Source organism: Enhydra lutris, unplaced genomic scaffold (genome assembly GCF_002288905.1).
Source record: "Enhydra lutris kenyoni isolate GAN:26980312 unplaced genomic scaffold, ASM228890v2 scaffoldscaffold26, whole genome shotgun sequence".
NCBI lineage: Eukaryota > Metazoa > Chordata > Mammalia > Carnivora > Mustelidae > Enhydra > Enhydra lutris.
In genome coordinates this window covers 4,881,153-4,950,963 of record NW_019154110.1, presented here as the reverse complement: position 1 = coordinate 4,950,963, position 69,811 = coordinate 4,881,153, and the positions used below count along the sequence as shown (strand labels likewise).

The window sequence follows — 69,811 nt, the reverse complement described above, 5'->3', positions numbered from 1 at the left end:
ATCAGGCACTTTCACCATGCTTTCAAGGTCATTTGTACACATGTGTGGAGATGAAAATTTTGAGTCACCCATGGGGACTGCATAGTGTGGGTGGGATAGAGGGTTAGATATATTATCTGTAACCAGTACAACCCAAATAAAGCTTGGCAACCTTTGTTTCTCTTTTGCTTCCAAAACAGAAGAAAAGAAAAAAGATTTTTGAGTCACTGAGCACACTGGTTCCCAGCTGAGATCCAATAAGCCAACACTCTCTCTTCTTGCTTTTGCTCATCCTGTAAACAGTTATCCCTTTTGCAGTCTATTTAGTGCTGTGTTTTGGGCATTGTTGTGCTTTTTCTTGCTGATTTCACTATTTTAAATGGCCCCAAAGATAACACTGACGTACCGTCTAGTGTTCTGAACCACAAGCAGCCTGCCTCTAATGTACCTTAGGGAGAAAATGCACGTGTTAGAGAAGCCTCCCTCACGCATGAGTAATAGTGCCATTGGCTGTGAGTTCAACCTTAGTGAATCAATCATATATTAAATAGGATGTCTAAACAGAAACATATAAATCAAGATTATGTATCGATGGGTTGAGGAAAATGTGAGCAGAGGCTGATAGGAACCTAATCTTTTATTTCCCCTAGGAGCAAGGGTTCCGTATTTGCTAATTTGCTGTTTCCGCCAACTTGATGGAACATAATGATCCCAGATAAAGAGAATTGAATGTACTAGCATTAAGTGTCTTTAACGAGGCCGGAGGGGTGTGCTGTGAGTACATCACCTGCGCAGGAGGAGGGAATGTTCTGATTGGCTAGGCCTGCATCATCCCTGGATCTGTCCAGTGGAGACTGCTTCACCCCCACTGCAGAGGCTGAATGGGAGAGGGGGGACAGGTTCCCAAAAAGGAATCAAAAGGAGAGGAGTGGAAGCGAGGCAAACAAAATGACAAATGCCCACTACTCCCAGCCTCTGTTTTGAATTCTGTCTTACCTTACAGACTGCAATTGACATTAAATGATTGGGTAAAAAGTAGGAGTGAGGTGGGTACAAATCTATTGGCAGTATAGATTTTGATCAGCTAACTTAAGCAGAAAGGCTCTGGAAGGTCATTGAGGAATTCAGAGAACTGGCTAGGAGAGTGGAAAACCAGGCTTGGAAAATGGTGAAATCGCAGCCATGGCTTGCCCCAAGAACTGTCAGGTTGGGACTCAGCTGGTCACTGCTGTGGGCAGGACACTGATAGATACGGACTTTGCTATGAAATACCACGAGTGGACATTGATCCCATGCACGGAAATACACTCTGCTTCTATTATCACCAGACATAAAACTACATAAGTGGCAGAGACTGTAAACTTGGTTTACTCAGTACCATTCCAACCCGTTTCTATCTTGCCTTCCTGTACTATAGAGGCCGGAAGAGTTTGCACTTTCTAGACTCCCATGCAACTGCAGTGATCTAATCTCCCTCCAGCACAGGAGAGCAATGAGCTAGGGGTCCGAGGCTGGGAGTCTGAAAATTCTGCAAAGCACAGTGGTGCACCTATCTTTTACTTTTGGGGAGTAGCTACAGATGAGGCTCCAGGGTTCAAACTTCCCATCAGCATGTGAAGCAGGTACCATATTTTTAAAAGTCCGTTAGCCATATATTCTCATATACCTCTACCCGCTTCTACTTACATCAAATAAATCAATACATATACAAATTCAATACAAAATTCAGAGGACTGGCTAAACATTTATCTATGCTGATTAGAGGCTAAGAAACCCATGGGGCACCTGGGTGGCTCAGTGGGTTAAACCTCTGCCCTTGGCTCAGGTCATGATCTCAGGGTCCTGGGATCAAGCCTCGCATCGGGCTCTCCACTCAGCGGGGAGCCTTCTTCCCACCCCCACCCCCGTCTCTGCCTGCCTCTCTCTGCCTACTTGGGATCTCTCTCTCTGTCAAATAAATGAATAAAATCCTTAAAAAAGAAAGAAAGAAACCCAGAGAATAGAATAAAATTTGAAGTCTACTATAGGTCTAATCTGGAAGCTGGGAGCAGAGTCTAAAGAGAGTGAAAAGAGGCCATTTTTGAAGAGACATGGGCTGAGGAGTTCCCAGAATTCAGAAGGACACAAACCATCAGAATCATAATAAGTTCAATCTAGGATAAATGATCCCCAAAGCAGGTATGGGATGGAAGAAGGAGCTGAATGCCAATAATGGGCAAGAAAACGTGTAAAATCAAAGCAAGCATTAACTGTATGTACAAAGCAATCTTATGATGACAATGTTTAATTTGGGAGGAAGGCTGTAAAAAAAAAAACCACACAAATCAAATAACGAATGACAGTTACATGTATGAGAGGAGGGAGTGATTAGTGTTAAGGAGAATGGTAGAGATACTGAACAATTCTCTATTTTATTTTATTTTTTAAGAAATAAATCTTGGGGGCAACTGGGTGGCTCAGCGGGTTAAAGCCTCTGCCTTCCGCTGGGGTCACAATCCCGGGCTCCTGGGATGGAGCACCGCATCGGGCTCTTTGCTCGGCAGGGAGCCTGCTTCCTCCTCTCTCTCTGCCTGCTTCTCTGCCTGCTTGTGATCTCTGTCTGTCAAATAAATAAATAAAATCTTAAAAAAAAAAAGAAAGAAAGAAATCTTGGAGTTAGGTTGTGAGTTCAAGCTCCACTTTGGGTGTAGAGTTTTCCTAAAAAAAAAAAAATCAGAATGACTTTATTTATATTTTTTAAAAGATTTTATTAATTCATTCAACACAGAGAGAGAGATCACAAGTAGGCAGAGAGGCAGGCAGAGAGAAAGGAGGAAGCAGGCTCCCCGCTGTGCAGAGAGCCCGATGTGGGGCTCGATGCCAGGACCCTGAGATCATGACCTAAGCCGAAAGCAGAAGCTTAACCCACTGAGCCACCCAGGCGCCCTCTTTCTTTCTTTCTTTATTTTTTAAGATTTTGTTTATTTATTTGACAGGCAGAGATCACAAGTAGGCAGAGAGGCAGGCAGAGAGAGAGAGGAGGAAGCAGGCTCCCCGCTGAGCAGAGAGCCTGATGCGGGGCTCGATCCCATGACCCAGAGATCATGACCTGAGCCAAAGGCAGACACGCTTAACTGACTGAGCCACCCAGGCACCCCCAGAACGACTTTAAACGTCTCACAAGAGTCACTCGAAGCAAGAAAACAATGGAGAAATGACTTCAAAATTCTAAAGGCAAATGATTTCCTACCTAGAATTCTATAACCAACTAAGCTGTTGTTCCAGTGTGAAGGAGCAATTGGGCATTTTCAGATATGCAAGTTCAAAAAGTTTACTTCAGGGCTCGTTTCCGCAGCGCATATACTAAAATTGGAACAAAAAGTTTACTTCATATATCCTTTCTCAACGAACTATGGGAAGTTGTCCTTTACCAATAGGAGGACGTAAATTAAGAGACAAGAAACAGATACATGAAACAGGAGATTCGACACCGAGGAGGAAGGAAGGAAATCTTCAGAATGATGATGTAGGGAGATTCCAGGATGACAGTTGTGCCCCAGATTATAAAGGGCAAGCCCCCGCCCCATGGGTGGGGTTATGATCATCCTCAGTAGAAATGCCTCGTGAGTCACCCTATTGAGGGTGGTCATGAACACGCCCTCTGCTGCCCGATGTGCGCCACTAAAAGAAGGAAGTAAATCAAAGAGGAAAGCCTATCACCCAACTCAGGAGAAAGGCAAAGGAAACACCAAGACCACGACAAAAGAAGTCCCAGGCCGATAGCTGTGCAGCAGGGCTGGAGAGCCACTAGACTAGCCTGAAGGAGACTGGGGGTCTCCAGGATGGAGGAGAATGAAGATCTCCAAGAAATGATGTGAAAGTGACTTATTATTCACCTACTGTGAATAGCTTTTGGGAAAACTGTAGTAAGAAGAGGCTTTTAGGTGGCATGAGAGGGTGAACAATGTGTACAAAGACAACTGTGCTAACAAGGCACATATGAACTTTAATAAAAATAAAGGAAATATAATCATCATACACCACAACGCCCAACTGTGAGTATTTGCGTAAGCATTCTAAGATTAAAAACTAAATATTGATTCAATTTTTTTTTAAGATTTTATTTGTTCCATTGCCAGAGAGAGAGACAGAGAGAGAGAACAAGTAGGGGAAGCAGCAGGAAGAATGAGAGGAGAAGCAGTTTCCTCACTGGGAAAGGGAGCCTGATGAGGTGCTCTATCCCAGGACCCGGGGATCATGACCTGAGCCAAAGGCAGACACTTAACTGACTGAGCCACCCAGGCACCTCTGACTCAATTTTAAATTATAATATAAACAGGGGCGCCTGGGTGGCTCAGTCAGTTAAGCGTCTGCCTTCAGCTCAGGTCATGATCCCGGGGTCCTGGGATCGAGCCCCTTATTGGGCTCCCTGCTCAGTGGGGAGTCTGCTTCTCCCTCTCCCTCTCTCTCTCAAGTGAATAAATCTTTTAAAAATTATAACATAATCACATTTGACTTGAGAGAGTTAAATATTCTCAATATAGTTGTATTATACTGAAATGATTCTCTAATGGGAAGCTGATGGATAACTTTCAAAATTGATGAATAAAATATGATGTATGGGGCACCTGGGTGGCTCAGTGAGTTAAGCATCTGCCTTTGGCTCAGGTCATGATCCCGGGGTCCTGGGATCACGAGACCTATGGTGGACTCCCTGCTCAGTAGGGGAGACTGCTTCTCCCTTTTCCTCTGCGGCTCCCCCTCTTTGTGCATGCTCTCTCTCTCTCTCAAATAAATAAAATCTTTAAAACAAAATAAACTAAAATATGGATGTATGCATTCTCTTTAAAAATAAGGATTATATTGGGACGCCTGGGTGGCTCAGTTGGTTAAGCAGCTGCCTTCGGCTCAGGTCATGATCCCAGTGTCCTGGGATCGAGTCCCGCATCGGGCTCCTTGCTCAGCAGGGAGCCTGCTTCTCCCTCTGCCTCTGCCTGCCATTCTGTCTGCCTGTGCTTGCTCTCTCTCCCTCTCTCTCTCTCTGACAAATAAATAAATAAAATCTTTAAAAAAAAAAGAAATAAGGATTATATAAATGCTCAAACAAATGGCTAAAAGATTTGAAAATATCTGATGCTAAGAAGGGATCCTAGGGGAGTGAGAAGGAATGGGACCAGAAACTTCTATATTTTTTAGCCTTTCAGAATATTTGGCTGTATGAATGTATTATATTGTATTTGGCTATTGAGATGTGGTATTTTGATAAAATAAAAATTAGCTTAGAAATGTCATTTAATCCTAAAGAGACCAGGAAAACATAAAAACAAAGCACAGAAAAATCAAGAAAAATGTAATTTCGAAAATAAGAGGAATATCTCCAAGTAATTGATTAGAACAAGCAGATACTAGGGGCACCTGGGTGGCTCAGTGGGTTAAGCCTCTGTCTTTGGCTCAGGTCGTGATCTCAGGGTCCTGGGATTGAGCCCCGCATGGGGCTCTCTGCTCAGCGGGGAGCCTGCTTCCCCCCTCTCTCTCTGCCTGCCTCTCTGCCTACTTGTGGTCTCTCTCTCCCTGTCAAATAAATAAATAAATAAATAAATAAATAAATAAAAGAACAAGCAGATACTAAATCAGAAAGCATACAGCTGTCAATTTGCATAATACTAACAACTGACTTAACCTGACTGACATTTATAAAAAACACAATCTACAACAGGTGTGACGTACACCTTCTCTTCAAATACACACAGAATGTCCACCAAGGTAGACCATAATCTGGGTCATGGTCTATTTGATGAGAATCAGCAAGTTTCAGAAGAATTCTGTTTTAAAGATTTTATTTTTTAGGTAATCTCTTCACCCGACGTGGGGCTCAAACTCATGACCCTGAGATTAAGACTTGCATGCTCTTCCAAATGAGCCAGCCAGGCAGCCCTTTGGAAGACTTTTTAAAACAAGGGGGTGGGGACGCCTGGGTGGCTCAGTTGGTTAAGCAGCTGCCTTCGGCTCAGGTCATGATCCCAGTGTCCTGGGATCGAGTCCCACATCGGGCTCCTTGCTCATCAGGGAGCCTACTTCTCCCTCTGCCTCTGCCTGCCATTCTGTCTGCCTGTGCTTGCTCTCTCTCCCTCTCTCTCTCTCTGACAAATAAATAAATAAAATCTTTAAAAAAACAAAACAAAACAAACAAAAAAAAAAAACAAGGGGGTGGGTAAAGTCAACATGATGACCCTCCCAGGGAAATATACAGCTTTAAGTGCCTATATTGGGAAACAAAAGGGTTTATCCTAAACTAGATCTTAAGCTAAGAAATTAGAAAAAGAACAATGTGGGGCCCCTGGGTGGCTCAGCCATTGGGCGTCTGCCTTGGGCTTGGGTATGACCCCAGGCTCCTGGGATGGAGCCCCACATCGGGCTCCCTGCTGGGGGGAGCCCGTTTCTCCCTCTCCTCACAGCTTATGCTCTCTCACAATCTCTGACTCTCTCTCAAATAAATAAATAAAATATTAAAAAAAAAAAAGCCCTTTATATAGACGATTAGTACCATCATCCCATTGGAGACCAGGAAATCAAGGCCCACAGGAATGAAAATGACAGGCAGAAGGCAGGGTGCGGGCGATGCATGTCCCCCGGATGGGAGGCTCAGGAGCCAGGCCTGAGCTGGGGGTGTGAGACCCAACCGCTACCAGGAAACCCTGCCGGCTGGGCCTGCCTACTCTCAGCAGTCCTGAGCAAGGGAGCTGCCCTGCAGCATTCCTGAGGCCTCTGAGGCCCGGTTTGCTTGTTATGCAAATCAGGGCCATAGTCTGCCGGAAGGCCAGGGCCCAGGACAGTGGCCACCATCAGTGGCACCCAACATCTCCAAGGGGCCCGAAACCCTACCCTTAACTCTCAGCTGGGCATGGGTGCCAAGAGCCCCCCAAGCTGCCTTTCAGGAGCAGCCCAGGGGGACTGCAGGCCTGGTGGAAAGGGTCCTGAGCTGAGGAAGCCAGTAGAAATATCTGGATTCAAGTCCTAACTTTGCTACTGACTACCTGTGAGGTCTCAGGACAGTCACTTCCCGAGTTGGCCCTCTGTCCAATGAGAATAATACCAACCTCAAGCAGCATGGTGGAAATTAAATGTGAGATTGAATGTGAAAGCCCTGGCTAGATCCTGGTCCACATGATGGGGTTCTGGAATATAGGTGAGGCGGGGTGGGGTGGGGTCTGGAGCCCATGGCCGAGGAAGAATTCTTGAGAAGTCTTGGTGCAAAACGGTGGTTTCATAAAAGCATGGGGACAGGACCTGTGGGCAGAAAGAGTTGCTGTCCCCCAGGGTTGTGAGGGATGACTGATTATATTTTTGGGAGTTGGGGGACATAAGGAAAAGGGAGGTTTCACAAGGATGTTAAAAGACTCACAGGATACTGGAGGCCTTGCCATTGTCAAGTTGAGGCTGTTTTTCCCTCTAGCAAGGTATTAACATTAAGATAGTGTGGGGGGGGGCATCTGGGTGGCTTAGCTATAAAACGTTTGCATTCAGCTCGGGCTCAGGTCAGGATCCTAGGGTCCTGAGATCAAGCCCCACAGATCAAGCCCCATTGGGCTACCCACTCAGTGGGAAGCCGGCTTCTCCCTCTCCCACTCCCCCTGCTTGTGTTACCTCTCTTGCTGTCTCTCTCTCTCTCTCTGTGTCAAATAAATAAATTAAATATTTTTAAAAAGATAGTTGGGGAGCTTCCCAGAGGAATGTCACACGTATCCCACCCAGGGGTTGGGGGAGGGGGTTAGGTCGCAGTGTGTCACTTTGTGCTTTGTCCTCAGCTAGCCTTCTGCTCCCTCATCACATGTGGAGTGTGAAGGGTATCAAGGTTGGGGACACACAGAGGGAGGCCCCATCTCCCCCTAGAGACCTGTATGCTTTGCAAATTCAATATTGAGGAGCTCTGTCTTGACATCTTGTTGAGGGAATGAGGTCAGTATGTGGGGGGAGAGGGAGTTCTGGGTGTTTGATAAGGGAATCCAGTGTCTGTCAGCCATCATGGTCTCTGAGACCTCTGTTCTGAGAAGAGCGCTGGGCTACACACTGAACAAGTAACCAAAGGGGGACAAATTGGATCCTGGCTCTGCTCGCCGGCCTCTCACCATCCAGTGAAACACGCCAGGGACAAACGGTACCACCAAAAGTACCGTCAGTGTGGGAAACCAAAGCAGCTAACAGATCCCCAAAGGAGTTCTGGGGACCGTGGTCAAGAAGAGCCATGACATCAGGCAAAGGTGACAGGTGGGGCCCGGTCTTGTGGGATGGGGAGAGTTTTCATGGAGTGGAAAGGGAGGTGGGCAGCACATTCCAGAAGTTAAGGCTCTATTGTGCCTGGTGGAGAGGTGGGGGCGTGGGGTGCCCTGAGGATGTTCAGCCTTGGCAGGGTACTCGCCCCCCCCCCCCCCCGCCCCCATCTGCAAGGCCATCCCCACCATCCCCGTTTGAGAGCCCAGCAGGAAGCAGAGACTTAAGAGAAAAGGGAGGAGGAAGGCAACCTTGGCCTCAGGACCTCCTGTGCACCCTGCGTCCTCTCTCAGAAACCCCACACCAACCCTTCCAGGCAGGTTTTTCTTATGCTCATTTTACAGGTGAGGTAATTGAGCCTTGCAAGGACTACACGCTGGGATTGGCAAGGGGCAAGGGGCACAGCTGGGATTGGCAGCTGGGTCCCGAACCACAGCCCCTCCTCCCTATCCTTGGGAGCTACTTTCTAGGCTTTGAAAAGTGGAGGATTCTTTCGCAAGAGGGGAAGATGGCTTCTCCCCAGGAGGACCAATCAGGCCTCTCTCCTCTTCCGGGCAGTCTTCCAGCTGCTCTCCGAGTCAGAGAGTTCTATGATCCAAACAAACACTGTCCCCAGCCCTATACCCTTATCGCCACTCCCCACCCAGAACAATCTGATTAAATACTGCTGTCGTCAGTAAAAGGTCTTTTATAAAAAAAAAAAAAAGTCTTTGCTTTCCTCAAGCACAGCCTCCTTGCGGGACAGAACAGGCTCCCTGCCTCCCAGCCTTCAAGGTCAGGACCGAAGGGAAACTTTGTTACTGTCCCATCGGGGAGAGGCTTGATCAGACAGAGTCCTGCTACATTTGTCAAGTAATGATCTCCTGAGCAACTAAACTGAAGTTGAACCCTAAGAGAGCCTTGGTTCCTCGATCCTGACACTCAAGGGACCCTAGGGAATGGTTGTGTTACCCAATACTAGCCACCAAGAAATAATAATGGCTGCCTTTAGGGAGTCCCCACCTCGGTGGGCCTGTTTGCCCACCTCCTAGCTCTTCCCACCACCCAGCAAGGTCAATTCAAGTGTTCTCCTCTGGCTACATTTTCAGTTTTTCTGCTTTATAGAGACAGAACTGAAGCTCAGAGAGGTGGTTCTGTCCAAAGCCATGACGGGACTAAGCTTACAAAGAAAGGCAGGATTCAAACCTAGGTCTCTTTGATTCCAAAGCTTGGCCATGCTCCTCTGTAAGTGTTCAATGAATGAATGAATGAATGAATGAATGATGAATGATAATGAATGGAAGGGATCAGGTTCAGAAACCCAAAGATTGGAAGCCAGCATTCATCTTACCATCTCCTCCTGACTCTGTGGCCTCTGCACAATGTTTAGATAGGTGAAATCAGGTTAAAACAAATGTCAATAGAAAGTTTAAACGAGAAAACAGGCCTCAAAAGAGCTGGGTATATGTATCTAAGGCCGCCGTCTGCAGAGTGAAAAGGCACCCGGTGGAATGAAAGAAAAATACTCGCACATCAATATCTGATAGGGGATCAGTATCCAGCATAAATAAAGGACTCCTACAACTCAGCAGCAACAAAACCCAAATAACTTGTTTTATTTTTTTTAAGATTTTATTTATTTATTTGACAGACAGAGATCACAAGTAGGCAGAGAGGCAGAGAGAGAGGGAGAAGGAGGCTCCCTGCTGAGCAGAGATCCTGATGTGGGGCTCAATCCCAGGACCCTTTGATCATGACCTGAACTGAAGGCAGAGGCTTTAACCCACTGAGCCACCCAGGCACCCCTAAATAACTTGTTTTAAAAAATGGGGAAAGGGGGATGCCTGGGTGGTTCAGTGGGTTAAGCCACTGCCTTCAGTTCAGGTCATCAAAGGGTCCTGGGATCGAGCCCCACATCAGGATCTCTGCTCAGCGAGGAGCCTCCTTCTCCCTCTCTCTCTGCCTCTCTGCCTACTTGTGATCTCTCTCTCTCTCTGTCAAATAAATAAAATCTTTTTAAAAAATACTAAACGTAGCCCATCTCGTGTCTTCAAGCATCAGTCCTACGATACCTGGTCTCCAAACTCCCCAGATGGGGGAACCCTGAGCTGCACCCCTTAATTGCACCAGGTCCCAGGAAGAAACCATGCTGTTTAGCAAGTGCTGAACCTGCAGAGTGGGAGAAATCTCCATGCCACATGTCACATCCGGCTCCTTGCTTGGCAGGGAGCCTCCTTCTCTCTCTGCCTCTGCCGGCCTCTCTGCCTGCTTGTGTGCACACACTCTCTCTCTCTCTTTCTCTCTGACAAATAATAAATAAATAAAATCTTTTTTTAAAAATGGTGAAAGGGTCAATAGACATTTCTCCAAAATATACAAACGGCCAAAAAGCATATGCAAAGATGCTCAACATCACTTGTCATTAGGGAAAGGCAAATTAAAACCACAGTAAAACGAGACATCACCTTGTCCCCATTAGGATGGCTGCCTGAAACAGACAAGCAACAAAACAAAACAACAACAACAACAAAAAAAAACACAAAAAAAGAAAATAACAAGTGTGGGGAAGGATGTGGGGAAATGGAAACTTGTGCAATGTTGGTGGGAATGTAAAATGGTGCGGCCACTATGGAAAACAGTAGAGAATTTCCTCAAAACACTGAAAACAGAATTAACATATGATCTAGCAATCCCATCTTTGGGATTATCTTTGGGATATAGACAAAATCCATCTTTGGGATATAGCCAAAAGAACTGAAATCAAGTTTGAAGCGATGTTTGTAGCAGCATTATTCACAATAGCCAAAAGATGGAAGCAACTCAATGCCCAAAGATGAAGAGATGAATAAAATGTGGTATATACATACAATGGAATACCAGCCTTAAAGAGGAAGGGAGTTCTGGCCCATGCTATAACATGGATGAACCTTCAGGACATTCTGCTAAGTGAAATAAGGCAGTCACAAAAAGACAAATACTCTTGATCTTGGGGTCATGAGTTTGAGCCCCACGTTGGGCATGAAGCCTACTTAAAAAAAAAAAAAGAAAAAAGAAAAACTGGGGCACCTGGCTGGCTCATTGGGTTAAGCCTCTGCCTTCAGTGCAAGTCATGATCTCAGGGTCCTGGGATCGAGCCCCACATCGGGCTCTCTGCTCAGCAGGGAGCCTGCTTCCCCCTCTCTCTCTGCCTACTTGTGATCTCTCTCTCTCCCTGTCAAATAAATAAATAAATAAATAAAACCTTTAAAAAAGAAAAAAAAAGTAGTACCTTTAGAACCAGAAAGTGGAATGGTGGTTGCCAGGGCTTGGGGAGAAGGAGGTGGGAGTTCTTGCTTAATGGGTATAGAGTTTCAGTTTTGCAAGATGAAAAAGTTCTAGTGACTGGTTGCAAAACAATGGGATTATACTTGACAGGACAGATCTGTATGTATAAAACTGATTAAGATGGTAAATTTTACCTTATGTATATTACATTACAATTTTTTAAAAGAGCATGACATGGAAACTCGGAAGACAAGGGGACAGGCTTGCTGCTCAGTAATGCAGGGGGGAGGTTCTTGGGCTGACTGTATCCAAATGAGTCTCAGGTTAGCATCAGAACATTCTGTAGATGGGGCGCCTGGGTGGCTCAGTGGGTTAAGTCTCTGCCTTCGGCTCAGGTCATGATCCTAGGGTCCTGGGATCGAGCCCCGCATTGGGCTCTCTGCTCAGTGGGGAGCCTGCTTCCTCCTCTCTCTCTCTCTCTGCCTGCCTCTTTGTCTACCTGTGATATCTCTCTGTCAAATAAATAAATAAAATCTTTAAAAAAAAAAAAAAAAAGAACATTCTGTAGATTCTTGCCCAGGCTCAGCTTCCAGAGGAGGTGGGCAGGGCCAGCCCTAGAAGGGGGATTCCCTATTGCCTCTTCACACTCTTGATGGTGGTAAAAACCCATTAACTTCTTTGCCTTCTCACCTGACCAACAGCCCCCATCATCCTATTGAAAGATCCAGAGAGCAACTCCATGACATGATGGTAAGAGGGCTTGACTCTCTGGCACAAACCTTATAAATTACCACGTGGGCACCCTATCCACCCACACACCCAACCATCCATCCATCCATCCATCCATCCACCCATTCATCCTTTCAACATATTGTTGGATATTCGTTCAAGAGGCTGAAGAGGTCTATAGGGACAGTCATACAAGACAGACCCTACTGTCCCCAAACTCAGAGCCTGGTGGAGGAGAACAAAATGCAGTGTCCTATGTGCTTTTGCGGTGATAGTGTCTTCAAGAGCACTCAGCAGGGACCTGTTCCAGTTGGTAATGAAGGTTCACAAAGGAAGTTCAGTCTCAGGCTGAGACTTGAAGGGTAAACAAGATTCAACCAGCCACGCAGGGAGAGGGAGCCTGGGAGAGTATGCCTGAGAGAAGCAAGAACATAGGCACCTGTCGGAGATCTTAGTAAAGGCAGGGCCCGGTGAGACTCTGCAAAGAGTGGAGTCATGGCAGGAGTGGTGAGAGCTGAGGCAAAGAGGGGAGCAAATGAAACGGCCACTAAAGGACCTGCTTTTTGCACGCCTTTTTCTGCTCTGAGTCCTCCCAGAACTTACACCCCCAACTTATGCACGCCTTATAGCACAGATAATGCATGTCAAGGAATTAGCGATTTCTCTGGAGCCTTCCAGCACAATGAGTAACATCTAAGGAATGACTTGACCCAGTCGTTGGTCATGAAGGTTTTCCAAGACCACTGACTCATCAAGACCCCTGGCTGCAGGGCTTAAATGACTTCTGGAGGACACCTAAAGGCTCGTTTTGTTCCTGGATTACTGAGAAGACACGTGTGCTGAACCACTTTCCTTAATAAAAACCCCAGACCCCAAACAAAGACAAGACTCACTCTCCTTCCTCTCCAGGTCTCCCTGACACTCTGTTTGATCTACGCTTTCCCCACATCTTTAATAAATAGTCTCACTTCCTCTTGGCTCACATTTGATTTCTATCCTGCTCGAAGCCAAGGACCTTCTTGGCTGGTTCCGCGGGACCCCCCTCTGCATCCTCAGCCCCAGCCAGCCTGCAGCACAAAGATGGGGTCTTGTAGATTCATGGAAGCACCTTCTGAGCATTCTGCAAGGTGCTCTTGGGGGATGGGAACAGGTAAAAGATGAAATGAACATGCCCCGTTGGAAAGACACTGGAATACAAGGGCCTTTGGAGTCAGATTCTGGGTCTGGGATTATCAGAGTTCTGAGCAAGTTGCCTGCCCCCCACGCAGTGTAGGATCCCCTCCATCTCTCCCTCCTGCCCCAGGGCAGGCTAGCCGCCCAGGAGGGGCCCTTCCAGGGCTGAGGCCCATATCACCTTTCACCAGGGGGCCTCAAAAAAGCCGCAGTGTGCCTTCCTACCTTGCTCCCTGCGGTCCTTTCTGCCCAGGAGAATGCTCATGCCCTATGCTTCCACCGATGGTCTGACAGCCACCCCCCACCCTATCTTCTCCCCTTTAGGCCAGGCAGCTCCAGCTCTTAGAACTCATTTCTGGGGCTCCCCACCACATCCAGCCTTTCCCACCTTTCCGGGACCACTTGGATTGTGCCCTTGTTCAGTTCAACCCCCAGTTGTCTCAGGGGCCTTTGTCTAAATGCCTGGCCCTGCGTCCTGGTCCAAACTTCCTAAAAGCCACGTTTGGACCCCATCCCCAGCCTTGGCTCTCTCTCCCCAGTGTATCTGCCCCTTGATTCTGAGGATAGGCTGGTTCTTGTAAGTCGGGGACCACCTCCTGTCCGGCTAGGACCTCCTCAGCAGTTCTCAGGCGGCCCTCTCCAGGAGGGTCAATGGTCCAAGTGCAAGGTCAAGGTTCCTCCCTGAGATATGCAGAGGCCTGTCATGGGAAGAGCCCCACAAAGACTGAAGAAAGACAGTCATGGCATCCTGCCATGGATTGCTTACATGCACTAGGAGGCACAGAAAAACAACAACAACAATGACAAAAACAAAACAGAGTTATTTGCTGCAATCATTGAAGGAAATGGAGGGTGGTGCAAAGTGGGCAAAGCCTGGGGGCGGGGGCCGTGGCTGCAACCACCAGGTGGGGGGAAGGTCCTCCTGATGTAAGTGTTGAGTGGAGACTCCCCGCTGGTCTCAGCACATTGCCTTGTAGAGGACCTGATCACTGATGGGCCCTGGCTCCTGGGGATTTCCCCCCCCCCCCATCAAGCTGCTGTGGGTCCTCAAAAGACACTCGGGCGAGGGGCCTGAGGGTTTATGACTTTGAAGGGCTCGGCAAGTGTGAAGTGTGGGTTGGGGGTTGGGTAAACTGGGTTGCAGAGGACACACATACTGGAGGCCCAGCCCCGCTTGCGGCTCTTCTAAAGCCCCAGGCTACAGAAGAGGCCATCTCTGCACGGAGACAGAATTCAGGTATTGTCTTGGGTATCTGAAACCCTTTGTCTTGTGCCTCCTGACTGCTCCTCACCTAGCCCTAAGCAGGCGGCAGGTTGGCTGAATGGGAGGGAAGAAGCCATAACCCCAGACAGGGGTGTAGGGTGGCCGGTCTGTCCTGTCTTATGGCAGCTTCCCACCAGGCTGCCCTCAGCAGTCGGGTGACTTGATTCCCTCCATAGCTCTCTGCTCTCCTCGCAGAGGGCACCGGGGGTCTCTCCCCAACAGACCTCACTGGCTCCAGGAGGATCTCACTGACAAACCAGCCAAGCCAGGCCGTTCGCTGAACACCCTGGAAGTGTGGCGATCGGCTCTCAGTCCTGCCCCCTGCAAACCCATACTCCAACCACAGAGAACCTTCTGTTCTCTGAACTCCGTCACAGTTCCGCCTCTTTGCCCAGGCTGTGTTTCCATCCTGAAACATTCTCCCTGACATCCTGCCTTCTCACCCAGGCACACACGGATCTTCAACATAATCGTGGAAATATGGAAAGATGGATCGAATTTCTCCTGTGTGCAGTTATGGGCTGGGGGAAGGGTGGCAGCACCGGGAGACAGAGGTTCTGGGTGGACAGACTCCAGCCATTCCTTGCAACCCTCAACCGGCCCCCTCCAACACAAACACCTCTAGGCACACTCCGCCCTCCAGGCCTTAGCTGGTTGGTTCTTCCCTCTGCCAGCGATCTTCCCTTCAGCACCTGGCAACCAAATTAGATTCAGCTTCAAAGGTTTAGCTCACACGCCCCACGCTCCTTGTTCTCTCCTTTCACCTGGTGCCCCCGGATGGGTTTAGACCTCCCCAGGGCACTCAGGGCACTCAGAAAGCATGTTTGAATTCCGGCTGGCTCTGTGTCCTGGGGCCTCAGTTGTCCCACCTGTAAAATGGAATAGTCACACCTAATTCATAGTGTGTTTTGTACAGAGTAAATGAACCAGTACACTAACCAGCTCGTACTAAATGCTAAACAAACATTCACTGTTACCAGCACCATCTTTTTTTTTTTTTTAAAGATTTTTATTTATTTTACAGAGATCACAAGTAGGCAGAGAGGCAGGCAGAGAGAGGGGGAAGCAGGCTCCCCGCCGAGCAGAGAGCCCGATGCGGGGCTTGATCCCAGCACCCTGAGATCATGACCTGAGCCGAAGGCAGAGGCTTAACCACTGAGCCACCCAGGTGCCCCACCAGCACCATCTTAATTACTACAACCATGGCACTGAACACAGGGCTGAGTCTACAGTTTGTGCCACATACTTGTTTGGTGAATGGGATGGGTGAAGGGATGGATGGATGCTGGGTAAATGGAGAGATCAAGATCTCTCTGGTCTTCTGTGGCAGTTTGGGGTTGGGGGTGGGGGACCAGGAAGAACTTAAAAAGAAAAAACCTAACCTTTTCTGATCAACATACCATAGGTTGTCTCACTTATGCCTCATAATAGGAAGTTGTTACAGCAGAACAAGGAAGTGGTTATTCAGAGAGGTTAAGTCAGTGGCTCAAGTCACACAGCAAATAAGAGACAGTCAGGATGGGTAACTTTGACGGTTTCCTTTGACAGTCTCCTGGATACCTGGAGGGAGGAGGAGGAGGGCTTGCTTCAGATTGGCTGGGCTCGATCTTAGATTGGAAACCCCTGGAGGGCAGGGCGTCTCTGGAGGCCGGACTGCCTCGTGGGGCTCAGTAGGACCCACTCTGTGGATAACCTGGCTTTGGGGGAATCAAAGGAGAGAGGAGAGGTTGAGCTGGGGAGAGGGCCTGGGTCTTGCCCCCCAGAGTCTGGCTCTGGGGCTTCCCAGACACCCTTCCTTCTCCAACTCCTCCAGCCCTTAGCAGCCTGTGCGCACAGAAGGAGTTAACTTTGGGCTTAACTTCTTGAAAGAACCCGAAGCTGTTATTCCTTGATCTTGCCTGCTCCCTTTCTTTGCAAAGTCTTCCTGATCTTTATACCTCCAGCAGGTCCCTCCTCCTTACTCTCACCTCCTGGACTCCAAAACAGTCTGATTGCCAGGGTGGGTCAATGGTTAACACTCAACCAGCTTTATATAAATTTGCCCTGGCCTGCCGCCTACCTGCCGCATCGCTCCTTTGGCTCCCTGGATCCCGGAGGCCGTGGCTCCAGAAACCCTCGCGGGTCACACCATGGCCACCTGCTGGCAGGGCCTGTGGGCCTATCGCTCCTACCTGCTTGTGTTCTTCCTGCCTATTTTACTTCTGCCCCTGCCCATCTTCATCCCCACCAAGGTAAGCACTCGGGGTTTGGCTCCAAAGGGGTGAAGGAAGGACGGGGGAGGGCAGTCCAGGTGAGCGCTGGGCGTCCTTAGGACGTGGTTTACTCATCCCTCCCTGTCCTGAAAGTGAGGCTCTGACCTCGTGGTCCTCCTGAGACTGACGGTTAAGAGACCAAAGGGGGCTTTTTTTTTTTTTTAAAGATTTTATTTATTTATTTGACAGAGAGAGAGAGAGATCACAATTAGGCAGAGAAGTAGGCAGAGAGAGAGAAGGGGAAGCAGTCTCCCTGCCTGCCAAGCAGAGAGCCCGACGCGGGCCTCGACTCTGAGATCATGACCTGAGCCGAAAGCAGAGGCTTAACCCACTGAGCCACCCAGGCGCCCCAAAGGGGGCTTTTGCTTGGCACCCAGGAGTAGCCACCCAAGGGGAATGGCTTAGGTGCACTTGAAATCTGCCGCCTGGGGAGACGGGAAGCCAGTTCCATAAAGGTGGGTGCAGGTGGAGGCAGCTGGGGTTATCTGGCTACCGTGGGCTCCCCCAGCCCTGCCGGGCTCAGTGGGGTGGGAGCGGGGCTGGCTGCTGGAGAAGGGTGGAAAGAGTGTAGGAGGAAGCTGGCTTCAGGCAGTTTGTGCCTTTAAGAGTGTAAACAGAGGGGCGCCTGGGTGGCTCAGCCGGTTAAGTCTCTGCCTTCTGCCTCCAGCTCTGGTCATGATGCCAGGGTACAGGGATCAAGCCCCATGGGGCTCCCTGCTCAGCAGGGAGCCTGCTTCTCCCTCTCCCTCGGCCATGTGTGTGCATGCACTCTCTCTCTCTCTCAAATAAATAAAATCTAAAAAAAAAAAAAGAGAGAGAGTATAAGCTGAAAGAGAGAGAGCTCACCCTTGATCCCAAGGGCTAAGTCAGCTGAGGGAGAGGGGCAGGAATTGGACAATGGACGGGACCCTGCCAGTGAGCACCATAGACAGCATACCCTGGATGGAGGGACAGGTGCCACAGCTTCCTGCCTCCCTTGGCCAAGCAGCAGGAATGATAACTTTGGCTCCCATTTATTGGAGCCCTCACCACATGCTCTGAACCATGCATCCAGTCTCCCTTCCTCTCCTCTTCCCCCTCCCCTGACAGACCCTTCCTCTCACCTTCAGTGGCAAGCCTGACTGTCCCATTTTACAGATGGGAAAAGTGAGGTTAAGTCACTGAAACCAGGGCAGATCCTGGTTTCACAGAGCTTGGCTATAATACACTTTGGGGGTCCCCTTGTAAGTAAAAAAAGATAAAATGATGAATCTAAAATTATAGGTCTTTAGGGGAGGATCAGTTCAGGAGGAGGGTCCTGAAGCTCGAGTTTGCCATACAAACAGAAGGTGGGGCAGGTCACAGAAAGTGGCAGAGCTGGGGGTGTGGTTGAGCACCAAAGCCTAGGCTGTCTTCTCCCTACCCTGCTGCCTCCTGAAGGCTGACACAGGATCCCCTGGTCCAGCCCCCACCTCACAACCCCAGGACTGCCCACTGAGCGATTTGCATCCTTTTGTCACCAAAAGGGAAATCAAGGCAGGCTTTTTGTTCATGGTATCACAAAGGGGTGAGAGAATGGGGATGCCGTGGCACAGCTCCTGAGCCTCTGACACTTGGTAAGTGACAAAGCCCTGTCTGACCTTAGAGGAGATCCTCATCTCAGGTCAAAGCCACTGACCTCCCCGTGCTGGGGACCCGTCCGATGGGTTTTGAAACAGGTTGGGCTTTGTGTGTAAACTGCAGGAGGAAGGACAGACAGGGATCCTGATTCACATTTCCCTCCTCGGGAAAGTACAGCCCAGAAAGATTCAGCAACTTGCCTAAGGTCACACAGGAAAGACCAAGTCAGAAGAGAAGCCAGGCCCCCTGGCAGGAGGGCTAGAGGTTGGGAGCACCGCCCCCCCACCCCCACCTGTGTGCCCTGTGCCATACCCTGCCCTGCTGCCTGCTTTGGCCTCACAGATGGTGCTGACCCCGGCCTGACTCGGAGGAACTGTTCCCAGTCCTACCTGCGGAGTCCAGGCCCTCCACGGAGGCCCTGGAAACCAGGTCATCTCAAGGACTTTGCTCCCCTCATTATCCCCTCCCCAGCCTCATCAATTTTTCCCTCTCGCCTAATCTCTGCCATCAGCATACAAATGTGCTGTAATCTCTCTCACCGTGAAAAAACAAACAGACCCTCCTTGAATCCCACATTCCCTCCACAGAGGCCTGCTGAAGGTCTTGGAATCTGTCTGCACTGCACGTGTCTTTCCTTAAGACACCTCCAGTCTCCAAGAGGCTACCTTCCAAGCCCCCCCTTATTCCCACTCCCCCGCCCAGGTGACTTCGGCTATCTCCATGCTGACAACTCCCCAGTCTTAAGCCCAGCCCTAACCTCCGTATTACCTAGCCAACACTGGACGCTTGCTCCCGAATCTTCTCCAAACGGCTTATGTTTCCACACGGACACATCCAAAACCACACTGCTTGCCCATCTTTCCCAGCTGGTTCTTTCTGCCGTCTTACCAAGATGCGGTTCAACTTTCTACTTCAGAGCGTTTCCTTTTTTTTTTTTTTTTTTTAATATTTTATTTTTAAGTAATCTCTATATCCAACGTGGGGCTTGAACTCACAACCCCGACTTGGTCAAGAGTCGCATGCTTTCCCCACTGAGCCAGCCAGGCGCCCCTAGAGCCTTTCCTGATTCCTCTTTTCCCTTCATTTCCAGTTCTGTCAGTAGGTTCCTATTGACTCAAGACCTATGAAATACTGAGTGGATGTGCTTGCCACTGCCTCCCCAGTGGGTCCAGGCCGCCATCATTCCTCTCCTCTCCCTCCCCAGACCATTCTTTTTCTTCTTTTTTTTTTTTTTATTTCATTTCTTTTCAGCGTAACAGTATTCATTGTTTTTGCACCACACCCAGTGCTCCATGCAATCGTGCCCTCTCTAATACCCCCCCCCCGGGCCCCCCCACCCCCCCCCCCCCCCGACCCTTCAAAACCCTCAGATTGTTTTTCAGAGTCCATAATCTCTCATGGTTCACCTTCCCCAGACCATTCTTCACTCAACCACTACCTGTGGAAGCCCTTCTACAGGCTTCTCATCAAACTCGAAATAAAACCCAGACCGCTTAGGGCAGCCAGGAGTCCCTAGGGCTGCACCCCTGGAGACCCCGTGGTCCCCAGTGCCTCGTATCTTCCCTTCCCTCTCGTTCACTCTTGTCCAGCCTCACCAGCTTTCTCCGCGCTCCTCACGTCACTCGTCTCCCTGCCTGGAATGTTCTTTCCCAGATGACTGCTTCTCACTCGGGTTTCAGCCTCAATCTACCTGCTCAGAAAATGCCTTCTCTGACCACTGCCGGTCACATACTATTAGGAAGCCCTGTTGTTCTAAGTAAAGGGCTTTCCCTAACTGAAGTGATGCACTTGTTTATTTTCTATTTATTCTCTGACTCCCTATGCTAGAAGGTAGGCTCCATGAGGGCAGGCCCTTTGTATTCTTCCATGCAGAATCTCCAGGACCTGGCACATAGTAGGTGCTCAACAAAACACATGTTGAATGAATGCATGATTGTGGGCAAAGAGGATCCTGTGTTGAACCCCTGCTGTCTGGAGTGAGTTCCCAAGCTTACCTCCATGTCCCTGAGCCCCTGAAGTGGGAAGACTGGGGAGTTGTCAGGATGGAGAGTTTGATGAGTCCCAGACAAGGCTCAGACAGATGTCCATATTATAACAGTTGACATTTATTGAGTATTATTTCTGTGCTAGTCATAATGCCAAGCACTTCAAAGCACTAACCCATTTACTTCTCACAATAACCTGTGAGTTACTGTGAGGGAACTATTACCCCATTTTACAGACATCAACTGAGGCCCAGAGTAGTAATTTGTCTGAAGTCCCAGCTAGAGAAAGATAAAGTCTAAACTGGAATGTGGCTTTGAGGGTCTCTGCCCGAGGCTGTCCAGGGATACAGGCTGGTGGCCCCATTGTGAGTCACCTCTTGAGCCATCTACCCTCCCATCCACCCTGCCATCAGCCAGTGCTCCCACTGGGCTGCAGTCGGGGAAGTCTGTTGAGCTCCTAGGGCTCTGTGCTAGAGGTTACTGGAAAGGAGTATGGGGTTCTGTCCTCAGGTTGCTGTCAGAGGAACATGTGTTTACACAGAGGTATAGCAAAGGAGCTCAGAGAAGGGAGCAAATTCTTCCCACTGACTCAGGGGTGAACCCAAAGCAGGTGTTGTTTGAGTCGGGCCTTGAAGGCTGAGTGAGATGCCAACAGTCAGAGGCACCCATAGACGGCCGGATGGGTGAAGGCAACCATAGGAGTAAAGGTGTAGGGGCTGGAATCATAGGGTGTGTTCCAGAAATAGCAACCAATCCTGGAAATGCTCGCCATCCTCTGGTGGTCCCAGGGGAGGAGGGACGGTGGGGCCTGAGGCCTCCTCACTGCTTCCCCCAGCTCAGCCACTGGACAGTGAAGGGGCACTATGGGTGTGCCCCAAACCTCATACCCGCCCATTCACTTGCCCGCTCACTTGCCCATCAGGGAGCAAGTACTACGTCCCAAGGACTGTTTAGGTGCAGGGGCTGGAAAGACATGCAGAAACATATGCTGTGAGAACCGACTGTGACTATGGCTTAGGGACGGGCTGCTTGGGATGGGGTGTTCAGGAAAGGCCTCTCAGGGCAATGATATTTACCCTCGGACCTGAATGACAAGCGAGGGCCAGTCAAGCACGGCTCTGAGCAAAGAGCTGTCCAGGCAGAACACGCAGTGCAAAGGCCTAAGGCCACGAGCAAGCTTGGCAAAGCTGGAGGGATGATCAAGGCCAGCGTGGCACGGGGAGTAGAAAAACCGTGTACGTTCAGTTATAGAGGCAGGGGGAGGTCAGCCTATGTGGTCAGCCCTGCAAGGCCCCGGGGAAGGAGGGTTTTTAGGGTCAAAACTGCAGGTGCCCCACTCCCCAAACCCGCCCCCCACATGGGACCATCTGGAAAAACAGTCTCCTAGGGGCACAGTGTTTGCCAGGACAGAGCTTAGCTAAAATCCAGATCATAGTTACAGGAGGAACAGAAGGCAGAAATTCTTTTTTTTTTTTCTTTTTTTTTTTCTAAAGATTTTATTTATTTATTTGTCAGAGAGAGAGAGAGAGAGAGAGAGAGAGAGCGAGCACAGGCAGACAGAGTGGCAGGCAGAGGCAGAGGGAGAAGCAGGCTCCCCACAGAACAAGGAGCCCAATGTGGGACTCGATCCCAGGACGCTGGGATCATGACCTGAGCCGAAGGCAGCTGCTTAACCAACTGAGCCACCCAGGCGTCCCTAGAAGGCAGAAATTCTTAATCTGAATCAGCTGCTCTCCTAGACTAGATGAACAGTATGTCGTGTTGCCCACGTGAGCTTTTAAGACCCGTGCTAAAATACCCTAACTGCAAGCTATTCCTGAACCCCAGGGACAGAGCAGGACTCAGATGATTCACCATGGGCATGAAGGCTGCACGTGGAATCTGGACCTCGGTGCTGGGGTTCATCTCTATCTTTTGAAACTTCCTGGCTCTTGATCAAGAAGGCAGAGCCCAGGGAACAAAATAGGGATTTCAGAGCCAGACAGATGTGGGTTCAAATCCACACTGTATGTGACCTCATACACTGTATGAGAGGCACTGTATGAGCCCTCTCCTCTCTAAGGGGCTGTGTGAAGATTAAAAATGAGAACCTGTGGACATAGGGTCCCTGGTACCTGGGGCCCCGTAGATGGTGGTCCCCTGTGCCTTCTGCCTCTCATCTGAATTTTTAACCCCTGAAAAGCACAGCCAGCCCCAGACACCTGACTTCTTTTCCAGAGATGACTTCTGTTCACAGGGGCTGTTGCCCCAACAAGGGGGCCTTGATGTTCCCACCTGTGAATCAGGAAGGTGAGGTGCAGCTGGTCACGGACATGAGAGCAGTGAGGTATAGTCCCTAAGTGTAACCACCACCTGGAGACACACTTTCTGGCCTCTGGGGGGGGCCTGGGAGTAGGATTAGAAGAACCCAGGGCGCCTGGTGCTCAGTGGTTTAAAACCTCTGCCTTCAGCTCAGGTCATGATCCCAGAGTCCTGGGATCGAGCCCCACATCGGGCTTTCTGCTCAGCAGGGAGCCTGCTTCCCCCTCTCTCTGTCTCTGCCTGCCTCTCTGCCTACTTGTGATCTCTGTCAAATAAATAAATAAAATCTTTAATTTAAAAAAAAAAGAAGAAGAAGAACCCAGCCTCCAAATCCAGCGGGATCCCTGGAGGAGAGAGAGAGAGACTTTTCCTCAGTCTGGACTTTGTTCCCAAATTATTAGATTATGTTGATGCCCGTCAGCACCTGCTAGGTGAGGGTCAGGAATGGGCAAACCAGGTAGAATCTTCCACAGTAGTTTCCTGCATGGAATCCAGTGGCGAGGTCCATCGAACGCACGGAGTGTGGAAATGCTTTGCTCACAGTCAATCTTGCCTGCCGTTTTGCTCTTCTGTGGACCCAGGCTGATCTGGCCCCCAGCCCAAGAGGTCAGGACTCCCCCCCCTCCCAACGTTTATCTTCTCTGACACTCAGAAACCCATTGTTTCCCTTTGGCCTTTTAGAGCAGAAGATGACGCAACCAACTCATTCAGACTTGACTGCAGAAATAAACAAAGATCTCAGGAGTGAGAGCGGGCAGAGGAAAGGCAGGCAGCCAGCCACCATCGCTCACTGTTAGCAGATCCTCAAAGGTGGGGCGGGGACGGAAATGCTTTACTGGAGGAAAGGGGAGGCTTCAGGGGTGCCCCGACCAGAGGCTGTTGGCAGGGGAAGCCAGAGAGGCCTGATAGACAGCGGGCAGGCCATGTGATTGGTTAGGGATGCGGATTTGGCTCTCACCAGTTGGTCTGGCACTGGAAGTGATGGTAGAGAGTAGGGGCAAAATGGAGGAAAGCCAGCCATCATTGAGCAAATCCGGACTGTTCGGGCCACCGGCGCTAGAGGCTGTAATTTGGCTACCCGTGCTGGTCGCTGCAGACCGCGGGACATATTTTCGTATAACTGGCTGTCATCCCCTTTGCATATTCAGTCTCTTGAAAAGGTTAGTTATTTAGCCTGGACCTACTATTCCTGGAAAGAATATCCGGCAGTCCGGCCTGCTCTGCATCTCCTGCCCCAGGTCCCTCCAGCCCTTGGGCTCACTGCAGTGTGTCTAGACACACAGAGCAGGCAAGTGGGAGTGTTCGCTTCCCTTTCCTCCTACCCAAGATTTTGTTTACTTATTTGAGAGAGAGACAGAGACAGAGACAGAGATAGCAAGAGAGAACGCAAGCAGGGAAGAGAGGGAGAAGAAGGTTTCCCACTGAGCAGGGATCCCAGTGCAGGCGGGACTAGATCCCAGGACCCTGGGATCATGACCTGAGCTGAAGGCAGACGCTTGACCAGCGGAGCCACCCAGGAGCCCCCCCTATTTTCATCTTTAGATGATGTATTTATTTAATTAGATTTATTTAATTAGATGACACACTGATGTCGTTTAACATTGGACAGTACCAAAGAATGAAATGGAGAGGTCCTGCTCCCATCCTCGTCCCTGGTGCCCATCCAGATGACAGCCTCAGTGGCCAGTGCAGGGACTCCTCATCCCTGGGAATCTATGGGGAGAATTCAGGAAGTCTGTGAACTTGGATGGAAAGAAACCCTATATTTTATGGTCAATAATATCTAAGGAAAATTTAGTACTTCCTTCTGTTATGAATGTAGATAACAAATCACAATAATTATTAACCATATCTTTGATTTGGCCACCAGGAAAAAAAAAATCACAGATATTGTTACATTTCATTAGATTCATTATATCTTTCTAATTCTGATTCCCATATATATATATATATATACACAGACACTTGTGCACATATTTTTAAAAATCACATAGGGGATGGGGTGCCTGGGTGGCTCAGTTGGTTAAGCATTTAACTCTTGGTTTTGGCTCAGGTCATGATCTCAGGGTTGTGAGATGGAGCCCCTCGTCAGGCTCTGTGCTGAGTGTGAAGCCTACTTAGGGTTCTCTCTCTCCCTCTGTCCCTACTCATGTATGTTTTCTCTCTCTCTCCCTCTCTCTCTCTAAAATAAAATCTTTAAAAAAAAAAAACTCACATAGAGTAGCATTCGTGTAACCTGACAGTGTAACTCTCTCCTCTTAAAACCCTTTAAGGGCCTCACTTTTCACCACTGTCTTCCAGATAAAGTCCTAGATCTCCCCTAAGGCAGACAAGGCCTTTTCCAAGTATTACACCCCTCCAAGAACGCATCAAAATCTCTCATGCCTCATTCTGTTCCCTCTCTGCTCCCTCCCTCACCTCAATACCTTTTGCCCACCCGCCCGCCAAACTCCTATTCATCCCTCAGCACTCGTTCAGCATCCCCTCTGGAAGTCTTCCTCAGCCCAGACAGATGGAGGCTCGGGGAAAGGCCCCTTCTCCTCTGGGATCCCACTCTGGTCTCGCCTTTGCTATGGTTCTTGGCCAGCTGCCGCCTAGTATGTCACCTCACTCCCAGACCTGGGAGTGCTCACTGCCAGCAGCATCACTCCTCACCAGGGGCCGGGGGGTAGTGGGAGTAGCCCCCTGTGTGCCAGGCCATCCCCCCTCCCTGGGTTAACCTTCAGTCACCGGGAGGAATAAGTCATGATGCTCTGAGACTAAAGGCATGTTTGCAGCTGTGCAATAGCCACAGGCTGCTCTGTGCCCATCATGGGTAAAGGCCATGATGCCCACAGGTCCCACACCTTGCCCGCACCCTGGGTCCAGAGTCTGCCCTGGACTCTGGCACTGTCATCTCCATGTGTGCCTCATGAATCCACGCTGGTTTTCCGGGAACCGGGGAGTACATTCATCTCAACACCAACCCTACCAATTGCTCACCGCCGTCAACCGTACTTTACGACATAGTCACATCCTTTATCCTTATAATAGCCCAGAGAGGCAGGTGTTTCTTTTATTCCCATTTGCAGATAAGGAAACCATATAAAAGAGATAAATGTGTGTATCTCTGGAAATGATCAGTGTTGCTTACAAAAAAAGAAAGAAGGAAAAAGCTGAGAGAGGTGATGTAACTTGCCCAAGGACACAGCCATTAAGCTGGGCCTGGGCACGTGAGTTTTCTGACCTCTCACCTGTGTTTCCCATTACAAAAGAAGAAAGCTGCCAACCTGGGGGTTTGGAAGCCCTCTGAGTATTTATCTCTCCTGTCCTCTGTTGGCTTTGCAGGGCAGCCAGCCCACATGGGGGCACCCAGAGTCCCAGAGGGCCAGGGCTGGGCCTGACTCATGCCTGGTGCTCTCATTCATGCATTCCTGCCCATTCCATGTAGGTGTCTGATGGGGTAGGCAGAAACGGACTCAGCCCTAGCTCCCTAGAGACTACGGTCTGATGAAAAAGGTTGATGTTCATCAAGAAATTCATGAAACAAAGCATTTAATTATAGCATGTGATGAGTGCTAGGCAAAAGAGGTACAGGGGCTTCATGTGTGAAAACAGGGAACCCATGGAGGATTCTCTGAAAAAGGAATACTTGAGATCTTGAGAATGAGTAGACATCAACTGAGCAAAGTGCAAAGACAGGAAATCGTGTGTGCAAAGGTCCTGTGGCTGGGAGAAGGATGGAGCATTTGAGGAACTGGAAGAGGGCAGGTGTGGCTGGAGCAGAGAGCAAGGAAGAGAGGCTCAAATGAGCCCCAAACTTCTCCTGAGAGCAGTGGGGTACTCTGAAGGGATTTGAGTTGTTTTGAGGTGAGTGTGTCCATGTTGGAGGATTGGAGTGGATTAAACAGACTTGTGACTCGAGATTGCTCTGCCTGCAGCAAGGAGAAGGGATTTCGGGGCAAGAGAGAAAGAGAGGTGAATGAGGAGACCTTGTAGGATTCTTGGTGACAGATGCTGGGGCTCGGACGAAGCCGCTGGCTAAGAGCTGGAGAGAAGTCAATGGGGGCATTTGAGGTATTAGAGGACCAGCAGGACTGCAGACCTGGAGGGGAGAGGGTATTTGTCTAATGAGTGCCTGATGAACAGTTGAGGGGCCCAGGGCTTGCCCCCCAGGGGCTCCCAATAGCAGGGAGTTCCTGATGTAGGGCTGGGTGTGGCACAAGTGGGAAAGGAGGATTTTGCATCCAGGCCAGCACCCACCAAAGAGCCAGGGGTAACACCCGGAGGTGAAAAGACTCACTCCCTGTCCTCAGCAGCCCATAAACAGATACTGAGAGAGGAGCAAATCCTCAGCCAAGGCACAGAGCTGGGGAGCACCTCCCCTGCCCGCCTGGGCAAGGGAGAGGTAGTGACAGAGGAAGGGAGCAAGAAGCGTTAGCTGCCAGGGAGAAAAACTCTTCCCCACTGCTAGCTGAGCCACCGTGGACTGCAGTGCAGGCTATGTGTGTAGGATTGGTGTGTGGAGTTGTACAGTGCCAGCAACCCTGGGGAACCGTCAGTGGCCAGAGCGTAAACTGACCGGGTCCCAAGCCATAGGCTGCCAGCTGGGTTTGTCCAGCCCAGGTTCCTCCCTTACCATGGAAGAAGCAACAACCACTGCCCCATGGAGATGTGAGGAGGAAATGAGAGGGAAGGGACACGGAGCGCCCACCCAGCTCCGCAAGCTTGACCTCTGTTGATTCCTTGCTCTGGCTCACACTGCATCGCTGGGGCTCCTAGAGACCCCTTCTCCCACCCAGAGAGGAATTCCACTTGGAGATGGACCTACATACAGGTTTAGAAAGTTCCCAAGGTAATTCAGGGAAGCTACCATAATTAGTGCTAGGTCATTTTTCTCTTTCCCTTCACCTTAAGGCAGGGATAAAACTGGGGCCCAAGGGAGCAAGAGCACTTGGCTGTGAGGGGGTTGGGCCACTTGCTGCTGATAAAACTCAAAGGCAGAGAGATGAGCGGTGGTGAAACAAGGAAGGGATTTATTTCAGCAAGTCCATCACAGGTAAGAGAGCGGACTTGTGTCTCCAGGAAGGTCTCCAAAGTGCTGAAAATACATGCTGGTTTATATAAGGAAAATGTGGGACAAAGGAAAGGTCCCACAGGTGGGCAAGAAAGGTCAAGTTGACCCCCATCTCAGGGTCAATCATGCAGTTTCCTATGGCTGTCAGGGCAGACCCTGCTGTTGCTTGGGGGTTTCTTTGCCTGCATCTTTTTGGCTTGAGATAAGAGATAAGCGGAGGGAAGAACTTAGGGGCCTCTGGATGATGCAGCCGGTTGGTCATCTGGCTCTTGGTTTCAGCTTAGGTTATGGGTTCAAGCCCCATGTCAGGCTCCATGCTCAGCACAGAGTCTGCTTGGGATTCTTGCTCCCTGTGCCTCTGTCCCTCCCTGTAGTACTCTTTCTCTCTCTCTCTCTCTCTCAAATAATTTTTTTTTTTAAAGAAGAACTTAATTAGAAAGTATGGACTGAGATCAAAATGGAGGTAGCTGAAAACCTCGTTCAGGGATTTTTTTTTTTCTTAAAGATTAATTAATTTGGGGTGCCTGGATGGCTCAGTTGGTTAAGTGTTTGCCTTTGGCTTGGGTCATGATCTCAGGTTCCTGGGATCGAGCCCCGCATCGGGTTCCCTGCTCAGGGGAGAGCCTGCTTCTCCATCTCCCTCTGCCTGCCACTCTGCCTACTTGTGCTCTCTCTCTATCTTTCTGTCAAATAAATAAATAGAATCTTTAAAAAAAATTTATTTATTCATGAGAGAGAAAGAGCACAAGAGGGAGGGGCAGAGGGAGAGGGGCACTGCTTGGAGCCCAACCTGGAGCTCCATCTCATGACTCTAAGATCCGGAACTGAGCCAAAACCAAGAGTTGGTCACCTAACTGACCGTGCTACCCAGGCGCCCCTCGTTCACGGACACTAACCCATTTCTGAGCTATGGACACCTTTGGCTGTCTGGGGAAGACTATGGACCCTTCTGGAATAGTGCTTTAAAATGCCCAAAAGAAAACACGGGATCGCCAAGGAAACCAGTTACTTTGAAATACACTACTAAAAATATGAAAAAGCCAATTGCAATTCAGGAATACAGGTGATCATTCATGCATTAAATAAGATCTGGCATTGATACAACTACCATGTCAGAATGAGTGATGGATAGAAACAGGATTTCGAGATACATTTTGAGATAATGGCATCAACTGATCTGTGCAGTACATAGCTGATGGCTGATGGCCACGATCAAGGGCCTTTGAGACAAAATCAGCCGCGGTACCCCTAACCGCAACATGGCTTCAATGCCTATGTTTAGAGCCTTAGTTAGATGTCAGCGCAAAGATGAAATAGTTTTCCCGCAGATTCCTTGGAATTCCACGCCCCAGTTAAGCACCCTATGACCCAGGAAGAACAGGTCAGCAAGTTATGCTACAGCTGGACAAGACTGCCCAGGAGGATAAGATGGAGACGTGGGCAGCCAGAGAAGGCTTCTGGATGGGACTTTGAAACCGGTTTTGGGCTTGATCCAGAGACAGACTGATGGATGGGGAGAGGACTCCAGGAAGTTGTAAAGGGGTAAGGGAGCCATAGACGGAACACACTGGAGTTCACCGGGACTGGGTTAACTATTAATAGCTCTCTCTGCAGCCAGGGAATGGGGTCTCAGATGGGGAAGGTTTGGGCTTTGGGTTTACTTGCCTGGAGCCTGATGGCAGGAAGTGGCAGGCCCCAAAGAGGACAGTTCTGTTGGAATTGAGAGCCCCAGCCCATCCCTATCCACCCCACTAGTCACAGCGAACCTGAGGCTGGAGGGCACCCCACAACTAAGGGATTCAGCTCAGGGCAGAAAGGGAAAGATCAAGAGCCAAATGGTCCGGCTCCTTCAACTGCGGACGTGTGACACGGAGACGCTGGCTTCATTTATTTGTGCCTTCGTTTCTTCATCTGTGGGATGGGAACAATAGTCAGCCATGACCTCACCAAGCCATAAAATGCGACAGTCACCCAAAGCACGGGGCGCCCAAGGCCTGGCACGGAGGAGTCCTGGGGATACATGTGCTGTTGTCACCTCATTCCTCTCGAATCAGCACTGACCGCGCATCCCAGCCCTTGTCTCCATCCCAGACTCCTTGTCTCCAGCCAGAGAATTCCGAGTCAGTTGCGGGTGTGGGGCCGCCAGGGTCCAGAAGGGGCCGGCCTGCCCTTAGCCCGGGGCGGGCGGGGGTGTGCAGAGATCAGTGACTGGCCACACCATCCATGCAAGTGAGAAGGAAGCAGCTGAGAGCAGCAAAGTCAGCAGAACTGGCCTCCTGTTGGGGGAGAAGGTGGGGTGGGTCTCTGGACGAAGGTCAAGGTGGCCCCACCCCTGGGGCCGAAGAGTCCATGTCCAGAGTGAGGAGAGCTCATGGAAGTTTCGTGATGACAGTGGGGACTGGGCAGGCTGCATGCTGTTCCATTCCAGGCATTCCTAGAGCACTGGGGAGACGCCCTTGGAGTTCTTCAGTCTGGATGCCTTGCCTGGGTTCCAGACTGGCTCTGCCACTCCCCAGTTCTCTGTGACCTTGAGCAAGCCACTCACCCCCTCCAGCTTCTCTAGATCCTGGGCCCACCACACCCACCTTCAGGGCTGCTTGAGTTACCCAGGAAAACACCCAGCTCCTAAAAGTTGCCCCATCAGAAGCAGCTTCATCTTCTCTCAGGGATCCTCCCCAAGCTTCAGGGCACTAAGGGGAAGAAGTACTCGGGGTGAGCACCAGGTGAAAAAAACAAGAGGTCAGGGCAGGCCTCCCAGCCCATTGTCCTGGCACAGCCTACAGCCCCACATCCCCTTTGGCAAAGAGCGGGCAGGTGCCCCAGAGGCCTCCTTCTAGCTAATGATTCTCGGGCCCTCCCTGCAGGGGCCCCAGGACCCTGGAGGCTCTCTGACTTCCATTTCCACCCCAGGTCCCCTCCCAGGTCTGATGTCTGGCCTCTCCAAAAGAAAGGAGCACTTCTGATACCCAAAGACTTGCAAGACTATGATTCAAAGTCCCCCCCACCACAATCTCCTGCACAGCTCAGGGCTGTGGGAACCTTTACATATTCTCTAAATGTGTATGGCAGCTCCCGGAATTGTGTGATGCTGGGGTCATCCCAGGCTTGCTGGGAAGGAGAACTCCCACTATTCCAAAACTTCCTTGTGGTTCATTCATTCAGAAAAGTTTTGAACGGAAGCCTGCTGGGTCCTGAACTCCAAGCACCCAGATGCCACAAAACCGACTCAGTCCTCATGAAGCTCCCCTTCCGGGAGAGGAAACGAACATTTCATTGCATCGTCATACAAATAATTCTCACAGGCTCTGACAAAGCTGGGCAAGGCCAGGAGGCCAGGCAGAGGTCTGCAGCATCCAGGCCTCAGTCCCATCTAGATGAGCCCCCCATCTCATCTAGGGGATCCTCACTTTGGCCCCCTGCAGTCCCCTCGGGCTGGGTGGGGCCTGATGACCAACTCTAAGCTCTCCAGTCCCTCCTGTGTGGCTGGATTACAGCGCGTAGCCTCCCCAAGGTCAAAGACAAGGTGGTGAGTGCCTTGCTTTGTTTTTTATTTCCATTTTGAAATGAGACCTTGGACTCAGGAATCAATGACTGGGGCTTCTGCAGACTCTTCCTACACTGTTACCAATGGCCTGTTTTCTCTCGGGGCCAAGAGGTGACATGACTTTGGGACACAGGCCTGCCCTTCCAACAGCTCTTCTGCTCCCCTCCTGCCCACAGGAAGCCTCCTGTGCCTACTCCATCATCATCATGGCGCTCTTCTGGTGCACTGAGGCTCTGCCCCTGGCTGTCACCGCCCTCTTCCCCATCGTCCTGTACCCCTTGATGGGCATAATGGATGCCTCTGAGGTAAGGCTCCTGGGATGGAGGAGGTCTGGTATGGAGGAAAGCCTCATCACAGGCAGGGCACACAGAAGAGGAGTCCTTGCCTCTGTTTGGCAGGTCAGGGAGCACTAAGGGAGGAGTCAGAAGATGACCGTGTTGGGGGGGTGCATTCTAGAAATGCCGAGGGCATGGTCGGTGTTGAGGGTTAATTCAAAGTGGATCAGGTATAGGCCAGGGAGGTGGAAAGGCCTGGTGACCCAGGAAAAGGGTCCTTGAAAGTCAGCTAAAGAATGTGTATTCTCCTGGGTCAACAGCTCTAAATCATAAGTGTGCCTCGGGACCACATGCAAGGCTGGTGAAAACACAGACTGCTGAGCCCCAACTCCAGAGCTTCCGAGTCAGGAGATTTGGGGCAGGGCCTGAGCATTTTGTTCCCAGCAAGCTCCAGATGAGGGATGAGGCCGGCTTGTGGACCACACTTGGAGAGTCACTGCTGTACTTTCTAGTGTCAGTGCTAAATTCTCTATCTCCCAGTCGATGGCTTGAAACATGACTGGAATCAGGCTAGATTATCTCCCACTCATTTCTGAGGGGAGAAAGAAGGAGAGGAACCTGGTTAAATTCTTTTTTTAAGATTTTATTTATTTATGTGACAGAGAGAGAGAGAGAGCACAAGCAAGGGGAGTAGCAAAGGCAAAGGGAGAAGCAGGCTCTCCACCAAGCAGGGAGCCTAATGCGGGGCTCGATCCCAGGACCCTGGTATTACAACCTGAGCCGAAGGCAGATGGTTAACCACTGAGCCACCCAGGGGCCCTGGAACCTGGTTTGTTTTCAATGGAAGATAATCCAAAGACCATTTCCACTTGGTTCCTAGAGCCCAGGAGACCAGCCTGTGTTTGTGGGAATGTCAGGGGGCATGGGAGAGACCCCTTCCTGCCTCTAAGCTGTCCCTGCCTGCTAGGTCTGCCTCGAGTATTTTAAGGACAGCAACATCCTGTTCGTCGGGGGGCTGCTGGTGGCCATTGCCGTGGAGCACTGGAACCTGCACAAACGCATTGCTCTCCGTGTGCTCCTCATCATTGGGGTGCGACCAGCCCTGTGAGTTCCCACAAACCAGGACTGGAGAACCTGGAATGGGTGGGGTGCTGGGGATCCAGTCCCTGAAGGGATGGCGGGACACCGGCCAGCGGTTCCGTCTTTGTCTGTCCCTAGGCTGCTCCTGGGCTTCATGTTGGTGACAGCCTTCCTGTCCATGTGGATCAGCAACACGGCCACCACCGCCATGATGGTGCCCATCGCACATGCCGTCCTGGACCAGCTGCACAAGCCACCCACAGACAGGAACACAGAGAAAGGCAGCAACAACCCCGCCTTTGAACTCCAGGAGCCAGGACCCCAGAAAGAAGTGACCAAGTTTGATGAGAAAGGTGAAGGTCAACCCCGCTCTGCCCCCACCCCTGCCCCCTCCATCTCAGCTCTTGGTGGTGGTGGTGGGAGGGTGGTCTGGGGTGACATTCTTTTTTTTTTTTTTTAAGATTTTATTTATTTATTTGACAGAGAGAAATCACAAGCAGGCAGAGAGGCAGGCAGAGAGAGAGGAGGAAGCAGGCTCCCTGCTGAGCAGAAAGCCCGATGCGGGGCTTGAACCCAGGACCTGGGATCATGACCTGAGCCGAAGGCAGCGGCTTAACCCACTGAGCCACCCAGACGCCCCTGGGGTGACATTCTTGACAGGGTGGTCATCTCAGAGCTTTCAGGGAGAGAAAAGGGAGACGTGCAGCAAACTTGTCCTGGTTTACCCAAGACAGACCCTAGTTTTATTTTTTTAATTTTTTAAAAGATTTTATTTATTTATTTGAGAGAGAGAGAGAGCACAATCAGGCAGAAGGGCAGAGGGAGAGGGAGAAGCAGACTCCCCACTGAGCAGGGAGCCAGATGTGGCACTCATCCCTGGACCCCCGGGGATCATGACCTAAGCCAAAGGCAGACACTTAACTAACTGAACCACCCAGGTGCCCCTATCCCTAGTTTTAAAATGAAAAATCCGACATTCTGAGGATCCCTTCCATGCAGGGCCAGATGAGATGCTAGACCACTTGGGGAGGCAGAGAGCTGGACTCTGGGTGGGCTGTCAGGGATCCAGGCTCCCTTCGTCCTGTGTGCTTCGGATAATCCTCTTTCGGGCTCTGTGCCTCAGTTTCCCCCTCTCAAGAGAGAGGTTGGGCCAGATGGTGTCTGAGGGTTGACCCAGCCTGAGAGCCCAGGGAGTGCAAGCCCTCGCAGACCTGGACTGCAGCCTCTCCCCTTGCTCCCCACCTCCCAGCTCGTGGACAGCAGAGGGGGGAAGGGGCGGCCCCCCGCTGAGCTCTCCTTTGTTCCCAGATAACGGGCAGGTCCACCCCATCCCCGCCGCGTCCTTAGAGCCAACCGCACAGCCACAGGAGCAGGTGCGCTTCAGCCAGGGCATGAGCCTGTGCGTGTGCTACGCGGCCAGCATCGGGGGCATCGCCACACTGACCGGCACCACACCCAACCTGGTGCTGCAAGGCCAAGTCAACTCGTGAGTAACTGGGGGCGGGGCCGGGGGCGGGGAGAAGGGGTCTGCACTTGCCCTGGGAGGCCCCTGGGGCAAGGTCATGCGACAGACTGCGTCCCCCCACCCCCACCCCCAGGCTCTTCCCCAAAAACGGCAACGTGGTGAACTTTGCCTCCTGGTTCGGCTTTGCCTTCCCCACCATGGTCATCTTGCTGGTGCTTTCCTGGCTGTGGCTGCAGATCCTCTTTCTGGGGTTCAAGTAAGTGGTGGCAGAAGTAGAAGCAGCCCAGGGGCCTGCCCTTACCCTCTGGTAATCTGGTAGCCGTTTCCACCAAGGGTATAATTACCTTCCCATTGAGAAGGCCTCTCCCTGCCAAGGCCTCTGTATGCCCTTGCCCAACCATTGAGGGATTTACTGTGAGGAGACTATTACTCCATTTAGCAGATGAGCAAACTGAGGCTCCAAGAGTGGTGTACAGCTAGATTTGCCAATGCAGAGGCTGAAAACTAGGTCTCTTTTTTTTTCTTTCTTTTTTTTTTTAAAGATTTTATTTATTTATTTGACAGACAGAGATCACAAGTAGGCAGAGAGGCAGTCAGAGAGAGAGAAAGGGAAGCAGGCTCCCTGCCGAGCAGAGAGCCCGATGCGGGACTCGATCCCAGGACCCTGAGATCATGACCTGAGCCGAAGGCAGCGGCTCAACCCACTGAGCCACCCAGGCGCCCCTGAAAACTAGGTCTCTTGATGCCCAGGCCAGATCCATTCCATAATGTTCCACAGTCCTTTGGTTAATGCTTAAGGAGCACACAGTGAGCATGGTCAGTTCCAAAGGGTTTTTTGTGTTCTTACTGGACATCTGGCCCTGTGCGAGGCACTGAGAATACTAGGGGATGTTAGGTGCAGCCCCTGTCCTTGGAGCTTGTCTAACGCAACAGCGAGAAGCCTGGGACTGAGGCTAATGGAGATCCCAGAAGGCCCCTATGGGACATGATGTCTAAAGCCAAATCTTGTAGAACGAGAAGCCAGCCAGATACGGAATGGGGTAACGGCACTCCAGGTGGTAGCAACAGCCTACACAAAGGTGCAGATGCAAGAAAGAACGTGAGAAAACTCGAGTTCTGTTGGTTGAAACATCAAGATCAAAAAGCAGTATCAGGAACTGAAGCTGGAGAAGTAGGCAGGGGAAGATGACGGAGGTCCTGTGTGCCACATCAAGCGTTGGGACCTTGTCCTTGAGGCCAGGAGTTGAGCAAATAGGTTTTATTCTTAACTTCCAGCCCTGGGTTACGGGTAGTGACCAGAGAAGTCTGAGTTGACCATCCGGTCAGACCTTGCTGGAGCTCAGCTGGAAATGAGTCTGAGATCGACTGGTGATGTCTCTGTCAGTGAGGGAGGAGAGTAGTGATAAGGGTGGTATTGTGGTAGGAGTTACTGGTCTTCCCTGCCCAGGGGATGGTGTTGGGAGGGGGCAGGGGCGGGGCGGTGAGGATGGAAGAGGGGACGTGGAAAGTTTTTAAGTATTGTTGCTGTACTTTGGAACAGTCACTTGGGCAGGTGCAAGGCAGCTGGATGGAGGCTGGGGGCTGGTATGAGGCTGGGTAGTGGTCAAAGACGCCCGCATACGCAAGGCATCATGGGACATTCAAAGCTGTGCTAGGTGGATGGTCTTTGCCGCTGAGGAATTCATGGTTCATCAGGGGAGTCCATCAGATTTGCCCAAGTGAAAAATTAAAAGTCAACCCAAGTTACGCAAGGGGCACACAGAAGTGGGTGGCAGTCTCCTCAGCCTCCAAGAGTGGTGTGGGTGGGGCTCAGGCTCCCAGGGGATGCCGAGAAGCAGGTAGGAGAGGGAGGGAAAGATTTCCCGAAAGGCTGCTGGAAGGGGGGAGTGGCGAGTCCTGGCCAGGAGGAGTTGTGGGGCCAGGCCTCTAGATCCTCCTCACTCTGGGCAGGGGAGGGCTTAGCGCAAGACAATCTCTGGAGGGAAAAGGGTCAGTGGGGCAGATGGAGCAGGGTTAAGCATGGGGAAACCTGCCCCTGGAGTCCCAGCTTTGCTTCTGCTAAAGAAGAACCATGACCCCACCCCACCCCACCCCACCACCCGAGTCTTCTGCTCTTCTTCCAGAACCTTGGGTGGGGTCATGGCCAGGTTGGTGGTGTAGCAATCCTGCCAGCATCAGCGTATCACAGGTGCTCAAGAGTCCCTTGCTTCCCTGCCTGGCACGGGATCCTCAGGAGCTACCCCAACTCCCCCCCACCCCCACAGCTTCCGGAAGAACTTTGGTTTTGGGGAGCAGGCGCAGGAGAGAGCGCAGGCAGCCTTTCGCGTCATCCAAACAGAACACAAGCTACTGGGCCCCATGAGCTTTGCAGAAAAGGCTGTCTCTGTCCTCTTTGTCACCTTGGTGGTACTGTGGTTCACCCGGGAGCCGGGCTTTTTCGTTGGCTGGGGCAACCTGGCTTTTCCCGACAAGGATGGAAACAGGTGAGCATTCTTGGGGAGAGGGAGATACTTCTGGGGCTCACCTGGCTAAGGGAGGAGGGAAGGGAGCAGGGCCCCTGGTGCAGACCCAAAGGGGACATGGTGGGGAGGACTTGCAGGGAGGGCTTTGCACTTCTGTGGGAGGGGCTCCTCTCCCCCGCTGTTCTACCCTATGACCCTGAGCAGCCCTGAGTCTAAGTCTGCCCTCCTTGCCCTACCCACAGCATGGCATCTGATGGAACAGTGGCCATCTTCATTGGCATAATTCTGTTCTTGGTGCCCTCCAAGATCCCAGGGCTGACTCGGGATCCAGGTAAGAACCTGGAGTGGGGCAGGGAGGGGCCTCTGGGCAGCCCCTGCCTTCCAGCATGGAATGCGCCTTCAACCACACTTGATAGGAACAGTCAAAGCCCAGAGAGGCTGGGATGACTTGCCAAGGGTGCAGGGACTCAGGGACAAAGTAAGGATGCTGCGTGCCTTGAGCTCTGATAGGGACCCACAGAGCGACCCAGGGGGAGGGAAGGAAAAACCTGTCAGCTCTCGGTGACCCGTCCTCCTCTGCTTGGGAAATAGAAAACCCTGGAAGGCTGAAGGCCCCTCCGGCCCTCCTCAACTGGAAGACTGTAAACGAGAAGATGCCCTGGAATATCGTGCTCCTGCTGGGGGGCGGCTTTGCTCTGGCCAAGGGCAGCGAGGTGAGAAAGCCCCGCCCCCTCGCCGGCCCGTTGGACGGGGACCCTGTGGCAGGGAAAGAGGCACCCTGCCTCCATCCCACACTTAGGATCCTCCTGGTGGGTGGAGCCTTGGCAGCGGCAGGAGAGACGGGTTAGAGATCCATCTAAGGGAGGGGGAGGAAACACAAGCCATAAGGACCTCCGTCTGTTAGGGTTCCCAAAGCCAAAGGGAAGGCGGGCTCCCTTGGTGGGCAGGGACTATTTGTTCTCAGTTCCAACCCCGTTCTACCTCACTCCAGCCGCCTCACCCTCTGCCAGGCGGAGAATGCAACAGCTTTAGGGAGTAGTGAGCGTCGAGGGGACGCAGTTGGCCCGCTGAGGCCACCAGGGGGCGCCATGATCACACCCGGCCGGGCTCTAGGGACCGTAGCGCGCAACATTCCCTAGAGCCTCCAAGCAGGAGGGAAATCCTCGAAGCTGCCAGCGCCCCTCTGCGCCTCCGTGTTCTGGCTAAGCTCATTCATTGTGCAGGCAGGAGGCAGCTTCCCTGGGTCAGAGACTCCTGGATCTGGGGTTAGTTCTCACGGACTGTGCCAGGCACTGTGCTGCCTGCTGGGTGGGCAGTATCATACGAGATAAAGTCCCAGCGCCTTGGGACTCACAGTCTGGCAGTACGCTCGTGGACAGGTAATGAATGACCTTGGAGGCCTCATGACCCTGTGAACTGCCTCCATTCTCCTGCCAGCCTCTTCCCAGCATCTTCCCAGGGCCCTCCGCCCTTCTCTCTCCTTGCCAGTCTGCTGGGCTGGAGGAGTCCGGGAGAGAATAAGGATGGCCAGGGAGCTCCCAAGAGCCGTTGGGAGAACAGGAGGAAAAGGAATTAAAGGCTTTACTCCCACTAAGCCCCAGGCTTCCCAAGAAGGCCCTTTGGCGCCATCTCCTAGCTTCTCATCTGACCCTTCTCCCCACACCCAAGTGTTCTTCAGAATGCTAGAGGGGCCTTTTGGTGCTGGCTGGGTCTTATCTTCTTTCCCAAGCAGATGTGAGTCTGAAGACTCTAGAGAGATAGAGGCAGGAGTAGGACCCTCCCGGACCCCCAGCAGGGGACTCTGGAGCCCCAGGGACCCCAAATTCTCACACACTATCTTCCTCTGCCCACAGGAATCAGGACTATCTGAGTGGCTGGGGAAAAAGCTGACCCCTCTAGAGAATGTGCCACCTCCCGCCATTGCCCTCATCATCAGCCTCCTGGTTGCCACGTTCACCGAGTGCACCAGCAACGTGGCCACCACCACACTTTTTCTGCCCATTCTGGCCTCCATGGTGAGCTGATCCTTCAGACACACTTCTTTACGGCAGCCCTCCCGCCTACCTCATCCAGGGGCCCCGCCTGCAGGTCGGAGTGACCTGTCTGCACCTCCTCTTGCTTCCTGGAGAAGACCCCTGAGCTTCCCACCCTTCCTCAGACTCTTTGGCTACCTTGGGCCCTGAGGCCCTCTGGCCCCTGACTCACTCCGTCCCTGGTGATGTCACCCCTTGAGTATCCTGATGGGCCTCATTGGTGGCCTCGCCCACCTCCCGGGCCCAGCCCCTGTTCTGGTCAGTCCTGAGGTGACAGGTTGAAATGACTCCCTGGAGCGTCCCCAGCCCCTTCTTCCCCTGGCGCGTTCCCACAGCCTTTGATGACACCCTGGAGCCCCTTTGAGATCCGTTTTATGGGCCCCTCCCCTCACCACGCCCCACTGGGCAGGGCCGCGCACTCATCCCCTCCAGAGAGGTCAAAGGGCCCTTCTCAGGTCACCCTAGTGCTTCCTGACAGAAGTGGTGGGTTCGTGGCCAGAGGGTATGTCCTTAAAAGGTGGGGGACGCTGTCCTCCAGAGAGGGGAAGCGGGAGAATCGGGAATGGGGACTGGGATCAGTTCTGCCCACTGTCTCCCCATCCAGGCTCAGGCCATCTGCCTCCACCCTCTCTACGTCATGCTTCCCTGCACGCTGGCTGCCTCCCTGGCCTTCATGCTGCCCGTGGCCACCCCACCCAATGCCATCGTCTTCTCTTTCGGAGGCCTCAAAGTGTCTGACATGGTGAGTGGCAGTGGGGCCTGAATGCCTGTGTGCTCCTTCCTGCAAGGCACCTGCCCCCGGGGAGGTGGACTCAGGAAGAACAGAGCCCAAGGTCCTGAAAGCTCACACAGGGCTTCCTTCTCCCTCCTTAGCGCCAGGATGAAAGCAAGGGACAGGGACCCTGCCTAGTGCTGCAGGTCAGACCCACAGGGAGACTTCTCAGGGAGACTTTGGCCAGTCAGAGAGCTCCCGAGCCCCTAGGAGCCCCTAAGGGATAGGTTCCAGCCCAGCTCAGTGACCGGCCACTCAGACTGGCTCTCCTGCCACCAGGCCCGGACAGGATTCCTGCTCAACATCATCGGAGTACTGGTCATCACTCTGGCCATCAACAGCTGGAGCTACGCCATCTTTAACCTGGACACCTTCCCATCCTGGGCTGACACCAACAACACGGCCAACTGCCTTGCCATCCAGGGGAACATCACAACACCGAGCCCCTAGACCTGGGGACAGTCTGGCTAAGACCAGGGAGACCCGCCTGTCCGGATGCCTCTGAGCCAGGAGGGGACATGTGCAGGCTCTAAGCCAGACATGGAGAGAAAAGCGCATATACACGGAACCTTGTGCGCATGTCTGTGAGGAAGGGGTATGTGTGCTCTGTGCTGCATTTCCAAGGAAAGTGTGTGTGTGTGTGTGTGTGTGTGTGTGTGCGCTGTCACGTGAGGATGCCCGAAGGGGTTTCTTGTGTGTGCACACAAACCCTTGGTGTGCATGCTGGGTGGGGTGCACGTCTGGGTTCTCGGACCATACGATGCACCCTCTCTAGCACTTCGGGTCCTCATCTCCCCCATTTGGTGGGTGACCAGCCCCCTTTGCACTGTATTTATTGAAATTTGGGGGTGGGGTAACCTGGGGAGCAGGGCCTACCAGCAGTTGTCATGGCAACGGTCCCTGGGACCAGCCCAGCTACGAGGTCTCCCCAGTTTCTCAGGTTTGGGGAGAGGGATGGAATATTAGCCCCATTAAAGTCTTTTTTTTTTTTTTTTTTTTTTTTTTTTTCAGTAGAGTCTGGGCTGGTTTTCATGGCACTTTCTGGGGCTGGTCCACCACATGGCTCAGGCCCCAGGTTGGGGAGTGATGGGAGGGGACTTGGCCTCTGTCCTGTGTGGTGGCCCCCTTGGCACCTCTCCCACCCGAGGGAGAAGGTAATGGCCAGGAACCCCTGCCAAGGCTGACTGGAGTGGGCGCAGCCACCCAGGAGAGCAGCACTGACATCACCGGGCCCGGCTAATTGGGAGCTGCCAGTCCCTGCGTGTCTTTGGGAAAACCGGCCTCCCCGTTCCCAGAGCACTCCCTGGGCATTTACATAAAACCCTCTCCCTCTGCCAGTTCCTCACCGACCCTTCCTCCAGCTTGAAAAACCAGTCCCACCAGACCAGGGAAGGCAGACTGACCCATGCTAGGTGTCCAGAAAGAGGGACCCTCACCCAGAGAGGGGCCAGAACAAGAGGGATACAAGTGAGACACACGGAACAGGTTCAAAGTCGGCACGGACTACGGAGTCCAGGACCAGACAACACTCTGGGTCATTCTGCCTCCCTCCCCACCAGCCCCCCTCTGCTTCCCCACCTTCCTGAATTCCTGATGCCACAGCCGTCATCCATTCTAAGAGCTCAACACCCCTTCCTGCCTGCAAGTTCATCTTTGTATCAGTCCTAAGTCTCTCGCTGGGACCATGGCCCGTAAGCCTTGAGTTCATCGGGATGGAAGTTTCCAAAAGTCTCCTCCAAGTTCCCTACTGCTGCAGCAGGAGAGAAAAGAGCAATTTTCCAACACTCTCATGCCCGCTGACAAAGGGGGCTGAGCTGCGAAGACAGAAAACTGGAAAGGACTCAGTTCTGGATTCCCCCTCAGCTGCGCCGTCACTCAGTCTTCCCAGAGCTGGAGGGTCGAGCTCCAGATGGGAGAGGGCTGCTGCATGTGGGAGAACATGGCTGTCCCCAGGGGACAAGAGAGTCCTGACAGGACCTGGCAGACATCCAGCAGAATGAGGAGTGTCAGGCAAGAGGCTCCACCCCCAACCCAGCCCCCCAGGCTGGCATTCCTCACTCAGGAAGCACGGTCATAAATCATGGCTCCCACCCAGACCCACACTAGGACCCCCCCTCCCCCACAACCCGGGGCCCTAGGCTCTGGCACCCCCCCAACAGGGAGTGGTGGGCCAACCCCTCCAGAATGGTGGGATTTTTCCAGTGACTTCCCCACAATGCAGTGAGTGCCTAAGAAGCAGCCCCAGCTCATCTCCAAGGAAGGCCTTCTGCTACTACCTTCTTTTGGATTCTAGTTGGGTGCCCACAGTAAACTCCTCACTGGGGAAGAGGAAAGCGTGCTTCTCAGCCCCTACCCACTGTCCTCCACTTCCCTTCCTACCTTCACTTCCCCCTCAGTCCTGCTCAGAGAGGGCCGAATGGGGACTGAGGCCACACAGCAATCCCCAGCAGATGAGGACTGAACCGGCCCTGCGTTCTCTGGGGACAAGGTGGGCAAAAACTGGGGTGATGGTTGAGGGGTCAGGGGTGGCGAGTGCCCTGGCAGAGTGCAGGGCAGCACCCCCCCCGCCACGTGTTTGGAAACGATCCTTGGCAGGCAGGAAGGTGGACACAGGAGGCAGGTAGCACCTGTTGGCTAATCACCGTCATTAGCGAGGCAATAAAGTGGCACGGACTGGGCCAGCCTTTGAAGGAAGGGCCTGTCAGCCCAGGTCTGGTTTTTCATCCAGCCCTAGCCCCTTAGCACCTCCTGCACACACTCAGGGCTGTGGCAGGTGGATGGGGCCCCATGGGGACGACGGGCTGCACCCTCTCTGCCTGGGCACCTGCACCCTTTCTCCCGTGGCTTCCAGAAAGGGAGCAGGGGGTGGGGGCAGGGAAGCTCCAGGTGTCTCCTAGAGGCTGATTTGCACAGTGCTGGGATGCAAGAACTTCTGTGAGAGCAAACTCCCTGTTGCTAGAGAAGAAAAGTGAGGCTGGAAGCAGCCCAAGGACAGTCTGCCTGCCTGATGTCTCTGTGTTCCCAGTTCCTCGCACAGGGACAGGCCCAGGGACGGTTGTGTAAAATGCATGCATGAAGGCATGAATGTATCAGAAGCACAGGGGGACTTCTTACCCCTGGAGGTGACATACTGCCCTCAAAGCTCCTTTCCAGGCTGCTGGGCAGAACCAATGTTGTCTTTAGGCTCAGCCCATAGGCCCAGATTTCTCAGCCATCTCTTACTTTTTCCCCTGCCTCTGTCCCCTAGAGTTCTGGGAGTGTCCCCTTTGCCTCCTTCCTCCTGCCAGGCAGGCCCAGCCCCAGAGACAACTGGCAGCCAAAGAGAGCTTGGAAGACCTATCAAGCCAAGTTTTCAAAGAGAAACTAGCCAGGTGGAAAGGGAGCCTTAGTTAGGGGGATGGAGAAGGTGAAAGGAGGGTCATTGATACCACCTTCTGGGTTCATGTTGACTTGGGCCTTAGGTCAAGGGCAGCTCTGGGGGTTAGGGTCCTCAAACCCAGAAGAGGTCCCTTGGGAGGCTCAGGCCATGACTTCTCTCTCTCCCCAAAGTCCCCAGTGGAAGGCTGTTTACTGCAGGCTGGAGGGTGATATGGTGAGGGATACAGGGTGAGGGGTGGGGTAGGACTGGGATGGCTGAGGTTCTCGTAGGTGCCAGCCCGGAGAGACGCAACCCGGTCTGGGCCCCATTATTCGTGGTCAGCAGAGCCGTGAGGTTCTACTAGGAGCAGGCAGTCAAAAAGGTGAGCCGACAACTTCAGGGAGGGGAGGGGGTGAAGAGGGGACAAAGAAGAGTGTGGGGGCAAGAGCATAAAGCAGCCTGATTGGAAAGACCAGGACAGGGATTCCAAAGAGTTGCTCTTAAGGGCAGGCGACCTACACACATATATACACAGAGCCACAGACTCTTAGGCACAGAACAACTCACAGATACACACACAGACGTGAGTACCTGCATACACACAGTTATACACACACATAGACACTCATGTGCAAAGTTACAGCCCTTCGGAAGCCCAGTCATTCACAAAAACACAAACACAGCCACAGACATATTTCTGCACACACACACATTCTGGCATCACTCTTCCCCACCTCCACGACCTTGCTTCTTAAAGCAGGAGGGATTAAGACTAGCCAGGAGAAGCCTGTCCTTCTCCCCCAGCAGGACTCTAGCTGTGTCCCTCCCTCCCTTCATCCTGGACCACCCTCCCCCAACCAAGCTCTCAGCTTGGAAACTCCCTGAATTTCCCAGAGGGTCAGCCAACCAGAACAGGCTCAGACCTCTCAACTGGGTGCCCCAGCCACACACCCTCCACAACTCTGGCCAGTGCTCCTCTGCCATCTACAGCCAAGGAGCTGCCTGCTCTCCCCCAGGAAGCCCACACGGAATAACCCCAGACCTCTCCAACCCTTCTTTGACATGGGGTCCTCAGGCCTTAGGACCTCCGGGCAGCTCCACTAGGGCCCAGTTCCTCTGCAGATGGTCTTACATGTCTTCCCTGCCAATGGAGTGAGACTTGGAAAGCCTGGGAAGTGACAGGCTCAGTCTTGGGAACCCATTTTGGGGAGACAAATCCAATTCACACAAACAAAAGCAGACAGAAGATGGCTAGTCCTGATATGGGGTACACGGAGGGAGACCCTCCTCCATCACACTGGGACTCCCCACGGTGGAAACACCCCCCCTTTCTTCTCCCTGGGGTCACCAGAGTCTCACATGGGATGGGAGCACGGCGGACAGCAGCATCAGGGATTTCCATCCCCGGTTAGGGCTGATACTGGCTCAAAGCGCCCAGCCCTGAGCAGAGCTCAGCAGCCGGCAGAAAATGGGTTCTGACCTCCAGTCTCTGGAGAGACACAGCTTCCCCTGGCCCCTGTCTGTTTCAACACCCAGCCACGGTCCATCCAGGGCAGAGCTAGGCTATACGTACAGGCCCTGAAATGAGGCTGCTGGAATGTATGAGATCAAACATCCAGACGACAGTCCTTTCCAAGGAGAGCAGAGCCAACATTGCAGCCCCTAGAGCTGAGGTTAGACACCAGGACAGACTTTCTAGGTCTAGGACTGAACTCTGAGGAGCCGATGTGATGGGAGAAGGAGAGGATGGTCCTGTCTGGAGGTGGAGAAGAGAAGAAAGACCTCACAAACCCCCCTGTAGTCCGAAAACACTGGAATTCCCAAGGCTCCTACTTCAACTCCCAGACGGCCTGCAATGAGCAAGTAGTACTTCTCAAAAAGAAACAGGGACCCAGAGCCCGCACTCAAACCTGGGGCAGGGGTGGATCCTGTCTCCCAAGGGGGAAAAAGGAATTCACCTCTTCATCAGAAGCAGAGTCTGCAGGAAGTTGAAAACCAGTCTCTCCTGGCATCCCATCAGAGCCCCTCTGGGACCCTTGGCCCCCAAATCAATTGACATTTCCTTGATTTTTAAGGAAGTTAAAAATCTTCTTCATTTGTTTATTGGCCATTTGTATTTTACCTCTGAATTGATTACTCATGTCCTTGGCCCATTGTCCTATGATCATTTGATTTATTTAGAGGAGCTCTTTATATATTATTGATTAATTATTTGTCTGCTATATATGTCGCAACACTTTCTCCCAGGCTGGTTCTTTTTTTTGAAAACATATATAATTTAGCTTTGTTTATGGTATATTTTGTTCTAATGAAATTTGTAACTTTTACCTGGTCAAGTCTATCAACATACTCGTTCGTGGTTTCTGGATTTGATGCCATTCTTAAAAAGTGCCTTCTCTGCTCTGTAATTATTAAAATATTTTCTATATTTTTAAAATTTATGTGTACAGTTTCATTTTACTTAAGTCTTTCATGTACCTAAAGTTTTTAAATGAATAGTGTGAAGTAGGATTTAACTTTATTTCTTTCAAATGGAAAACCCAAGGGCGCCATGGTGACTCAGTCCATTGGGCGTCTGCCTTCAGCTCAGGTCATGATCCCAGGTTCCTTGGATGGAACCTGTATTGGGCTCCCTGCTTGGCGGAGAGCCTGCTTCTCCCTCTGCCCCTCCTCCTGCTTATGCTTTCTCTCTCTCTCTCTCTCTCTCTCTCTCTCAAATAAATAAATAAATAAGATCTTTAAAAAAAATGGGAGGGGCGCCTGGGTGGCTCAGTGGGTTAAGCCTCTGCTTTCGGCTCAGGTCATGATCTCAGGGTCCTGGGATGGAGCCCCTCAATCGGGCTCTCTGCTCAGCAGGGAGCCTGCTTCCCCCTCTCTCTCTCGGCCTGCCTCTCTGCCTACTTGTGATCTTTCTCTCTGTCAAATAAATAAATAAAATAAAATTTAAAAATTGGGAAACCCATTATCCGAAGTCCATTCATTGAATTTTTTACATTTTCCTGCTGCTTACAACTCTTGTTATTATATGTTCAATTCTCAAAAATTCCCATTCATCCCAGACTCTATTATCTTCCATTGATTCATTTGCTAATTTGCACCAAAATCACACTGTTTTAACTACAGAAGCCCTTATAGAACATTTTGAAATCTGGAAGGCAAGTTCTCCCTATTAGTCTTCTTTTCCAAAAGTTCTAGATTATCCTCATGTATTAAATCTTCACCAAAATTTAGAATCAACTTGTCAAGTTCAGGGGGTGAAAGATTAGATTTGGTCTGAATTACATTCAGTTTATAGGTTATTTAAAGCAGAAGTGACATCATTACAATATTATATTGACCTTTCCGTTCAAGAACGTGATTGCCTTTATATTTACTCAGGCTTTATTTTATGTCTATCAGTAAAGTTCTATTGTTTTCTTCATGGAGATTTTATGTACTTCTTATTACGTTTATTTATGGGTACTGTCTAATTTTGTTACTATTGTGAATAGGATCTTTTGTCTCCTTTTATTTTCCACTTGGCTATTTTAGTTGCATAGACATGGTTTTGGGTTTTCTGTATGTTCTGGTACTTTACTAAATTCTCTCATTAGTCCTAATAGCTTTTTAGGTGATTCTCTTAAATTCCTAAGTAATCACATCATCTGTAATTTTTGGAGATTTTGCCTCTTCCCTTCTCATATTTATGTCCCTTATTTCTTTTTCTTATCTTATTGCTCTGGTTAGCACCTTCAGAATAATGCTGATTGATAGCAATGAGAGCAGCTTCCAATTCACAGCTTTCATGGTTCTCTGTGCCCATATGGAAATACCCATAAGTCTAAAATAATAATTAGCCTCATATACACCAGAGAAGAGCAGTAACAAACACACTAGAAGGTCCAGACAGCTGTTCTTTCATTATGAAACTCCCATTTTTTATTAGGTTAAGGGAACAGAGCTTTGATTGCTAACATGAGCCCCAGAGAAAGATGCATTGAGTCAGGGCCCCTGTTCTAGCCCCAGAACACAATTCCTACATCCAGGTGAGCAAACCAGCACATCTTCATTTCCCACCCACCACCACTGGGCCTGGGGAAGAGAGAGGGGGCACATATTTATTGAGAATCTACTGTATACCAGACATTGTGCTAGGAACTTTAAACATGATCTTATTTAATCTTTGCCACAATTCTATGAGTAAATAATATTATTCCCTTGTTAACAGATGAGGAACCTGAGACTCCAGTGGTAAGTATGGAGGATAACACCACTAACCATCATTCACAGATGGGTTCATTATTATCTACCTCAGCACTCTCTTTTCTGAAATGATTGTTCCCTGCCTAGACCAGGGAGTCTTCAAATGTTTAAGTCTGGTGGCAGATGACAGCCACCATCCCCCAGCCAAGGTTAGCCTGACCTCCCTCCTCAGAATGAGATGGAGAAAGTGGGGAGGAATGGCCATCTCCAAACCCTCAGGCCAAAAGCTAAACCCCAGGCCTTACTGGGCGGCAGATCACCGCTAGGTCTCTGGACACTTCAGCTCCAGAAAGAGATACAAGTGGGCTTAGAAACTAGGACAAGTGGGGAAGAGAGAGGAGAGAAAGAATGCCCAGGGACAGGAGACAGGGGTGGGGCAAAGAAGATGGAAAAGGAAGCAGTGAGAAGGAGATGGGGACAGGACCTGGGGCGGGGTGGGGGGGGAGCAGAGGAAGGACAGGGTTCAGAGGGGAGCAGTGGGGACCAATTCCAGGGGCTCACCGGGCACCCCACTGTCCGTGTGGACTCTGAGGGGCCAGAATCAGGGCCACAACCATATGCATTTCTTTTTTCATCCCCCAGAACATAAAGAGTGGCTCTGGGATCATGATACAGAACCAAGGGCTACCTGCCCCCACCTCCACCTGCACAGACCCACAGATACACACACAGACCAAGACTGCTGACCCAGAGCACAGACACAGAGTTCCTACCAGAGGACACAGACAGGGGTGCTTGGGTGGCTCAGTCAGTTAAGCATCTGCTCAGGTCATGATCCCAGAATCCCAGGATCGAGTCCCACATCGGGTCTCCCCACTCAGCGAAGAGTCTGCTTCTCCCTCTGCCTCTCCCCTCACCCCCCAACCCCTGGCTCCGGCTCATGCTCTCTCTCTGACTCACTCTCTCTCTCAAGTGAATAAATAAAACCTTAAAAAAAAATACATTTTTAAAAATTAAATAAATAAATAAAAAGAGGATGCGGACATAAGATCTAGACCCCCACACAAACACAGGGGAAGACACTGATGCAGATGTATGCCACTCCAGGAGACAGGTGTTTAGACACCTGGAGAGACTCACATGTCCACAGACCCACGGAGGGAGCCGCGTGCATATCCACATCAGGGTGCCCACGCCCACACACACACACACACCCACACCCACAAGGAGACACCCTGAAGGTATCCGAGGGACTGGAGAGACAGAGGGTTGGACTCCGTAGACGGATAGTTCTCTGCACGTCTGTGTTTGAACCCAGCCCTTGAGGGATCACGGCCACTGCCTGGTCCCATCAGGCCGCAGAGAACCCCGGGCTGCCACGCAGTGCCGCTCCCCAGGATCCCTTTGCAGGTTCCGTGAACATATGTGTGGTGGCCCAGCTCTCCTGACACATGTGTGCGTGCCCCAACAAGCCTGTGCCCCACCCGTGGGGGCTGACATCCCCTTTCTGGGGTGAAGGTGGGGGCCACGGGACAACCCCCTCCTCCACAGGCCACAGGCTGTGCCCGCTGGCAGAGACTGGGGGCCGGGGCTGGCCCGGGCAAAGGGAGGGGTTGGGGGGAGCCGGGGTGCGGCTGGGGCGGGCGCAGGAGCCGGGACCTGTCAAACGAGAGCCAAGGAGCAAACGAGCTTCTTAGTCACCTTGCTCTTCTCCCCGTTTTGGCAGCAGCCCCTCAGGGCAAGGGGAAGCTGATATCATAATTATTGGCTCACCCAGCAGCTGCCTCCCCTCACCTGATGTCAGCACAGACCCAGGACGGCCAAGCTGACGGACTGACAGGCGGACGGAGCTCCTGGCCCCCCAGACCTGGGCCCCCACGCCGACCTGCTTCACTGAGCAGGTAAGAGGAGACTGGTCCCAAGTCAGCCGTGGAGGCCAACAAGACAGGGCCAGAGCATGGTTCGGGGGGGGGTTGCCTTTTTAACGGGCCCTGGGAGAGGCTGGGAGCCCCTGAGTGCTCCCCATCTTCTCACTGCAGCCGAAGGGAGACTCAGGAAGCGGGGTGAGTGCCTGGAGGACAAAGAGGACCACCCCCCTCGTGTTCTTCCCTCTCGTCCCTGTCCCAGGCTGCCTAACATCAACCCTTCTCGCTGTAGTAGGGCTTGTGGTTCTGGGGTTGGCTGGATTTTGTGTGTGGCTCTGTGGCTGGAGAGGCCGGGCTGAGCCACCCCCGTGCTGGGGAGAAATGAGGACTCGGCAATACTAGGACCGGAAAACTAGAGCTGAAAGACGGGGAGGCAGATTCTCAATTGTAGTGGCTTTCTGGGGGAGAGGGGAGATCCCAGCTCCGGGGGGCTGGGTGATGCCAAGGGGCTCTGTTGATCCAGACATCGCTTAATGTCTCTGGGCGGTTTGGGCTGGGGTCTGGATGCCTGGGGGCTGGAGGGAGGCCTGGGGTGCAGAAAGGAGATGGCACAGCTGGTGGAGAAGCAAACAGGTGGCAAACAGGTGTTGTGGCCAGTGCGGATGCGGAGCTCAAGGCAGAATCCCCCAGAGGTCTAGGAACACCTCCCTCCCTCAAGACCTCTGTGATCAAGAGGTCTGGCAAGCAGACCTGGGATGGGCAGGCAGCTCTAGGACCCTTGAAGGGTAGAACTGGGAGTCTGGCAAGCAAAGGCTCTTAGGGAAATGGCTGGAGTGGCAAGAAGCCCCCTCTGGCTCCCACAGCTTCTCCCCACCCCCACCTGATCAGGTAAGGTTCTGGCATTCCCCGGGGAGTCCCCCAGGCCCTCCCTAAATGTCCAAAGAAGCAAGTTAGATAAAGCACAGACTCTAACAAGTGGGCGTGTTTGCCTGCTCTCTCTGCACCTACAAGCGTGGGGTGGACGTTGGTGTGGGGGAGTATGTGTACGTTTGTGTGTGCATTGTGTCCAGACCCAGCTGGCCGGCGGGAAAGGACCTGGGTGAATAGGACCTGGCCCAGAGAAGTCCCCTCATCCCTCTCCCAGCCCCGATGCCGCTTAAGTCCCATGCCAGGCGGGACTGCCCTCCTCACTTTCTAATCCTGCAGGTGGAGGCTCGCACAGCTCCGTCAAAGTCAGGAAGTCTCCACTGCTCTGCTTGACCCATAGCCTTGGCCTTCCCCCACTGATGAGACCCAGCTTCTCTGGGCTGACTGGAGGATGGCCTTGCGCTCCAGCCCTGTCCCCATAGAGATTGGCTCAGGTCCTTTTGCCACCTCGGTCATTGCCCGACCCACAAGACACAGGCTGTAGGAGGCCATCCCCCACTGATGGGGGATGTGGCACCTCCTGTCCTAGACCTTCTCTTGTGTGGGGAGCCAGGCAGGGCCAGAGGCAGGCTGAGGCCGGGGAGACTCGGGATCCTCAGGGCCCATGGTGCCATGGGGAGAGGCGCATGTCCTCCCAGCTCCCCACCCAGCCCCGCCCGTGGTGCCTCTGCGGAGCTCAGCTCCCGGCTCCGGGACCTGCTGAGGCATGCTGGCCCCCCAGGCCCGGCGCCTCGCTCACCTCCCAGGGCCAGGAACCTGTTCTCCCGGGAATGCCAGGGAGTTCTCAGAGGACTTCATTTCCCAGGGGCTCAGGGAGCCCCAGAATCCTCTCAATTCTGCTCTCAGTTAGGGGAGAGAAAGATGGGGGGGTCCCTGCTCCCCCTATCTTTGTCTCATCTGCAAACTCAGCCCACCACCTCTCCCCCTACCAATGGCCTTCGCCATTCGTTGTGAGAAGGGGAGAAGGTTCAGGAAGTGAAAGACAGAGGGGAAAGCCCACCAGGGACATGCGCCTTCTAGGAGGCTGTCGGATGCCAGCCCCCACCCACACCCTAGTCTCAGGGAGGGCCTTTCTTTAGCCCCCAAGGAGAGCCCCATCTGCCTTCCTTCCCACGGGCTCTGTCCATCCTTCACAGCCGGGAAGTCCTCCCTGATGTCTAACTCCCTCCTTCCAGCTTGTGTCTTCTTGCACAGCAAAACCCCACCGCATGCACAGGGCCCAAGCATATGGCTAGAGACTGTTACTAAGGCATACTGAGACTTCCAGAGACCCGGTATACGGGAAAGGACAGAAGGACGGCCCCACTGCCCTTCTCGTGGTCTCTCCAACCCCACACTCTGATGAGATGGGGCTGTTGGGAGCCACTTCAGCCCGCCTCCCCTAATCTCCCCCCATTACAGAGGGAGGCAAGGGACAGGGGTCCCACAGGCATGCCCTCCCCTCTTCCTTTCCCCATCACAGCCCACCACCCCGGCTAGGCCTGCAGGGGGCCTCCAGCAAGCGGAGACCGGCTTCTGCAAGCAGGAGAGATGGACATTGGACTTCATGACCTGTTTCAGGGTCATAAACTGAATTTGGCTGGACTGTGTGACCACAGGAGGTGGTTTCCTGAGTGGAGAGGCAACCATTGATCTGGAATGGGTGTGGCTGGGCTGGCAACGTGCCCAGGAGCAGGGAAATGACAAGATAACCTCTGGGAGAGTGCATCTCAGAAGCATCAAGCATCCCTGAATAATTTTGGTCTTTCCGATTTACTGTCCCTTCCTCCATCTCTGTGCCCATCTCCAGCCTTAACCCCCAGCCTCCCCCTAACACCTCCACTCCCACCCACATCCCCAGTTTCACCTCTGTCTCCACAATCCCATCCCTCTCTTCCCCTCTACCTCACGTCCTCAGCCCCACGTCCATCCTCAACCCCAAATCCATCTTCCATCCCCACCTCCCTGGAATGGATCTCTCCATGCACCAGAGATCTCCCTCAAAGTCCAACACCCCTCAGCCTCATCCTCACCAGGTCCTGCCATGTCCTCCCCCTTCTCCAGTGTTTAGGAAAAGCCCAGAGCAATGCCACTAGAACAGAAAGGACTGGATGGGGTCATCCCCGGAGAAGTCCTCTACTTCCTGAGCCTGTCCAGGCCTTCAAGGCTGGATGCTGGCCAACAGTAAAAATGAGGTCAAGTGCAACAAGACGAGTTGAGGTCTGATGTTCAGGTGGACCTCTCTGCATTGCAGGTGGGTGGCAGGCGAGGGGGAAGCTGGAGAGACATGCCCAGAGGGCCCCAGAGGGAGGAAGCAGCAAGCTTTCTTGGGGGGCCTCAAGTATAACCAATCCAATTAGGCATGGTTGGCCCCAAAGTGGAGAGATGGACAGAAGCCGAAGCCAGAAAGCCTGCCGGGTTGTTTAGGAACGACTGCTGTCGTGAGCATCCCTGGGTCTCTACCCTGCCTGTGGTTCTTGCTTAGTCAGTTCAGATTAATGGGGCCGGAGAGAGAATTAGCTGAATCGTGATCGCTCAAGAAACTTGACCCGAGAGCCAGCTGTGAGTCACAGAAAGAAAGGGAACCCTTGCTGTCCTGGCTACTCTGGGAGCTCACTGGCGTGGGCACCCCCCCAAGAACCAGAGAGCCCACTGGGAGTTCTGCCCCTAACCTCCACCCTGGGCTCATGGGAAGATGGTTCATCAGTCAGCTTGAAGCCCTGCTCCTCTGGCCTGAAACTATTGCTTCTGACAAATGACAGCCGGCTTGGCCACCAGCACACACACACACACACACACACACACCCCAAGCATGGGGCGTGTCCCTGGAGCTGGATTGCCCGGAGACACTTGGAGTCCACCTACACTTGTAAATTCCATAGCCATGTCCCACACTACACAAGTCCGTCAGTCTTGGAAGCCATCGGATGTGCACACACACACACACACACACACACACACACACACACACACATTACCAAGCTCAGAAAACCCAGGGATCAGACTCCCCCTTAGCAGAGCCAGAGTGATCTTAGCAGAGCCCAGGCAGCAGGGCTCACCGTCAGAGACGTCCCTGGCTCCTTCCGGGAGGGGTGGCTGGAGCCCACGTGGGGCCCCCCAGAGCATGTGGTTTTGGAGAGGAGGCTCAGCCTCTGTGAGCCTTCCCATGAGCATGCCCAATCTCTCCGAGCTGGGAAGGGTTTTGGAGAGAAAGTTCTTTGGGCTGACAATGCCAAGCCCTGGGGTGGACCTGGGGATGCTCAGGGGAGAAAGGTGAGGGCTGGAGCCCGCGAGCTAGATGTGTTCAGAGAAACACCCCCAGAAGGAACTGCTTCTCTGCATCCTTCTCCTCAGATGCACAAGGGAGTGAGTGTTCACCCAGCCTGGGGGAGCCTGGAGGAAGAACCAGCACCCAGATACCTGCGTAGTGGAGAACAACCCCTTCCACAATCCCTTCAGTTTCCTCATCTGTCAGATGGAGAAGAGCTTGGCTGGGTGGGCCCTCCCGTGCTCTTTTCTCTCCAGCTGGGTAAACTGAAGCAGTTAGCTTGCTGCCCACCTTGTAGGAGTGCGCACGGGCTCTGGATGACGTGGGGGGAGGGGCCGCACCCTGAAGAATTTGTCTGGTACTAGATCTGTATTATTAGTAGTGGTGACAGAATTCATACCCGTGATAATAGGCTGGTAATAATGAGCAGGCCTTCTGAAAATGTACAGAGCACAAGAGGCCCCTGGCCCAAGGGAGGGTGGGGGGTCCTGAGCCCCCACTAGGGTGGGTAGGCAAAGAGGGCCCACCAACTGAATGGGAGCACTCTTACCTTCCCCCACGGGAACACCCTGGGAAGGGCCAATGGTTGAAGGGGGAATGATGTCAGCCCCCAACCCTTTCCTGAAATCCCATGGGCCCAGGACCTCAGGGGAGGAAGCAGGAGCCCCAGAAGAAAGGGATGTCAGTTTAGCTTCCTCCAACCATTTTGATTTTCTGAGTCCTCAGTCAGTCTCCGGGATAGCCAAGAGAGTTATGTAGGGCAAAGATGATCCCATTTAATACAGGAGGAACTGAGGTTCATGGCCGCACTAGCCCATGCTGATGTCAGAGCTGGGAAAGAACACTTCTGGGGTCTTTGGTCAGAAGGACTCCCTGTCAGGGAGGGAACAGGGGGCTTGGTGGAGCGGCCGGGGGCTTCTGAGATGACAATGGCCAGGCTAGGGGGATGAGGCAAAACAAGGTTGTAGTCGTCCCTATCAGTCTCCGAGCTCAGGTGCTCATCTGACAATCACACCGTAGCCCGTCAGCATCTCAGCCCATTATTCATGAGGCCCGCAGGATGCCAGAGATGGGACGACAGGTTCACTGAGTAACTTCTGAACATAGGACTGTCTGTAGAGCTAATTGGGCTGTAGAGGCTGGCAATGGGGTCCTATTCCCCCCGCCCATTCCTCCACCTCCTCAGACAGCGTGCATGGCTGGAGGAAGCTTGTCATAAGGGAGAATGAGGCCATATTTCATAATCTGTGAAAAATCCTCCTGTTCCTTCCATCACTCCTCACCTCACCATCCGCTCTTTGGCCCCTTTCATAGCTGGGAAGATTGAGGTTTAGAAGGAACTTGCTTCTCCGGAAATCAGTATCTGGGGCCTCAGAACACTGCTTTCTGCACGCTGGTCCCCCTGGGGGGCTTTAGCAGGCAAGAGTCCCCACCCTCCAGGAGCCCAGCTCTCTTGTCAAGCCCCCAGTGGTTCCGGGTTGCTTTGTCTATCTACGAGTCCCTTGCCAAGCTTGTTCTCACCATCAGACCCAATTATGCTTTTAAAAACCCCTGAGGGGGGGCGCTTTGGTGGCTCAGTGGGTTAAACCTCTGCCGTTGGCTCAGGTCATGATCTCAGGGTCCTGGGATCGAGCCCCGCATCGGGCTCTCTGCTCAGCAGGGAGTCTGCTTCTCTCTCTCTTTCTCTGCCTGCCTGCTTGTGATCTCTCTCTCTCTCTCTGTCAAACAAATAAATTTTAAAAATATTTTAAAAAAATAAACAAATAAAAACCCCTGAGGGAAGGTAGAGGGGAGGGGCACCTTCCTCTCTAAGTTGCCCATCTAAGAGGCTCATGTTCTTGGAATTGAGAATTTTCCTCCTCCTCTTCCTACTAACCTTGGCGAGCAAGCTGACCTTGCTTCTGGGAGCAAGATCTGGAGTGGGCTACCGGCTGCAGAGCCTGGACTCCGGAGTAGACAGGAGGGAGGAAAAGGCAGACCATGAATGACCTTCAAGAGTAAGAGTAAAAGATCTCTGGGGGTTGGGGTGTTTGGTCTCCAGAAAGGGGCATCTAAGGAGTAGGGAGAACCCATTAGAGCCAGTGGACTCTGTCTAGGTGGACAGTCTTTTCTAGGAGAAAAGGGGTCCTGGGAAGAAGTGTGTCTCAAAAGGAATGGATAGGAGCATGAAGGGTGACACTTCTTATTTTCTTAAAACCAAGCATCCCTTCCTTCCCATTTACCAAATGAACATCCTCAGGGATGTTCCCCATCCATTCATCCATCTGTCTCTCCATCTGTCCATCTATCCACCTGTCCAGCTTCCCATCCAGTCATCAGTCCACCCATCAATCTGTCCATCCATCTGTCGTCCATCCAACTAGAAAGGTCAGGCCCCAGTTGGTCTCCCCAGGGCTGCCAGGAAGGGCCTGTGGTCCTGTGGCATTTATGGGGCACGTGACCTGCCTGCCTGGCCTGGGGAGGCAGCCCCGCCCCAGCCCTCAGGCAGGGGGCCGGTCCAGGCATGTGGGAGTATTTATACCTCGATGGAGGCTCCCTGGGTGTTGCTGGGCTGAATGACTCCCCGAAGCCGTGATGGTGGCCATGGCCCTGAGCCCACTGTGAGTGCTTGGGTTCAGCTCCTCTGAGGCCAGAGCTGGGTGGCAGGGTTGGGGATGGGCCGGAGAGATGGGAAGCTGTTCAGAGGTGGCCAGGGATGGTGGAAAGGAAAGGATACCCGTCAAAGGAGAGTGGGGGAAAATAGGAAGCTGCTGGAGTCGGGCATCCACAGCAAGGCTGGGACCCACCCCGGAAAAGGGATGAGTTGGTTGCCTCTGGAGGATCCCTTGGTGGATGGCGGGAAGAACAGGGCAGGAGGACTAAGATGACAAGGGAGACTATGGTTAGATATCTGGAAGAACTTCCAGGTCAGCCCCAGACATGGAAGGGGGCTCAAGTGTTTTCTCAGGATAGGCGCACCGAGTCCCAGTCTAGGACCAGTCCGTTTCCAGCCGCAGGGGAACGACTGCAGAGGCTCTGGGACAGCTCTGTCTTGGGGGATGGGAATGGCTCAGTGGCAGGTGTCCTTGGCTCAGGTTTGAGGAAAGCATCCCATGAGGGGGACACTATTGCTGTTTGCTCTTCTCCACTCCTCCCCCTGCTCTTTCTGTCCCTAGGCTGCCTCTCACAGCACTTTAATCAGATCTCAGGGCAGCTGACCCTTTTTCCTGAAACTGAGGCTGGGTGAAGAGCCAGAGGGGCCAGAATTTCAGCTTCTGAACCCACAACCTGGATGGGACGAGAGGATGGAGAAACTCCCTCCTTCTTGGCACCCTTGCACTCCCAGTATCCTGGGGTGCTCAAGCCTCGGGAGCAGCCCCGGGGCCCTTCGTGGCCTCCCCCAGCTAGGTAATTACTGAGCTGCTCCAGGGGCCCCCTCCCAGTGGATGGGAGGGCGGAGCCCTGGGTGGGGCCACTGGCAGCACCAGGCCAGGGCCCCACCTCTCATAAAACATGCTGCCGCAGCCAGTGACAGAAACCATTAAGGCAGAACTCTACCATCTCCTCCCCGCTCATAAAGGGCGGGCGGGAGGCTGCCCAGTGGGAGGTAGTGTGCAGAGAGCCCAGGAAGGGTCCTCCATGTCCTCTGTGACTCAGCTGCCCACAGAGGATGCAGGGACAGACAAACCCTCCCAGGGGAACCTCCAACGTTGCCCCCAGCCCACCACTCTGGCTCCCAGGTGTGAGCGAGGATGCTGAGGGGTCCCTGAGTGGGGGCCGGGGGTGTCATGGTTAGGCACACAGGCTCTGAGGCCCAGGTGTGAATCCTGGGGTGGTGGTGGGGTCATATAATTTGGTAGCTGGGCCAACTCGTGTAAGTCGGGTTAACGGGAGCTTCAATCCCTTCATCTATAAAATGAGGATAATAAATCCTCTTCTGGGGTATAATAATTCCCCCCAGCTGTAACTGGAGGATTTCCTCAGGGAGGTCCCTCAGGGAGGCAGGGCACGGGCGAGGCCCCGCTGACAGCTCGTTGGACACGGGCCCCTCTGGAGGCAGGACCAGTGTCAGCAACTTCAGATGCAAATGGTTGCGGGTAGAGGGAGCATAGGGCCTGGCTGTTTGTGAGAAGGGCACAGACCAAGGACGCAGTGATGCTCCTTGTTTTTCCTGCTGTCATGCTTTCTGGGGAATTTCTTCCTATCGTGCTCCCTAAGCAGGTTAGGGAGCAGGGACTCTGCTCTGCCTTCCCTCTGAGCCCAGGGAAGATCAAGTCTCCTTCCAGTCCTAGCCATGCCCTGAGACTCTCTGAGGGTCATGGGCAGAGGAGAGGTAGCTTAGAGAACCGAGGGTAGACAGGATGCTGAGCTACTGAACTGGTCTCCAGACTCTGTTTGGTCAGGGTTATTGTGTGTTTGGGGGTGTGGCTGGGGCTCCTGTGGCCAGAGTTTCGGGAGATGGGATTTTCAGTTTTAGCTGTAGGGCGCTGGGCACGTCCCTTCCTCTCTTTGGACCTCAATTTTCTCCTCTGAAAAATGGGGTTAATGACCTTGCCCCCTCTCCTGGTGCTGTGCTGGTCAATGTTCACCAACGAGCTCCTCCCACCCCCACCCCCCAAAAAAGTCTCTGATTTGTAGTGTTTGCTAATGTCCATGAGTAAATGCTTACACCATGGCCAATCCAGTCTGATTTGACAGAACGGGGAGCTGGAAAGACGTGGGCACAGTTGGCTCCTGCAAGGCCACAGTAGCTGTCTCTAGCACACCACTGCCTGTTACCCTCTGGGGCAGAGGGAGAACGAAGGAGATGACAGATACGAGAGCTTTGTAAATTGCAGGGTGCTCTATAGATGGAGAGTCAGGAGGACAGTTGGTCGGTAGGTCGGTCGTCCTTACAGTCAAAGGGACCTCAGGGCACAGTCTGCCTTTGAGAGCCCTGGCCCAGCTTCAGCCCAGGAAGGGGGCAGGCTGTGGATCGGGGGAGCCCACACTAAGCGGCAGGGTCATGGCAGTCATTTCTGGTAGCTGCTGGGATCTGAGAGAGGAGGTGAGCTGACTGGCCCTCCCCCATGGGTTTGCTGCTATTTGCACACACACACACACACACACACACACACACACACACACACACATCCCATCGTGTTCCTTGGAACAAAAGCAGGTAGGATAGAGGTTAGACTCCAAGATTCCCTCTGAATGTGGATGCCAGCCTCAGGACACTGGAGCCATTGGCGAAGACTCCTGAGAGATCCAAAGCAATAGAGCAGCCCTCCCCACCCCCCACCTTCCCTGGGAATTTCTACGGACCCTGGCTCCATCTACCACAGGGGGACAGCTGGAATGATCTCTGAGGGCAGAGAGTCAAGGGGAGGGAAGTTTAGCCTCCACCAGTGCTGGTGGATGATGCCATGGAGACAGAAGGGGGAGTCCTCCTTCCCCCACCCCCAGAGCTCATGCTTTAAATTAACTCTGCCCCACTGCTAATTATTACTAATAACTACTATTTATTGAGTATGTACTATGCATTAAGCTATTTACAAGCAATATTTCATCTAACCCTCCAGAGAGGTATGTATTATTAGCCCTCTATTACAGATGAGGAAACTGAGGCCCAGGGACGGAAGTGAAGCACCTTGCCCAACCGAAGTCCTGCAGTTCCTGGGATTCAGATTCAATCTTGACCCTAGAGCTTCTGAACTAGATCATCCAACCTCAGGGTCACTGAGGGCTACTCCAGGGAGGGGTCAGGGACCAGCCCAGCCCCCTCCCTTACCCAACAGTGAGCTCCTTCCTGTGCTTGACAGGACCCCCTATTTACACCAATCAAAGCCCCACAGGCCGGCCTCTTTTGTTTTTTCTTTGTTTGTTTGTTTGTTTGTTTGTTTTAGGTTTTATTTATGTATTTGATGGAGAGAGACATAGCGAGGGAGGGAACTCAAGCAGGGGGAGTGGGAGAGGGAGAAGCAGGCTTCGTGCTGAGCAGGGAGCCCAATGCGATACTCGATCCCAGGACTGTTGGACCGTGACCCAAGCCAAAGGCAGATGCTTAACAAATGAGCCACCCAGGCACCCCTGCCCAGCCTCTTTTGGATGCATTTGTCAGGGGACCTCCTCTTCCAGGGGCTGTGTGGTCATAGGCTAAGTCACCAAACCTCTTCTCTGGGCCTCCTTTCCTCATTTGTAAAACAGTCTGGGCTGAGGTGACCAAAAGGGTACCACTGAGTCAGGAGTGGTCCCTCATAAAACCAACCCAGAGGAAGCTCGGCAGGAGGAACATTCCAGGGCAGTGGGCCTCTGAGCTCTGTGTACACTCCCTGGTTTTAAGCCTGTCTATGGGGCTTGGCCAAGTCCATGTGCATCATACAGCTGTGTGTGAACTAAAGCCTTCAGTTAAGGTCTCTGAGATCAGGAAGTGAGCCAGGTCTCCAGATGATATCCTGGGACATAGAGGCTGATGCAAGTGTGGGAGTGGGGCAGAGGCTTTAGGGGGTCTTCTGGGAAGGTCGGGCCAAGGTGCAGCCTGCTCAGATTCACATCTCAGAGGAGCAGAGCTGGGATCTAAGCCCCCGGAGGCCAGGCTGAGTGAAGGCCAGGCAGAGAGGGCAGCTGCCTCCTGGGGGGTCATTGACCAATCTCCCCAGGCCTGCTAGGCCCGAAGTCGCAGGACCGTCGGGGAAACCAGAGGCCTGGGTCAGTAAGGCCAAATGCGTGACACATGTCCTTGAGGGTTTGCTATGGGCCGGGCATCTTACACACGTTGTCTCCCTTATCCGACCCCGGGAGATAGGCCCACAAGCCCCATTCATCAGAGGAACAAGATACAAAGAATTACAGGGTTTTTTTTCAAAATCGAGAAGCCAGGTGGTGACACAGCTGGGACTCAAAGTCAGTTTGGACCGAACCTAAAACCTTTGCTCTTAACCACACACCATTCTGCCTTGGGAGAGGGGAGCAACCACCACCACCCCATGGGTTCCAAAGCCCAAGACCTGGGGGAGACGAAAGGTCCCTGGCCTCACCTCTGGAGGTGCTGGAGGAGGCTTGGGAAAGCAGCTCTGGGCCACATCCAGGCGTGGCAGGCAGGCCCTGGCTGTCCCAGAACTGTCCAGGGAACGGCAGTGGAGGGGGCGCAGTGAGGGCCGTCAGTCATGCGGAGCCAGAGATGGGCTGCCCTGCACCCCAGGCCCCATGCCTGCTCCGCTGTGGTGTCCAGTTACGGCCAGCTCTGCGCTTCCCTGGTCACGCCGCATTTAGCATTATGATTGAGCGGGTGCCGGGACATGGAGAAGGGGCAGTAGGGACTCTTGAAGGGGCGGGAGAGCCTCCCCGCACCTCCCCCACCTGGACCCCAGCTACTAGCCCCCTCTGCCACTGATCCCTGGAGGGACTTGGGGCAAATGCCCTCCCTTCCTTGTTCACGGCACCCCCCCAAGCAAAAGGAGGAGACAGTTCATGCCTCCCTGGCATACGGATCCTAGGCTGGGCACCCTGGGGTCCCCCAGGACACTCCCTAGAGAGTTCAGTCTGGGAAATGCACAGTTACCCTGATCTGCTTGGCAGAGGTCTCGGGTAGGAGGGAGTGAGTGTGAACCTCACACTTTTCTTGTTGCTTGGCCCCCCCAGCTCAGCCAACACTCAGTCTGGCCCCCACCAAATGAAAAAACCATACAAAGAACCCAGTGAACAGAGCTGGGTTCGAATCCTGACTCTATTAAGGATTTGCTGTGTGATTTGGACAAGCCGTGTAACCCTTCTGAGCAATTTCCTCAGCTGTAAAGTGGGCTTAAACCTTCCTTATGGGTTTTTTCTGACAAACCCATGAAAAAACTTTCCAAATCGCTTACACAGAGGCCAGCCCAGAGCGGGCCCTCAGCCAATGGCAGGCTTTATCTGAGACTGCTTGGCAAAGAGGAGAACATTCCAGAGGAACTGTCCTTGGCAGGTGGTGGGGAAGGAAGGCAGAAAGCTGAGGGTGAGAATAGTAAAGCTGAACTAATAAGGATATTAATAAAGAGAGCAGGCATCTGGAGAGCACTTAGGATATGCTAGGCATTGTGCAAAAGAGTTCCTGTGTGTGATTTCCTTTATTACAGCATTCCTCGGTGGGAGGCCCTACCTCCCTCCCCGCTCTGTAGATGATGGTGTGGAAGCTCAGAGAGCTTCCCTGACACAGCTAGCAAGGAAAGGCTTGGACCTAAGTCCTCTCAACCTCCGGGGTATGCCGGGGACAAGGCTCTGTACTTCTAGAAGTGGGAGCTGAAAGAGTCCTAAGCTATCATCTACTATCATCTACTGTGAGGCCCTAGTTTTCAAATAGTGAAACCAAAACTCAGAAAGGGCAGTGGTCTGGGGACGCCAGGCTGGCTCTATCACTGGACCATGTGACTCTTGATCTTGGGATTGTGAGTTCGAGCTCTGAGTCAGGTGTAGAGATTACTTAAAAATGAAATTTCTTTTAAATTTTTAATTTTTAATTTATTTTTTAAAAAGATTTCATTCATTCACCTGTCAGAGAGAGAGCACACATACAAGCAGGGGGAGCAGAGGGAGAAGCAGGGTCCCCACTGAGCAGGGAACCCGACAAGGGACTCGATCCCAGGACCCTGGGATCATGACACAAGCCAAAGGCAGACGCCTAACGACTGAGCCACCCAGGCATCCCAAAATTGAAATATTTAAAAAAAAAAAAAAAAGAGGTTAGGGCCTCTCATATACATAGGTACAAGAGGCAGTTTGGAAGCGGCAGGAGGAACAGCCTGTGCCGAACATCGCCCAGTGGACCAGTGGTGGCACCCCGGGGCCAGGCCAGGCTCACAGGACCACCAGGCAGCCAGGTCCCCTCGAGTCCCCAGGGGCACACTGGGCATGCCAGTCCCTGAAGTGGCATCGGTGACAGGTCCCACCTCTACGGAGGGCTCGGTCACCTGCAGCATGAGAAGTGTGAGGGTCGGGGCTTGACCCACTCTCTCCAGCCCCCTTCTCTCCAGACCGCCACCTGTTCAGCCCCGGAGCAGAGGCAGCTGGCAATGGTCACCTAGTCCCTCTCTAGGAGATAGGGGCCAGAGTCAGGGTCTTGAGGGGACCATCTGCAGCTGAGCTCCAGAGAAGCCAACTCTCCCTCATGGGGAAGGGGGTTGGGGTAGGGGGTAAGGGGGTCTCCCACCTGGTGTGTTTTGTTCTCTCTCCAGTCTTCCCTCTGTGCTTCCTTCCTCTGTCTCTCATAGTTTATCTGCTTCCTTCTGTCTCGAGTGTGTCTCTCACTGTGTCTATTTCTCTGCCTGTCTGTCTGTCTCTCTCTCTGTCTTACCAGATGTCCGGCTGGAGTGAGGGCACCAACCCAGGGATGGGGTGGGAGTAGAGGGTGTGAGCTTGGGGTTGGTCACCCCAGGACCCTGGTCCTCACTCTCATCACAGCCGGCTTTCTTCGAGGCCAGGACTGGGTGATGGTGTCGCTACTTCCGCCGCAGTCTGACGCCACACTGCCCGGCCCCGCCAGACTGGAGGGCGAGCCCCAGGGGGACCTCATGCAGGCACCGGGCCTCCCAGGCTCCCCCGCCTCACAGAACGTAAGTACCCAGCGCCTGGGCCCAAACACAGCCCAGCAGCAGCTGGACCAGTCCCCCCTACCCCAGGGGACCTCCTGGGATCTGCCTCGTCCCTTCCAGCAGTGAGCAAATTACCCAGTGACTCCAAGCTCCAGAGGGTTCGGATCCCCACCTCTGCTTATCCCTTCTGTCTGGGGCTTTCCCAGGGCAGGGCTGTGCATCCCTCAGATCCAGGAGCAAAGTGCCCTCATCAGATTAGGGCTTCCAAGGGCAGTCTATGTCTCCTTGATCATTTGGGAGTTCCCCAGAGCTCAGCCGCAGACCCTGTTACCCTAGCCCAGAGTAGGGTCCTGGTCCAGCCTCTACTCACAGGCTCTCTACCCTCTGTCCACCCCAGAAGCTTGCCGGCTTCAGCTGCTCATCATTTGTGCCCGACGGCCCCCCAGAGAGGGCACCCTCACTGCCCCCACAGAGCCCCAGCGTCGCATCACCAGGCCCCGAGCAAGTCCACTGCCCAGCCGGCCCGGGCCCGGGCCCCTTCCGGCTCTCGCCCTCAGACAAGTACCCCAGCTTCGGCTTTGAGGAGGGCCCAGCAAGCAGCCCTGGGCGCTTTCTCAAGGGCAGTCATGGGCCTTACCACCCATACAAGCGGCATTTCCATGAGGACGTCTTCCCTGAGGCCCAGACCGCCCTGGCCCTTGATGGACACTCTTTTAAGACCCCGGGGGCGCTGGAGGCCTTCGAGGAGATCCCTGTGGATGTCGGGGAGGCTGAGGCCTTCCTGCCTGGCTTCTCAGCAGAGGCCTGGAGCAACGGGCTCCCCTATCCCAGCCAAGAGCACAGCCCCCAAGTCCTGGTGAGTACCAGTGGCCGATGGGCATCCCACCCACCCCGAAGGGTCCTAATTCCCAGAAGCCCAAGATGAGTCCTCTGAGGTCAAACTCCTCCTTCCCTTCCCAGACCTTCCCCATCTTAGACTCAGGGTCTGTGGGCGCCAGGGAAGCAGCAAGCTCAGAGAGCTGGGGTCTCGGCTTTCTTCTGGCCTCCAGGTCATCTGGGGGTGGGGGGGTGTGATGCTGACCTGCCCTGGCCATGGAGGGGCCAAGGTGAGGGGAGGCAGGAGGTCAGGCTAAGGAAGCTGGCAGCTTCCCAGAGGCTCCTGAGTCAGGATTCCCGAGTGTGACTTCACTGTTTGTTTAAGAATCCCCAGCCAGACCTACCCGCCCATATGCAAATGTGAGAAGAAAGACACATTCCAGAGACCAAGAAAAAGGGTTTAGGGAGGAGCCACAGAGCACAGGGTTCCTTCTCCAGCATCAGCATACAGGGGTTGAGAAGGGCTTCCGGTTTCTCAGAGGACACTTCCGGGCCCTATTCTTTGCCCAGAGAGGGGGACCTGGGTATATTCATAGAAATACCTTGAAAGCACCTTGGAAAGTGGGGATGTCCTTCCACAGTCATACCCACTAGTTGTGTGATCTTGGGCAAGTCACTTAACCTCTCTGGGCCTCATGTAAAAAGAGGAACTGCCTCCTAGTCTTGTTGCCCTGGGAAGAGAAAAGTTCGAGGGGGATTTGGAGGTCCCCGAGATAGTGGGCACAAGTGGGCTCAGGCTGGGTTGTGCCTGCTTCAGATGCTCACCAGCTCTCCTCACCTCTTATTCTCAAACAGGCTCCCACTCCATCCCCAAGCCACCCCGACAAAGCCTGAAGGGGTTGGGTACCTACCAGTAGTGGCCAAGACAGGACCCTTGGTTCTGGGGCCCTTTGGATGGCTTCTCCTCAGGCCCATTGAACGTGACAGTCACTCATGGTGAGGGTGTCATATTAGCTACTGCCCCCCAAATCCACTCGCTGCAAGCCCCCAGGCATCGTGCTAGAGGCTTTCTCTCAAGTGCCCATTTAATCCTCACAACAACCCTCGAAAGACTTCCCACTATCCCCATTTTGCAGCTGAGGAAACCGACATTCCATAGAAGTCAAGTGACTTTCCCAAGGTGTCCTTTGGCCCTATAGGAAGTGAGGCTGAGATTTGAGCCCACTCCCTTCCCTCCTGCGCAGTGAAGAGGGGCTTGGGCCCAGAGAATCACAGCCAGCTGGTCGACTCACAGGGTGACCTCGGACACGTCCCTTCCCCTCTGTGGGCTCAGCCCCATCATCTTCCAAATGAGGCAGTTGGACCTCGTGCTGCTGGCCCTTCCAGGCCTGAGATTCTATGATTATGGCTATCTCTGCATCAGCAACCCCAGGGCACATCCAGAAAGAGCTGACAGTTGATTCGATCCTCGGGGCCCAGATGCTGGCTCCCCAGGCCCCCGGGAAGCCCAGGAAGAGTGGGCTTCTTCACCTTCCAGTACCTAGCTGTGCACTCCCTCTGACTCTACTCAGGGTAGAGCCCCATGCTAGACTCTGGAGGCCCCATGGGGAGCTCACTCCCCGTGGAAAGCCAGAGCCTGGCCGCCAGCAGCTATGGATTCTCTGTGCCAGGGTAAAACAGCCGTGGGGCTCCAGCAGACCAGCAATGAGGGAGACTCCCCGGAGCAGGCAGCAAAGGCCTTTGAGTTGAGGATGGCCGGGAGATAGAGTGGGGAGGACTCATCGGCCCCCTCCAAGGAGCCTGCCAGAGCTCCTCTGCGCTTTGCCAAGGAGGAAGGGGCAGGGCTTTGGGTCACCAGCTGGGCCAACCTGTCTGGCCACTTCCTGTGCTCCCCCTGCTAGGGCTCTGCAGTGGGAATTCTAGAGCGGGACTTTTTCAGGTGTCCTTCACAGACCTGCTCCGGGAGGCTGGCAGCTCTGAAAGGGAGCAAGGCTTTCAAGCCTTGGCTTGATGCGTGGGATCAGGCCCTGTATCTTCACGCTATTCCAGAAAGATCTCTGACCCCACCCCACCTCACTGTGACCATTGTCAAATCTCCCCCAGTACTCCCCCCAACCCCGACCCGGACAGCTCACCCTCTGCCTCTCACCTGAAGTGAGGTGCGGGGTAGGGATTCCAACCCCAGCTCCACGGCTAACCTGCTGAGCTCCCTCAGAAAAAATCCCTGACCACCTCTGTTCTCCATTTGATCTCTAGGACTAAGCTTTGGGGCAAGCAGAGGAGAGGTTGCTTTCGTATAAGTTTCAAAGCCGCAGAAGGGAGGGAGGAAGAAAACCAAGGCCTCACCTGATCATCTGTTTTTTTTGCCTTCCAGCAGGGGTCAGAAATCAAGGTCAAGCCCCCGGCTCTGGAGACCGGCCCTGGGATGTACTGTTACCAGCCCCCCTTGCAGCACCTGTACTGTCCCTCCCAGCCCCCCTTCCATCAGGTGGGTCAGGGACAGATGGGCCCTAGGATACCATGTGGTAGGAGGTGTGATGGTATGAGGCATGGATCTGAGTGTGCATGTCTGCATCCCCAGGGAGGGGCCGCCTGAGTCCAGGGCCCCCTGGGGAAGGAAGCAATCGCCCTTCTCTAGGAGGAGGTGGGGTTCATCTGAGAATTGCAGATGGAGAGTCTCAGGAAAGAGAGTGGGGCTGAGAGTGGGGCATGGCCCAGATGTGAACCAAAAAGAGAGAGAGGAGGAGAGCCCAACAAAGACAGGGGCCAAGAGAAAAGGAATGTGTGGGGTGACTGAGCAGAAAGGCAACAATGGGCTCCCGCCTGGGTCTGCCACTGTCTTACTATGGAGCCCTGTCCCCTAACTTCCCTTTCACCGAGACAGGGTAGGACCAGGCATGGAGGTTGGGGGACCTTCCCACCTGGAAGGCTCCACGACCCCATCATCTCTGGCCCTTCTCCTCTCTCCCACCCCACGGCCCAGCCTCAGATCCTCCGACATGGCCAGGATGCCAAGTAATTGCCCCACACTGGCATGGGATGCAGGTTTTTACAAAAGAGAAAGAAAAGAGCCCCAGAGCTGCCAGGCAGATCCCAGGAGTCACCGGGCAAGACGGAGCAAGTGGCTGCCCAGCGCCCAGCTCCATCCACCTGCAGCCTGGCGCTGAGACAGGCCCTGCCTGTGGAGCAGGTTCTACTCCCGGCTCTTTAGCTTTGGCCCTGATCTTGGCCAAGCCAGGGAGGCAGGCATGTTGCGGGGGGAGGGTGCTGTGGGGGAGGTGGTCAGACTGCTTGCCGTGAGGGAGGGAGGCAAGAAAGAGATGGAGGGGCGCCAAGGGAGACCAGGAGGGGTCATCCTCGCTGCCACAAGGAGTCCAGCTGGAATGGCTAAAGCCCTCCTGAGGCTCGGAGTCTGACCCGGGGCAGGGGGTGTCCCCGAGGCAGCCTGGCCCATCAGGGACGGAGCCGCAGCAGGGTTCAGGGGCTGCCAGACCTCAAGTGGCCTCACCGTGCCCAGCCTGCTTTGATGCCTTCTGCATTCCACAACCCCCCCCAACAAGATGGCCGCACCCAGGGCTTTATAGAGGCTGCAGAGAGGGTGACTCAGGCACCAAGTGTCTCTCGGGTGACCTGGAAAGAGCACCTCAGCCCGGAGCACATGGGGGAGTCAGAGTCTCCTACCCCCTTTGCCCCCATAAAACACCACCCCTGGCACCACAGCCACTCCCTTTGCCGTAAAACCACCTCCTACCCCCACCTGCCCACCACCATGACCGGCCCTTTCAAAGAGCCACTGAAACTCATAAAATGTGGCAGTGCCCAGCAAAAGAGTGCCTGGCCCGGACACCCCACTTCCGACCCAGCTGCTCCCGGAAATGGAGGGGAGGTCTGGAGGGCCTCACACTCTCTGGCCCAGCTGGGCTGCTTCCCCATCGCCATGGCAACCGGAGGACCTGGATGGCCTAGAGGAAGGAACTGGAGGAGAGGAGCTTTGAGGCCTCTGAGATCTCACATCTGGGGATGGGGATCTCCTCAGAGGCCCTCAGATGTCCACGCCCTTGGCCAGCCCCCTCAGATGGCTCTGCTCTTGGAGCCAGTAACCAGGGAGAGAAGAATCTAGCCTCAGCTCTCTCTCTGGATGTATGTGAACAGGGTGTGGGGGATGGGATTCCCATGGCAACCACTCTGCCCCTTTGACCCCTACAGTACTCACCAGGTGGTGGTGGTTACCCCATTCCCTACCTGGGCTCTTCACACTATCCGTACCAGCGGATCGCACCTCAGGCCAGCACGGATGGGCACCAGCCTCTCTTCCCCAAACCCATCTACTCCTACAGGTATGTTTCCCGACCCCCCTGGGGTGGAAGGCAGAGGGGTAAGAGGACCAGTGAGGAAACTGATGCACAGGATCCTCAAGGTACAAGATGATGGCAGAGGATGGAAATCATACCCAGCAGGCTTCGAGAAGATGCTGGAGAGGAGATTCCTGAATGGGGGCAGGCGGATAGACTAGATCACCTCTGACCTTGTCTGACCCTGTGGAGCTATGTCAGAGGCTCTGCTCAGCAGAGGCTGGTGCCCTGAGATTGGGCCCCCTAAGTTCTGGCCTCATGGGGTCCAGGGCCTCTGACTGAGAGTTGAGGAGGGACGCTCAGCCCTAGGGACAGAGCGAAGACCAACCCCCAAAGTTCTCCTGGAAATAAGTGAGGGATGAGGTCTACAGATGCGGCTCAGGCAGCCAGCGCCTGCGGGGTTGGGGCTGGGGTTATAAGCGCCAAGCCCACAACCCCCAGCCCATCTAGGACACCTGAGCTTTCATTCCTCCCATCCACAGTGACACCTGACCTCCTGTATGCCAGGCCCCACATGGGATCAGGTCATCAGCCAGTGTCCAAGCTCAGGAAAGGACAAGGAATTCAAACAGCAGCCCCGAGCACAGAGAAGGGGTTTGTGGGAGGCAGGGTGGGGCACAGAAAAAAGCACACCCCATCCTTGGAGGCCAACAGAACAGAGTTCAGGTCCAGGCTCTTGAATTGACTAGCTGTGAACCTCAGGCAAGTTCCTTAATCTCTCTGTTTAAGAAAAAACAAAAAAGAACAGCAAGATTCAGGCCTTTGGGAAGATTAAATGAGAGAATACGTTTGGCACACTGTAGGGGCTCAAGAAACCATAGTTCCATCCCTTCAGCGTGCAGTTGGCTGAGGGCTGACTGGTAATGACAACTTCCATTTAACGAGTGCCTTCTATATTCAAGACATCATCCTTAATCCTCACAACTCTGAGGTAGCTATTACTTTCCTTACTTCAAAGCTGAGGAAACTGAGGTTCAGAGAAGTTAAGGCACTCACCCGAGGTCACACAGCTAGTAAGTGGCCAGGCCAGGATGACAAGCCTGATCTCTCAGATTCCACAAGACCTCTGTATCTCAGTAATTCCCGATGTCAGTGGACACCTTCTCATCCTTTCTCCTTTCAACCTCATAGAGCCTCTCACCTAAATCCACAGCGGATTATTTCTCCTCAACTACTCCAGCCAGGGCAGGCAGGGGGTGGAGAGGGGCAGGTCAAGGGGAAACTCCCTGTCTGCTCAGAAGTTCAAACCCTCAAGGTTGTTCTCTGCCTTCAGCATCCTCATCTTCATGGCCCTTAAGAACAGTAAAACGGGGAGCCTTCCTGTCAGCGAGATCTACAATTTCATGACGGAGCACTTTCCCTACTTCAAGGTGAGCCCAAGATCCACCCGAATCCTCCCACCCCGAGTCCTGGGTGAGACAGGCCTCTCTGAGCCAGAAGGTTCAGCGGGAAGGTAGAGCACGGGTTAGAATGAAAACCCGGAGAGAACCTGCCTCCTCTTTTCCACACTTCCTCTCAAGAGAGTTTTGCGTCAGGAACAGAGAGCTCGAGCCATTCACCCAAGGTTGCACAGCAGGCTGGAATCCGACCTCATGCTGGTGGAAAGCGGACACGTCAGAAGCCTCCACCTGCCCCAAGTGGGGAGAGAGAGAGCTAGGGAAGAAATGAGAGGCTGTCCCCATGCCTGCACTCCAGGAGGCTGTAGTGGTAGAGGGATCAGAGTAAGTGCTCTAGCCAGCCAGGGGGCAGGGGAGGCTGGGACCCCAGGACCCATTGCCTTCCAGGGAGAGATTAAGATCTGTCCCTGTGGGTGGCAGGCTCTGCAGCAGGGCTCACCTGACCTTCCTATGTGCAACCTCTAGCTCCTGTCATCCACAAAAGGGGCTTCTATCAGATTCCCTCCCTAGAGGTGGGACAGATGCCCTTCTCTCCAGATAGGCAAACACATAACAGGGTATTCCTCCTGCTCAAGGTCACACAACAGGGGGGATGGGTTGGTGGCTCAAGCTGTTTGGCTTCACATCACCCACTTCTGTTCTCGGCATGTGCCCCCATACCCTCCAGCACAGACCTCTGCTTCC

The 69,811-nt window shown here is 53.0% G+C and overlaps 2 protein-coding genes across 2 annotated transcripts in view; both read left to right on the top strand.

Annotated features, from left to right (window-relative positions):
- Positions 1-16,431: 16,431 nt before the first annotated feature.
- On the top strand, positions 16,432-39,909 carry LOC111151569 (solute carrier family 13 member 2). The gene is made up of 12 exons (XM_022509640.1): positions 16,432-16,866; positions 31,549-31,677; positions 32,615-32,751; positions 32,866-33,080; positions 34,036-34,213; positions 34,326-34,448; positions 36,457-36,675; positions 36,897-36,985; positions 37,246-37,367; positions 38,508-38,669; positions 39,292-39,429; positions 39,739-39,909. Exons 1-12 carry the CDS (start codon positions 16,765-16,767, stop codon positions 39,907-39,909), a joined length of 1,785 nt encoding a protein of 594 aa, XP_022365348.1. The 5' UTR covers positions 16,432-16,764.
- A 22,551-nt stretch (positions 39,910-62,460) lies between these two features.
- Positions 62,461-69,811, top strand: part of LOC111151822 (forkhead box N1) — a 12,694-nt gene continuing 5,343 nt past the window's right edge. The window contains exons 1-5 of the mRNA XM_022510037.1: positions 62,461-62,583; positions 62,960-63,418; positions 65,756-65,866; positions 67,585-67,715; positions 69,004-69,100. Coding sequence (XP_022365745.1) covers positions 62,461-62,583; positions 62,960-63,418; positions 65,756-65,866; positions 67,585-67,715; positions 69,004-69,100 — 921 coding nt within the window. The remainder of the gene's footprint in view (positions 62,584-62,959; positions 63,419-65,755; positions 65,867-67,584; positions 67,716-69,003; positions 69,101-69,811) is intronic.

What these genes read in the sequence shown, in the direction of transcription:
- LOC111151569 (XM_022509640.1), top strand. Translation starts at nt 16,765, where the DNA reads ATGGCCACCTGCTGGCAGGGCCTGTGGGCCTATCGCTCCTACCTGCTT. An exon ending in GCATAATGGATGCCTCTGAG is followed by an intron (nt 31,678 to 32,614) that starts GTAAGGCTCCTG and finishes CCTGCCTGCTAG; the next exon opens with GTCTGCCTCGAGTATTTTAA. An exon ending in CTGCAAGGCCAAGTCAACTC is followed by an intron (nt 34,214 to 34,325) that starts GTGAGTAACTGG and finishes CCCCACCCCCAG; the next exon opens with GCTCTTCCCCAAAAACGGCA.